At 38.7% G+C, this 72,089-nt stretch overlaps 3 protein-coding genes across 4 annotated transcripts; all 3 read left to right on the forward strand.

Annotated features, from left to right (window-relative positions):
* Positions 1–21,288: 21,288 nt before the first annotated feature.
* Positions 21,289–26,317, forward strand: LOC122045965 (ras-related protein RABH1b-like). Its single transcript, XM_042606418.1, has 6 exons — positions 21,289–21,532; positions 22,491–22,561; positions 24,425–24,513; positions 24,707–24,818; positions 25,382–25,472; positions 25,937–26,317. The coding sequence occupies exons 1-6, from the start codon at positions 21,416–21,418 to the stop codon at positions 26,081–26,083; spliced, it is 627 nt and encodes a 208-aa protein (XP_042462352.1). The 5' UTR covers positions 21,289–21,415; the 3' UTR covers positions 26,084–26,317.
* A 791-nt stretch (positions 26,318–27,108) lies between these two features.
* Positions 27,109–30,032, forward strand: LOC122045967 (probable purine permease 11). 2 transcript variants are annotated; one of them, XM_042606420.1, is made up of 2 exons: positions 27,109–27,344; positions 28,581–30,032. In XM_042606420.1, exons 1-2 carry the CDS (start codon positions 27,338–27,340, stop codon positions 29,681–29,683), a joined length of 1,110 nt encoding a protein of 369 aa, XP_042462354.1. In that variant the 5' UTR covers positions 27,109–27,337; the 3' UTR covers positions 29,684–30,032. The 2 variants fall into 2 exon arrangements, with proteins under 2 accessions (XP_042462354.1, XP_042462355.1); XM_042606421.1 differs by having other exon boundaries at positions 28,584–30,032.
* A 38,205-nt stretch (positions 30,033–68,237) lies between these two features.
* LOC122045966 (probable purine permease 11) lies at positions 68,238–70,475 on the forward strand. Its single transcript, XM_042606419.1, has 2 exons — positions 68,238–68,336; positions 69,331–70,475. The coding sequence occupies exons 1-2, from the start codon at positions 68,330–68,332 to the stop codon at positions 70,461–70,463; spliced, it is 1,140 nt and encodes a 379-aa protein (XP_042462353.1). The 5' UTR covers positions 68,238–68,329; the 3' UTR covers positions 70,464–70,475.
* Positions 70,476–72,089: the final 1,614 nt, after the last annotated feature.

Consider the following 72,089-nt stretch of genomic DNA (forward strand, 5'->3'; position numbering starts at 1 on the left):
TAAGGATTATTTTTTAAAAAATGGTTAAACAAGAAAATTGAATTTCCAAAAAGAAAATTTTAACTTTAAAATTTTGAAAAAGAATACTTTAACTTTTCAAAATAAAAAAAATAACTTAACTTGACTCCCTTCACTCACCTTAATGAATACCTTAAAATATTTTGAGGATCCTGGAGTCCAAGCATGTATAAGATAAAAGAAATTTTCTAATTTTCTAATTTTCTAATTTTCCAAGGTAGTTTTCTATTTTCCTGATTTTCCATCTCACCCTTTTCTAAGTTATCAAACATGTAAAACTTATAAATTTGTATGAGACGGAGTTAAGTTTATTTTAATTTTATCAATATTTAAAAATATTGAGATTTTAAAATATAAGTTTGAATTTTTAATAAGTTTACTTAGATTTAAATAACTAACATTTTGAAGATTTGAAAATATATTAAAAATTAATTGTAATTATAAACTTACATATTAATTATGATTTAAAAATTAATAATAAAATAATAAATATTTTTGAAATTCATTATGATTAATTTTGAGATTAATTACAATTTTGAAATTAAGTAAGATTTTGAAATAATTATGATTTTGAAATTAATTTTGAAATTAAGTAAGATTTTGAAATTAATTATGATTTTATAAATAATTATAATTATGATTTTGTAAATAATTATGATTTTGAAATTATTTTTTTGAAATTAATTAAGTTAACTTAATTGAATTAATTTTAATTAATTTTGGATTTGGTTAACTATTTTAAACCTAGGTCCATTTCATCCTTTTCTAGATTTTCAATCAGGGAACCTTAATAGTTTTGTGAGATGGTTAATTTAATCTTCAATTTAAATTCCAATCTATGGATTGATTTACAATTCAGTTAGACTAAGATTTTATAGTTAGTCAATTAAATAGTTATTTCAATGATTGGCTTCCAAGCTGTGGCGAGGCACTAGGCCTTCTTGGGTATGAGATCATCCACCACTTCTAGACAAAGCCTTTCAAAGAAATTGGATATTTAATTTCCTTTCTGAAACTCCTCGGTCTAACTAGTCAAGTGTGAATCAAGTCTAGGTCCTTATCTATCCAAGTCTCAGCATAAATAATAAAAAGTAGTAAATCAAACATCAGACAATTCTATTTTATGATAAAAATGGTCATTTTATTGGTTTCCCCAGGATCATAGCCTTGATAAGGTCTATCAAGGTAATGAATTTGATCCTTGGGGATCCAATATTGATCAAGTCCAACTTAATTAATCAAGTTTGACTTGGGGACCCATGCTTGGACTAAGTTTCTATTTGAGCGTTTTACTAGAGACAAATAAGATCTAAATTTATATTTAGCCTTAAATCCAAGTCTGGATCAGTTGTAAATGGCTTTTTGTTTTCCAAGAATCAGATCAAGATTCTTGGAACCCAAGGTGAACCGTTCCAACGTGTCCTTAAGTTCTTTAACTTGAGTTTTTGAATTGAAATTTTCTTTCTCAAGTTGTTGGACTTGAGTTGAACTTCTATTTTGAACTGGCTCAGTCAAAGGACTTAGTTTAGTCTCCTCCTTAAGGATTGTTACCTCCTTTTGGAGTGACTTGACCCGGACGTTGGATTTGGCCAATTTCTTTAATGAATATGAAATTAAATTTTGTAAATCATCTACATTAGTACTAGAAATTAGAGAGCTTACAATGTGATTAGGTCCTTCGGAAACGGATATGAATCCGTGGCTTCTCTTGGACTCAGTTTCTAATTTGCTCTCGATATCAGACTCAGCTTTGGCAACGTACGCTTGTACCGGTAGAGCAAGGTAGCTTGCTTGCTTATGTTCTTCTTCATCGGAATCATCAGAGGACTCGTACCACGTTGCTTTCAAGGGCTTCCTTCTTCATTGCTTCTGGTTCGGACAATCTGGCTTGTAGTGTCCCTTCTAGTTGCAGTCATAGCATATAACTCCATACTTGACCTTCGTATTCGATTGAGTCACCTTCTTCTTTTTGCACATTTTCTGTACCAATTTTACGAGCTCGGTAGAAATTTCATCATCTTCTGAGTTCGATTCATCTTCAGACTCAGGTTCGGTTTTGCACTTTGCTTTTGGTTCCCGCGTTCAGCTTGTTCCTACAATTAAAGCAATACCTTTCTCGACCGGAGTAGTATTAGATTGTTCATGAAGCTTGAATTCAGAAAATAATTCATCTAATTAGATTAATGACAAATCCTTAGACACTTTGTAAGCATCTACCATGGATGCCCACAAGGTGTTCTTCGGAAATGCATTTAATGCATACTTGATGATGTCGTGATTTTCAACCTCCTGTCCGATCGCATAGAGTCTGTTCAGTAGATCTTGTATGCGAGCATGAAGTTGGCTCGCTGACTCATCTTCCTACATTTATTATATAGTTTATTCAAAATTAAGTCTCGTTTGCTTACCTTTGTGTCGAAATTGCCCTCGTGCAGCTCGATCAATTTTTTCCACAACTCCTTTGCATTATTGAAGGGACCAACCCGGTTCAGCTCTTCTTTGCTTAGGCCACATTGGAGAGTGCAGGTTGCTTTTGCATTGGCTTCAATCTTCTTGCAGGTTGGTGCATCCTGTCACGCCCCGAGGAAGTCCTTGTCCGAAGAAATTTCGGCAGCACCTCCCCTGTATGGGTGACAATCTGAAACATTTCTACAGACACATAATATATCAGCCACAGGCGGCTGGAATATATACACAATCACGTAGTTATATATGCAGCCTACTTGGCTGATACCACAAAAATACAACCACGCAGTTATATATAAATCTAACAGCCCACTCGGCTGTACCAAAACCAAACACAGCGGAAATCCAATAGACAACACATACAACTATAAACAAAGACTGCTAGCCGGCTAGACTTACACCACACAACCACACAACACTCCGGAAACAAAACTGGAACACAAAGCCAAATACACACATATCATATACCAAGATAAAAATAAACAAAAATACGGAGACTGGTCTTCTAACGTGACGTGGGGACTAGCAGGTAGGATACTCCAAGCGACTCCATAAACAACCTGGTACCTGAAAAAGATAGTGTCCACGAGGGTGAGTTCAACAATTCAGCAGATACCAGTTGACATGTATAGTATGATATAACAGACAATAATAACTATGGAGTACAGACTCCTGGACAAAAGCTGGAAATGCACAATAGAATAGGCTGAAGAGAACTGTACTCACCAGGGCCTCCTATCAGAATAGTCAGGTCGTCAGATCGAGAGTATCATAAATCCTGTATGCATGTCAAACATATGCATCCATCCAAATGCAACATATAAGTGCAACAAACACAATCAGTATATGCATCAATACATATGATGCTAATGACATTGTCACCTTTGACGTCAGTCAGTCATCTCACACACAATGGTGAGACCGAGTGGGTAGGGATGTGATAACCGTGCACTCTGACATCACTACTCCTGATGAATGACCGAGTGGACGGGATGTTGTCGGAGTACACCTATCCTCCTACCCCAAATCATAAGTGGGGTAGCACAATACTCTCATCTCCCGGTACACGATGGCGGGGAGGGATCCCGGCGTGCTACCACGCTGCAGTACACTACCCATGAGTGTCCCAGCGGAGCACCACCGAGCAAACTGACGTGCTACCACGCTGCGTCACGCTACCCATGAGCGAACCAACGGAGCACCGACAGTGATGAACTGGCGATGTGCTCAACAATAATGGAGCAGACTATTGCGCAACATGCAATCATGCGAATGATGCATGACACTAAGCATGACAATATCCTGAACCAATCCACATATATATAAAATGTGTACCCTAGTATCAATAAGTCATATCTGAAGATCTAAGGTACACAAGACAAGTATGGTATAAATAAAAACCTGGGTCCTGAACATAATAAGGCATGGTATGTCACTACCTCTATGAGCATATATATAATCATGTGGGTACTAACATAAAATGTATAACAGGTGAGCAAACAAGCATGTAACAGGTATCCGGTAGTGACATATCGAAACAAGAACGAACATAATTATTACTAAAGGATATAACCTACTAAACATATCAACGTGACATTATCAAAGATAAGTCAAGGTACCCGCCTCAAAAGAAGATCGTGTTGGAGTGTATACTAAAAGCCTAAGCTTTGTAAACATTCATTATGAATAAAGAATCACATTTGGTCAAATTGTCTACATTTAGTTGTAGTTGTTCAATTAATTTATACTGTAGATAACATAGTATCTGGTGCCACATGCAAAAGATGATGTTATCAGTACCTTATAAATTATAAACAGTAGCTCACGACTAAAATGGAAAGGAACAAACCATTAGAAGGTCGTAGTGTAATTAGGTATCAGTTTATCTTGACTGTATAATTACACTAGTACACTCAGAGTGTATTGAGTAGGACCATTTGAGGTCGTTTCTTTTATATTGACTTTATAAAGGAGCAAAGACCTCAATTGTTATGGAAATGTGTGCTCTTAATCCTAATATAATAACAAGCACATATATTTGATATTTATTTTTTTAATTTATCAATGGGTGAGATTTAGTTCGATGAATCAATAAGCCCGATAAGTTGGGAAATGGTATCACTTATAGTATGTGTTGTTGATTATAGAAGGAAACTGTGTCCTAGAGATACTAGGTTGATAATGTCCTTAAGAGGAGCTCATAAGGATTGTCATGTTAAACCCTGCAGGTGGACTTAGTCTGACATGATGATAAGGTTGAGTGGTACTACTCTTGGACTAAGATATTAATTAAATGAGTTGTCAGTAACTCACTTAATTAGTGGACATTCGATATCTTAAACACAGGGAGACTAACACACTCATAATAAGAAGGAGCCCATAAATGTAATTTGAGATTGGTGCGGTAGTTCAATAATAGTTCTCTAGTAGAATGAATTATTATTGATAAAATTAAGTTGTGTGTTCGGGGCGAACACGGGATGCTTAATTTTATCGGGAGACCAAAACCAATTCCTCCTCTCGGTCCCTATCGTAGCCTCTTATTTATAGAGTACTATACCCACCTATACCCACCTTCTATACCCACATAAAGGGGGTCGGCCAAGCTAGCTTGGGAACCAAGCTAGGGCCGGCCTAAGTATAAATTGGGGTGGCCGGCCCTAGCTTGAACCCAAACTAGTGGGGGCCGGCCAAATTAAATTAAAAAAGAATTTTAATTTTATTTTTTATTATGTGGAAGAAATAATTTATTAAAGAGAATTAAAATTAAAATATCTCTCTTGTAAAAGATTTACAAAAGATTAAAGAAAGAGATTAGATCTCTTTCCTTATTTGTAGATTGGTGAGATATTTTATTTTCTCTTTAAAATTATCCACATGTTGATAAAATTAAAATTATAGAAATTTCTTTTTATCAACCATGAAGAGATTTTTAAAGAGAAATTTCAATTTTTAAAATTTCCGGAAATAAATTAGGAAGTTTTAATTGTTGATTAAAACTTGTCTAATTTATCTCTTTTGATGTGGCCGGCTATTAGAGATTAATTGGGGAAATTTTATTTTATTTTTCTCAATTAAATCATGTCAAGGGAATTAAGGAAATTTTATTGTAATTAAATTTCCTAATTTGCTTAGGCCAAGGAATATAAAAGAAGGGGTGAGGGTGCCTTCATGAGACATAACCTCTATTATTTTCTCTCCCTCTTTTATTCCTTGGAGCGGACGGCCATCCTCTTCCTCTCTTCCTCTTTGTGGTGGCCGAAACTCTCAAAGGCTTGGAACTCTTGTGGCGGCCGGATACTACTTGGAGAAGAAGAAGAAGAAGAAAGAGAGAAAGTTAGCATCTCTTCGAGCTTGGTTGGTGTTTTGTTCTTCATCCTTGGTAAAGCTTTTTGTGGCCGAACCTAGTTAGGAGGAGAAGAAGGTGGTTGGTGGTTTCTCATCTCGGAAGATCGTTGACCACACAACGTCCGAGGTTAGAAGAGGAATACGGTAGAAGATCAAGAGGTCTTTCTAAAAGGTATAACTAGTAGTTTTTCCTTTTCCGCATCATACTAGTTATTTATGGAAATAATACCAAATACAAGAGGATTACATTCTAGTATTTCGAATATGTTTTTCGAACTTGTGTTCTTTTGTTTTATTTTTCCTTGTGATTTGATTGTTCTTTTCGGTTAACCTAAAGTTATTTTAGGAAATTAAATATTAGATTTCTATAAAAGGTTTTGTCAAGTCGGTGGTGGTTGCTCCCATATCCAAGAAGGCCATGTGCCTCGCCACGTCAGTACTGGGAACCAATTATGGAAATTAATATTTAATGGAATTAATAACTTAAGGTGATTTGGATCGAACGTGTTAAGTTCCGCAGGAGATCCAAGTCAAAACCTAAAAGAACAAATAGATTAAGTTTTGGATCAAACGTGTTAAGTTCCGCAGGCGATCCAAAATTTAATTTAAAAGAACACATGGTAGCTAGGAAAAGGTTCAGACCTTTGTACAAAATTTTTGTACAGTGGAACCTTTAGGCTTTCTGAGTAGCAAACAACAATTGGTATTAGAGCTAGGGTTTTGCCTATGTGTATTTGGTATTAGTTTAATTATGCACATGTCATACATAATTTAGGCAGGTTAATAGTAGGATGTGCTAACTTTGTGGATGCAGGATCCAACTATTATGGCTTATAGTTATTATGTGTGTGATTGAACCCTTGGACATGTCAAGGGCATTTTATTGTGTGTGCATGATTGTATTATAAAATACAGCAGGAACTGTATTTAGTTTTATTAGGATTTTATTTTTGATCTAGTTACATGTACATTCCTTTTATGGAATATAGGATCGATGGATGTAAATTTTATTTTATGTTCGATCTAGTTTACATGTACATTCCTTCGAGGAATATAGGATCAAAATGTAAAATTCTATTTATGTCGCGGATCGAATCTTGCAAAGCGTGGAACCTTCTAAGGACCAGAGGCGCAGCGGAACTAGGAGCAAGATGCTAGACCCGGTGGAAGTGGCTAAATATGGCAGCAACTTGGGATGACAACACACGGAGGACAACAAGAGATAAAAGCCATAATAGTTGAAAATTAGATTTTCTATTTATTGCTTTTATATTGTCTGTGTGCATGTTAGTTTACATATTTAGTAGGCTAGCATAGTTAAAATTCCTCATTTATAAATAACTAAGTGGGAGAGGATTTTTAAGTAAATCCCATGGTCTCCATTCTTGGTTTGTAAGTGATGCAAACAAGCTTGCGTTGGCTCGAGTGCCTTCCTCCATGATGGATGAGCTTGTTTGTGGATCACTAGAACAGACTTCCATTTTTGGATGACTATAGGAAGTTAATTAAGAGCGTGTGATCTTCCCCAACGGAAGGGGCATAATCTTATTAATGGACTTAGTGTCACGTAATGGTATACACTTAGACACATCTAATAGTATCCTCCCCATAGGAGTCACTGCTATTATTTGTGTGACCAAATGATACCAACTATTAATTTTATTTGTCAAAAAGTTAGGTTGACAAGATAATAAAATTAATGGGTTAAAACCCTCCTTTTACAAATGTTGAATTTGTATACGTCCACACTAACGTGGCATGCAAAATTCATGGTGTTTGAGGTGTTGGTGAATTTAAATAATATTGTTTGAGGAATCAATATTTTTTTTAAAATTCAAAAGTTTTTGACCAAATATTTGATCAAAGACAGATCAACTATTAATTTTATTCATCATAAAGTAAAGTTGACGAGATAATAAAATTAATGAATAAAATCTCCTCTTCGATTTTGTATACGTCCACACTATCGTGGCATACAAAATTCATGGGGATTTTTAAGGAGTTGATCTTGACCAAGTATTTTTTGTGATTCTTAGGATTTAAAATGTTTGTCAATCCCCTAGTAGTCATACTATAAGAAAGACTTAGTAATCTCAATTGTAATGATTGGAAATAGGACTTGGACATTAAGGTAGACTGTCTTCTTAGAACTAAGAACAATATAGGTGTATTTAATTCATTAGTTGAAACATGTTTAGTGGTGTTATCTACCAGAACCTGGAGTGTAGATACAGATGCCATTAATCATGTCCGCAATTCATTGCAGGGTTCCAGGAAACCCGGCAACTAAATGAAAATTAAAATACCGTCTACATGGGCACTACTGTAAAAATGGTAGCTGTTGCAGTGGGAGATGTTTATCTTTTGATAAGAATAAAATATGGATTTTTGAGTAATTGTCTTTACGCACCAAGTTTAGAAAGAACTAGTTTTCAGTTTCTAAACTATTCAAATAACTTGATATTCTGCCTCTTTTAAATAACAAAGTTGTTATTAAGAAAAAAGAGGGAAGTTATCTGTTCTGGTACGTTGGTTGGCAATTTATAAATCCAATAACTCTCACGATGCAACAAATGAAAATTAGTAACACATCTTCTAACTTTAAGAGAAAGTAACCTTTGAAAATGAACCAATTATATCTTTGGCTTCTAAGGCTAGGTTATATTAACTTGAGTAGGATTCATTGGTAGTTGATGAACTTTTGGGTTCATTAGTAGTGGAAATCTTTCCAACCTGCGAGTCTTACTTGGAAGGAAAAATAACCAAGAAGCTTTTAAGTCTAAGGGGTAAGGAGTCAAAGATATATTGGAATTGGTTCATTCTGATTTGTGTGATCCTATGAGCATCCAGGAAAGAGGTTGTTTCAAATATTTCATCTATTTTATAGACAACTATTTGAGATACGGATATATTTACTTGATGTGCCGCAAGTCTAAGTGCTTTGATTAGTTCAAAGAATACGAGGCTGATGTGGAGAAACGACAAAGTAAAAGTATCAAGACATTACGGTAAGATCGTAGTGGCAAGTACCTCTTGGGAGAATTTAGGAGTCATTTATCAGAAGTAGGGATTCAATCCCAACTAACTGCACCTGGTACACCCCAACAGAATGGTGTAGGAAAAGGAAGGTATAGGACTCTTATGGAAATAAGTAGATTGATGAGTTATTAAGAATATTATCAAAATCATTTTAAGGATATACTCTGGAAACAGGAGTGAATATAGTACCTTCTAAAGTCAGAACTCTCTACTCATATAGAATTGCTGAATAGGCGTAAGCCTATTTCGAAACATATTCGGATTCGGGTAGTCCAGCACATATGCAGAAGAGAGACAATGATAAGTTGGACAGGAGTTCACTTGTTTGTGAGTTATCCTAGTGAAATGAAAGTAGGTTTATAGTCTTAAAAATCAGAAGGTCATTGTTAGCATCAATGACCGATTTTTAGAAAAGGACTATGTAATAAACCATGTGCCCATAAGAAAATTTGTTCTTAAAGAAGTAATAAAAGGCATGTCTAATCTAGTACCAACTATACAAGATGAGATACCACAAGGAAACTACAACACGTATCACAAATGATACACAATTGCAGAAAATGCCTTGTCATAGTGGGAGGGTTGTTAGGCAACCTAAAAAGATTCATGTTTTGGGAGAGTTTTTGGACTCGATCCCTGGAGGACATGAACCTGATCTCCGGACATATGACGAAACACTCCAAGATAAAGATGCAACATCTTGGCAAAGAGTAATGAATAACAGAATTAGAATATATGTATTCTAATAAAATATGGAAGCTTGTAGAACCACCAAATGGTGTAAAAGCCTTTGGGTGTAAAAAGGTCAATAATAGGAAAAGAGGGATAGAAAGGAAGGTAGTAACTTTCAAAGCAAGGCTTGATGAAAAAGGAAACTTTTTCACTGCTAGTCATGCTTAAGTCTATCCGGATTCTTTTATCTATTTGGCAAGTGGATGTCAAGACAGCATTCTTTAATGGAAGTCTTGATGAAAGCATCCATATAAAGCAACTAGAAGGGTTCATTGCAAAGGGCTAAGAGCATCTTGTGTGCAAACTCAATCAGTCTATGGACTGAGGTAAAGCTTCAAGGTCTTGGAACATCCGGTTTATCAAAGTAATCCAGACCTATGGATTTATTGAGTAAACGGATAAGTCTTGTGTATACAAAAGGTGTGATGGAAACGTGGTGGTATTTCTTGTACTATACGTAGATAACATTTTTGGTAGTTGGAAACAATATCAAAATGTTGTCAGAAGTAAGGGTATGGTTGTCCAAATAATTCGATATAAAGGACTTGGGAGAATGTATATATTTTTGAGATCAAAGTAATAAGGGATCGGAAGAAAAATATATTTTACTTATCCCAAGCTTGATACATCGGAAAATCCTTGCTCGTTTTAAGCATGCAAAACTCCTCGACAGGTTTCTTACCTTTTAAGCATGGAGTGTCTTTATCTAAAGAGATGTCTCCGATGACATCAAAGGAGATTGAGGACATGTAGGCAGTTCTTTATGCTTCGGCAGTTAGACAACCTAATGTATGCTATGCACGAGATCAGAAATCTGTTTTGCCAAGGACATAGTTAGCAGATATCAAAGTAACCCTAGACAAAGACATTGGACTGCAGTAAAGCATATATTAAAGTACCTTAGAGGCGCTAGAGATTAGATGCTAGCTTACAAGGCAATTAATTTGGTCCCTGTGGGTTACACGGATTTTGACTTCCAATCGGATAGGGACAATAATAAGTCAACCTCGGGGTTTTGTGTTTACTTTAGGAGGTAAAGTCATAACTATGGAAAAGTGATAAGCATAGGTGTTTTTCTGGACTCCACCATAGAAGCTTAGTATATGGCAAGCCTCTGAGGTAGCCATAAAAGCTGAATGACTCAATGACCTCAAGATAGACTTAGATATGATTTCTGGTTTGTCCAAAGATTATTACAATTTATTGTAATAATGTTGGTGCAGTAGCAAACTCAAAGAAACCATAAGTCTATAAGGCAAGTAAACACAATAGAGCGCAAGTACCACCCAATACGAGAAATCGTATAAACGAGGAGAAGTTGTTGCCGCCTACATTGCATCAAGTGATGACCTATAGATCCTTTCACTAAGGTCCTTAAGGCAAGAGCTTTTGATGGGCATGTTGAAGGGTTGGGAATCAGATGTATGGCAGCAGATATGGCAGCTTAGTCTTTTAGTATAAGTGGGAGATTGTTGGAGTGTATACTGAAAGCCTAAGCTTTGTAAACATTCATTATGAATAAAGAATCACATTTGGTCAAATTGTCTACATTTAGTTGTAGTTGTTCAATTAATTTATACTGTAGATAACATAGTATGTGGTGCCACATGCAGAAGATGATGTTATCAGTACCTTATAAATTATAAACAGTAGCTCACGACTAAAATGGAAAGGAACAAACCATTAGAAGGTCGTAGTGTAATTAGGTATCAGTTTATCTTGACTGTATAATTACACTAGTACACTCAGAGTGTATTGAGTAGGACCATTTGAGGTCGTTTCTTTTATACTGACTTTATAAAGGAACAAAGACCTCAGTTGTTATGGAAGTGTGTGCTCTTAATCCTAATATAATAACAAGCACATATATTTGATATTTATTTTTTTAATTTATCAATGGGTGAGATTTAGTTCGATGAATCAATAAGCCCGATAAGTTGGGAAATGGTATCACTTATAGTGTGTGTTGTTGATTATAGAAGGAAACTGTGTCCTAGAGATACTAGGTTGATAATGTCCTCAAGAGGAGCTCATAAGGATTGTCATGTTAAACCCTGCAGGTGGACTTAGTCCGACATGATGATAAGGTTGAGTGGTACTACTCTTGGACTAAGATATTAATTAAATGAGTTGTCAGTAACTCACTTAATTAGTGGACATTCGATATCTTAAACACAGGGAGACTAACACACTCATAATAAGAAGGAGCCCAAAAATGTAATTTGGGATTGGTGCGGTAGTTTAATAATAGTTCTCTAGTGGAATGAATTATTATTGATAAAATTAAGTTGTGTGTTCGGGGCGAACACGGGATGCTTAATTTTATCGGGAGACCAAAACCAATTCCTCCTCTCGGTCCCTATCGTAGCCTCTTATTTATAGAGTACTATACCCACCTATACCCACCTTCTATACCCACATAAAGGGGGTCGGCCAAGCTAGCTTGGGAACCAAGCTAGGGCCGGCCTAAGTATAAATTGGGGTGGCCGACCCTAGCTTGAACCCAAGCTAGTGGGGGCCGGCCAAATTAAATTAAAAAAGAATTTTAATTTTTATTATGTGGAAGAAATAATTTATTAAAAAGAATTAAAATTAAAATATCTATCTTGTAAAAGATTTACAAAAGATTAAAGAAAGAGATTAGATCTCTTTCCTTATTTGTAGATTGGTGAGATATTTTATTTTCTCTTTAAAATTATCCACATGTTGATAAAATTAAAATTATAGAAATATCTTTTTATCAACCATGAAGAGATTTTTAAAGAGAAATTTTAATTTTTAAAATTTCCGGAAACAAATTCGGAAGTTTTAATTGTTGATTAAAACTTGTCTAATTTATCTCTTTTGATGTGGCCGGCTATTAGAGATTAATTGGGGAAATTTTATTTTATTTTTCTCAATTAAATCATGTCAAGGGAATTAAGGAAATTTTATTGTAATTAAATTTCCTAATTTGCCTAGGCCAAGGAATATAAAAGAAGGGGTGAGGGTGCCTTCATGAGACATAACCTCTATTATTTTCTCTCCCTCTTTTATTCCTTGGAGTGGCCGGCCATCCTCTTCCTCTCTTCCTCTTTGTGGTGGCCGAAACTCTCAAAGGCTTGGAGCTCTTGTGGCAGCCGGATACTACTTGGAGAAGAAGAAGAAGAAGAAAGAGAGAAAGCTAGCATCTCTTGGAGCTTGGTTGGTGTTTTGTTCTTCATCCTTGGAAAAACTTTTTGTGGCCGAACCTAGCTAGGAGGAGAAGAAGGTGGTTGGTGGTTTCTCATCTCGGAAGATCGTTGCCCACACAACGTCCGAGGTTAGAAAAGGAATACGGTAGAAGATCAAGAGGTCTTTCTAAAAGGTATAACTAGTAGTTTTTCCTTTTCCGCATCATACTAGTTATTTATGGAAATAATACCAAATACAAGAGGCTTACGTTCTAGTATTTCAAATATGTTTTTCGAAGTTGTGTTCTTTTATTTTATTTTTCCTTGTGATTTGATTGTTCTTTTCGGTTAACCTAAACTTATTTTAGGAAATTAAATATTAGATTTCTATAAAAGGTTTTGTCAAGTCGGTGGTGGTTGCTCCCATATCCAAGAAGGCCATGTGTCTCGCCACGTCAGTACTGGGAACCAATTATGGAAATTAATATTTAATGGAATTAATAACTTAAGGTGATTTGGATCGAACGTGTTAAGTTCCGCAGGAGATCCAAGTCAAAACCTAAAAGAATAAATAGATTAAGTTTTGGATCAAACGTGTTAAGTTCCGCAGGCGATCCAAAATTTAATTTAAAAGAACACATGGTAGCTAGGAAAAGGTTCAGACCTTTGTACAAAATTTTTGTACAGTGGAACCTCTAGGCTTTCCGAGTAGCAACCAACAGATCGTATCCAGAAATCCTACGTCGAGGCGCCCGTCTCGAATCAAAATCCTGTATATCTAACGTATAATTAGCTATACCAACACGTATCTAATAGCTAACCCAAATTCCTAATTCAATTAGGAAACTTCATTTATCTTCACTCAATCCATCCATTATCTCTTAACACCTAAATTTATTAAGCATCATGAATCATTTACCAAATCCAAAGCAGAGATAAAATCAACTCTAAAACTCACCCAATTCCAGTGCACCCTGATGTTGCCTCACTAACGGAGCATCCTCACATCAGTAACAGTGGTCGAGACCAAGCGAAGCTCCAATGTGATCGTCGGTAGCAGGATACTCCACTGATGACTCATAACCAGAAAAACCTACTGCTGGGAACTTTGTCTGAAGGTTCTTACTGTTGATAATGATAGCCGGAGAGGGCGAAATCATTGTCCCTTCAAATCAACACCTTAATCCACAATTAATACACCCATAAATCTCCAAATTCACATTCAACTTGCTTAAATCATCTGCATGAAATAACTTAGATAGGGCAAAGTCGTTACCCCTAATCTCCTGTTGGTGGTAGTTCTTCGGCGATGGAAGAAGGCTGGTGTTGACCCCAACAACGATGTAATCAGCATACACATTCGTGTGCATTGTGCGCCGAGAACAAAAGGTACAACTAGGACCCAACCACAGCAGTAGTCGACGGCTTGATAGCTTTCGTTGGACAATCACTAAGCAATCGTAAAATCTTTACAAATTACAACATATATATAATTTAAATGCAGAAAAAGTATACCAACAACTAAGAATAAGAAAATCTGAGCTTCAAATTGTCGAAGCAGTGGTACGACTTTTTTAGATCATTTTTGGAGCAACACACAAAAGAAGGATTGCAATTTTGTGTTATCATGCATCAATTTGTGATCTGCTTATATAGGGTCGTTGAAGGCACCTTCAAGCTCCTTGGAAGGCGCCTTCAGCAAACTCTTATCCCCCAAATCTCGGTCGTCGATAAGCTTCGCTGTGGTCGCTAATTATCCACCCAAAGGCACCTTCAGCGTCCTTGGAAGGTACATTCCATCAGCTGTCCAAGGCGCCTTCAGCATCCTTGGAAGGTGTCTTCTGCCTTACTTCCTACGCAGCTGCAGCCAAGGCGCCCGAGGTGCCTCCAACAGCCCCGGAGATGCCTCGGACACTGTTCATCTGAGCATATCCTTGTGCAACTTCATTCTTGCAAGGAATATTAGTCCACCAACAAAGTATACTCTACAAAACCAAGTTAGAACAATAAAGACATGAATAATATAGCATTTGACAATCTTCGGACTGTCCGGTTCTGACTTTGAGTTTCTCGGAAACTCTAGGTCAAACCGACGTCTACTGTTCCTTCACTAAGGAACACATCCTCATCTACTCCTCTCAGGAGAGTTTACCTGTTGACGGATTGATCCTCTAGATCAACTAGACTTTTGCTCAGCGTCTGAAGCTTCCGACCTTTATGCTGGGCGTTCGTTCCATGACTCATCTAGACTTTCACCCGGTTCGCGACACCAGGATTTCAACTTAGAGTCCCTGACTCTAGGATTTTGCCCGAAGCTCTCGACCCGCCAATACTTTCCGCCTAGGGTTACCACCCTCTAGGACCTAGGGTTACCACCCCCTAGGACCTAGGGTTACCACCCCTAGGACCTAGGGTTACCACCCCCAAGGTTTTCCATTTGCCTAATCGTAGCTAGGACTTTTCCTCACCTAGGGTTACCACCCCCTAGGGTTTTCCACTTGCCTAACTGCAGCTAGGACTTTTACCTAAGAATATTTAAGACTTTCCTGCAATCTCATTCAAACTTGTCAGACAACAAATAATCTTAACTTTGAATCCTTTGACATAATCAAAACACAAGTTTGATCATCTGGTGCTTTCCGCACCAACAATTCTAACTGGAGATTAGGCAAGTGTAAGTCCAAGTAGGTCTGGAGGACTGGAGATTTGGCAAAGTGAAATATTACGGAGTAGATCTTAAGTGATAAAGTCTTTGAGGAGTTGACCCCAAGCTAAAGGTAAACCTAGTAGGTCAGGTAGACTTACAAGTAAGCTTAGGTTACTTTTTTGTTATTGTATGCTTATTTTGCAAGAACCTAGAGTTGGAAGCAAGATTGGGAGAGCAGACATATTCAAACTAGACACAATCATCAACCCGGACAGGTCCAAACATCCTGGATAATTTCGAGCAACCCGGAATAGATCTAGATACCTCGGTGGTCCTAGCATGCCCCAGTGGGCCTAGTGTCTTGGACAACTTCGGGGGCCTCGGTGGTCCGGGTGCCCTAGATAAGTTCAGGTGCCCTAGAGGTCCAAGCACCCGGAACAACTCCGAGAGCCTGGAATGGGATAAAGTTGACAACAGATAAGCATGACTAATTCGGATTGAAAGATGTCTTTATAAACAGCAACAAGCAAAGTCTTTGAACATCACTTCCTTCATCTTCTACTCTCTGTCTTTACGATCAGACAAACATGCTATGAAACTCTGTGACAAGGGAATCTCCAAGAAGGATGCGCTGAGATTAGGACTTCTGAATCGGCCATTACATTTTGTTTGTATTTAATGTACAAGTTGTGCTTATTTCCATATCTTATTTTTTCTTGTAATATTGAATTGTAATACAAGTTTCTCCGCCTTAAGAAAGGATGTCACTAGTGGACTCATGTTGAGTGAATAGCCCTTAGATATACTGACCCTAGGGGTTAGGAACCAAACAAAATTCTCACGTGTCTTTCTGTTATGTTTTAATTTATATTTCCATTGCATACTAACATTAATAGAAAGACGAACAAATATGACAAGAAGATGAAAAACAAACTGATCAAGATTCACTCTCCCTCTCTCTCGATCGTATCGGTCATATACGTAGTATGCAATTAGATTTCTTAAGATTTAAATTTCATTTTTAGATGGTAAGCGAAGTCCAAACGTAATTCTATTGGACTTTCAAAAGACAGATTAGTATCCAACCAATCAAAATATTTATATTTTTTTAGTTTGAAAGTAAAATATCCCTTTGAAAGTAAAATATCCCTTTTATATTAGTTAACAAAGTCCAACTTATGAATCTCATTTTCTCAACATTTAGATATTTCATGATGAGATCAAGAAATACAAATATTATAAGCTTGTCACTTTCAATTGTTATTACAAACTTTGGTAGGATCCAAAATTGAAAAGGATGCCTAGCGGCCAAATGCCAAATGAAACTCTTGTCATTTCATTTGGTCATTGTTCCATTCAATCCACTCCTTGGAATAATTGTAGTTGAACACACACACTTCCTTTTCCAAACAACATGACAACAATGGTGCGATATTTCTAAGATTTATCTTCTCAAAAAATCTTTTTTTTTTGTTGTTGTTTTATCAAAAAAATCACAATTTTACTTCAAAAAAAGAAAAGAAAAAATAATTATTAATTTTTGTTCTTTCCCCACCAGAGCGGATACACGTCACAACGGGCTGGTTGTTGGGACCCACTCTTTTTCCCAATAACAGTGCGGGTGCTATTGCGGGTCCTCATCAACTTCCCGCGTTAAAATTCTCTCCTGGCAAATCCAGTGCCCGTTCGATAGATTCTGTATATAAGGAGGAGCCTTATCCCTGGGTTTCTGCCTGAACAAATTGAGGTCGATTTTCGTAGCTTTCGCCGCCGACCGCGAGCAGCAGCAGAAAAGGAAGAGAGAGGGAGAGGCGGAAATGATACTCGTTGCGATGATGGCGGCGGTGCTGGAGGAGTACACGGCGGCGGCCGCCGGCGTGATGGAGGAGGCTATGCTCCGAGTCCCCATCCCCCGGCGGGTGTGCATCCTCATCCTTCGCTGCCTGCCTTTCGCCGGTCCCCCGCCGCTTCCTCCTCCGCCGCCCTACTCCATCGGACGAGCCGCCCCCCTCGCCGCCGGCGCCCGATAACCCAGATTCTGTTTGCCGCCTCGAAGGATGCTCAAAGTTGGGTCTTTTAGCGTTTACTTGTGATGATTCTGGCTCCGTGTTCTGCTTATCTTTTGAAATCGCAACTTTGTTTCTCTAATTTTGTTAAAAAAAAGCTTCGATTGTCGTCAGATGATGTGTGATGTTTACTTTTTTTACTCTGTTTTTGTCGATCTTTTCCTCGAATGATGTTGAAAAGAGGAAGAGTGAAAAATATCTAAACCAGGGAGACTTTGGTTCTGTTTACTGCGGCGAAAGAAAGAGAAAGGGAACAGACAGAATTAGGAGGGAGTGGAAAGAGAGGGGAGGACTAGAATTTGGATTACCCATGCACTACGTTTGCTAGATGGACCTAGTGCACATGAATAGAGCCGGGTGCATTTAGAATCGGCTCGAAAGAAATATTTAATTTATATTTAGAATTCTTAAATTCGAGTCCAACTTGATATTTTTTTCTAATTGAATTTAAATTTATAATATTTTATTTAATTATTCACTATTAGTTATTCGTAAGTTAAACTTGAATTGAATTCTGATTAATTTTATGTAATTTTAATTTAAATATATTTAAATTTAAATATGCTTAAATTAATGTTTGGATAATTCAAATTCCATTCAAATAAACAAATTAAATCGAACTCAACTTCAAATTTTATTTCGAATAGCTTGAGCCAAATTTAGTTATATTTTTAGTTTCAAATTGAATTTGAATATATAATATATTTTTTGAGTTCAAATTTGAATATTAATATTTTTAATATTATTTAATTTAATTCGATTGTACTCTCATGAACCTATAATTATTAGATATATGTGAATAAAAAAAGATGAAGAGAAAAGAGACTTGATTGTGAATAAAATTTTAGTCTCATATTAAAAATTCTAAGGTAATTTTTTATTTATACTACAAGTATGTATATTGTGAATAAATACATGAGGAGAGACTATCTTTCTCTCATGCGTGGATGCATAGGGGGGCAAATCTAGGGACCAGAATTCCCTCAACTATATTGACTTGTGTGCGAGCAACCAAACAACGTGAGGAGGACAAATAAAAAATGTAGATCCGCCACATCAGCAGCCCCTTAGAACTGGTCTCACGGATATGGAGGGAGGTAAGTACAGGTACACAATTGAAAGCATATGACAAAGACGTTAACCTCAGGCTGTGACATCCCGAGGATCAAACTCTAAGGATGAGTCTGTTTTAATGAAATTACATCAAGTAGGCCTTGACAATTCTTTCTTCTAGCTCGGTCTCAACACTTGGCGGGCCTTGACAATTCTTTCTTCTAGCTCGGTCTCAATACTTGGCAGTTCATCCTTAGCCACTCGAACTCAGCTGACTCAAGGGTACTTCGACTCAGCTCGGTAACTTGACCAACTCTGCTATTCGACCAACTCAGTAGCTTGTCAAACTCTATGACTCATCATCGCTCTCCTACTCGAGCTTGAGAGCACTCGGCGGACTCTGTAATGATAGAGAGCGATAGAGGGGGGGGGGGGGGGGGGGGAATATCGCTTGTTTTAAAACTCTTTTTATCTTTTAAGATCAGAATTAAGCAACGGAAAATAACAAGAGAGACAAAAGCGTTTACTTCGTTCGGAGCCTAGCTCGACTCCTACTCGAAGGCCCGCGGTCCTTGACCGCACCGATGGGCAAACCACTATAACACTTCTTTCCGAAACCTTCGGAAAGAAGTGGATCGTACAGGTACAAAGATGTAAGATAGTAACACTCTACTATCTTATAAAATTAAGTGCAGTAAAAATGAAATATACCGACAATAGAAATTTAAAGTCGAAGCCCGGTCGAATGGAGTAGCTTTGCAAGACTGATGAAAATTCGTAGCACGAGCAGCTTGCAGAGGGAAACTTGAATGGATCAGAAAGTCATATCTGCCTCATACTTCGAGCTTTGTTTTATAGGTGTACTGAAGGTTCGGTCGACCGATCCCACTGTTCGGTCGACCGAACCCGTTCCCTTCCTTCCTGGCTGGAGTCTGAGGCGGGCTCGATCTTCTGCATTAATTGCCTTTTAATGGTTTGGTCAACCAAACCATCTTTTCGGTCGACTGAACAAGTCTTTTCCTTGTTCGTTGAAATCTGCCGAGATCTTCTTTTAAATGCAGTATTAATGCTGATAGGATCGGTCGACCGATCCTCCGGTTCGGTCGACCGATCATCCTTTTTCCTTTTCCTGCTGATCGGTGCTTAATGAGCTGACCAGTGCTGAGTTATCATGAATCAGTCGACCGATCTTACTATTCGGTCGACCGATCAAACTTTGATCGGACTCTGATCTGTTCTGGTCTAATCCGAATGTTGTTCTGATTTTGCCTGGTTCAGTCGACCGATCAAGTGGTTCGGTCGACCGATCTGGTAGAACCTGCAAAATAGTGTTAAGCAAAATACCCTGCAAAATCGAGATTAGTACAGTAATATAACATGCATGAGTAATATGAAAGACAGTAGAACTGTCTTGATCTCAATTTGGAAACCTTCCCGATTTTTTTCAGTTGGATCAGCGACCTAAGGTTGTTTCCTTCGGGAACCCGACCTCACTGTCGCTCCTCCAGTTTGTTTACCTCAACCTACCTGCCAAACTTTGATCCTCCAGATCTAGTTTGGACTTTTCACTCAGCCTTGATCGGCTCCCCAGGACTTTTCTCTTGATGTTCGGTCCTCCATACCTCTCGATCACACTGCCAAGTTTCGGGTCCCCTCGACCCACTTGGACTTTCACCTGCGTTCCACGATCTGTTAAGATTTCTTCTGCCTAGCCTTCAACTAGGTCTTTCCCGATTGAGTTAACATCCTGCACACTCAGTCAACTTGTTAGATCATAACAAGACTTAACTTGAACCTTTGACAACATCAAAACTCAGGTTTGATTCTGGTACAACTTGCACCAACATGTGACTCGACTTCACTTGAGAGCTCTATGTTGACTTAGCCTTGGGTAGCTCAGCTTGGCCTCGGCTCAGCACAAACTTGGATAGCTCAACTAAGCCTCAAACCAGCTCAGCTAGGTCAAGTCTTCCAAGCAACCTAGCTTTCCAAATATTTTTTTTCTTCTTATTTGATAGTATGAAATTATCAGCTCAGATTATTTCAACAGATATAAAGTTGAATTTTAAGTATATTTCAATTTAGCAACGTAACTCTTCCTGTAATCTTTAACAAACAATTTTCATTGTGAAAGATTGTTCAATAACAACATTTAGCTACTAAAATTTATCTTTTTAGAGATATTCAACACTCTCATTTTTTATTATTTGAAAGGCTAAATAGATCTAAATTCATCCATTTTTTTTTAAAATAACATATCTATTATGCTCTAGTAATCAATTGAAGTCATTTTATACTCATGTTTTGTTATTTGAGTTATATAAGATTATATAGAGGTTTTGAGCAAAATTGTTAGATGAATAAACTCTTTGTTGTGCCATTAGAGCCTTTGGAGTTATTTTATACTCCCATTTATATCTTTTGAAGTCCAAAATGACATTTATAATTTTAAAAATAAGTCCTCTTTTATTTTGTATAGAAATTTTAGAGTGATTATATGCTCTCTTTTTATTGTTTGCGTTCTACGAGGATGGATATCTTATAATTTGTACTACATTCGTTAAATAGATCTAAATTAGTTAAATTTAAAAAATATTATTTCTAAAAATAAAATGACAAAAAAATTATATGATGTATTTGAAGATTTGAAAACTCAAGATGCTTATATAAAAATGATAAACTGCGGGGGTTGAAATGAAATTTTACCAACTCGACCGGGCAAGGCCTGCGATTTGATTTCGCGTGTAGCGGCGTATAAAACGGGAATAGCGATCGCCCAAATAGACGATTAATCCCGATCTCATTCGAGATCTCTGTTTCCTCTCGCCGCTCTCAGATCCCCAACTCTCTCGATCTCCTCCAGATCCTTCGTTCGATCTCTCTGAAGCATCTCCATGGCCCCGGTCTCGGCGCTTGCCAAGTACAAACTGGTGTTCCTGGGCGATCAGTCAGTGGGGAAGACTAGCATCATCACCCGATTCATGTACGACAAGTTCGACAACACCTACCAGGTCGATTTCTGTTCCATTCCATTCTACTTTTGATTATGGGAGCCAGATCACGCTTTCGTATGCTTGATTTATGCAATTTTGTCGGCGATCGTTTGGTTAAGGTTTTTGATTGTACTGCACCTAGATAGATCCATTGCATAGTTGTCTTCTTCTTAGAGATCTGTCGCAATATAGACGGTTATGGAAGGAGGATGTCACTCTTGAATTTTATGTTCTTGAGAATCTAAGAATGGTATGCAGATTAAAGGATTGCGACGATAGAGGTGATAGGATGGTTTTAGCAGAAACGTGATGAGAGAGAACTCTGATTCAAGCTGGTTACTTGACCATGCCACTTCTTGTAATCAGTTCAATCAATCTCTATTTAATTCTCTATATTTTAATAATATGTTAGTGAACTGAATTTAATTTTGAATTGTTGATAACAGAACATGCCACTACTGAATGTGCACTTGAATGAGATACTGACCAAGCGCTTTTGAAAACAACAAACATAGTTGGGAAAAATACTAAGTATATGCATTTGCTACTGAATTTTATGCTCACATATCAGTGACATATGTTCAGAGAGAATTATCGCAAGGTATGCATCAGAAAAGAGGGTTTATTCAATAGGAGTCCACTTTTCCTAGTCATCTGTTTTTCACAGGCACAAACACACGCACACAAAATACTCCCTCACATTACCTTGGCACAAGAGCATATCTGCAACCATAAAGGCTAGGAGTACATTGCATTATGTAATGGTGATACTTGTTTTTGCAATTTGAAGAAGTCAATTACCCAACAAAGGCATTTCTAATTCCTGATATTCTCTTAATTGATTATAAACTGATTAGTTTGTTTTCTCTAGAAGAAATTATTTACCATCTAGACTTTGCTAAATCCAATTCAAGGTAGTATCTGTATCCCCCTTTTTATTATTGATCTAACATCTTGAAGTTAACATGATGAACAGGCTACAATTGGTATAGATTTTCTCTCAAAAACTATGTACCTTGAAGATCGAACAGTCAGACTACAACTTTGGTAGGTTTATTGCCTTCCCTACTTACAGTTGAATTTTATGAAAGTTATCTCCATGTATGGGAATAGTTGACACTTAATGTTAGATAATTTTTTTGCTTTGAATCCTAATTCTCTTTCTTGATATGGTGAATCGATTCAATTCTAATTTGGGCACAATTGGAACAAAATTGTACCTGGTTCAATTGAGAGTTAATAATAAAATTGACTCTGGCATTTAAGATTGATTGGCCATTGGCATTAAAAGGCAATTTTAATTTAGTCTCTGGAATTCTTAGCAGAGATGAATCATATCTGGGCATGTCTGAACTCACTAGAAAGATCGGTCAATATAATGTTGAAGTCCTTGAGGGCTTGCTACATGTATAATATGGAAAATCCCAGATGTCATGATACTTAACGTGTAGGACCGAATATAATATGCCTAAGTATTTTATGTTGGTGGGTGTTGATTTTGATACAAATCCATGAGCTGTCTATCAACCATATCAGCATATTTATTATGATATTGAAGAGCATTGATGGCTGCTACGACCATTTATTTATTAAAAAGTTGCAAACTCTGTCAGTGTCAAACTTTTTTAGAGTATTCTATTATGGGTGGCACCATTCAAATATCCAGTTGCTGTGATTCATGACGGTATCACTGCTCTGTGAGTCCTACAGGTCAAGATCGTACATGTAGGTATATATTCTTTTTATGGCCGAATGTTCTGAGAGTTCATGTAATGTTTGTCTAATAATTAGAAGCATGGATATTCGTTATCTTACCTGATATGTTTTCATGTTGTTTAGGTAAATTATATGAACACCAGTGAGCATTAACATAAACCTATTTGTCATATAAACTTGAGGTTGGAATTTGGAATTGTTGATGCCAAATCAGCTTGCTTCCTCTTGCTGGCATTGAAGCTGCTCTAACACCACCTGTTAGTGATGACATTACTGATAAATCATGATGGTAGATATCTTCATGTATCAACTCGAATCATCCTCTGCAGAATGGCACTCACCTAGAATTTGAATATCACCACACCATGAAACTACATGCAAAATCTTCATTTCCCATGGTATATCCTATAAATCGACCTTGTTTGTGAAAATAACCTCATCCAACACAAGAAGACGACAATAATATATGACATAATAAAGGAATAACATGAGTCATACCTAAGTCTACAATTTCTTAGAGACTCTAAATGTATATAATATTAGATCAAAATTACAGAGATACTTGGATACTTTGACAAGCTGTGCTCATACCATCTACAATAAAGCTCACACCTCTACTTTCCACTTTCAACTCCAATGGAAAAAAATACAGACAAAATATCACTTAACACTCCTAGATTCCAAGAACTTTCCTTGAGAATATAACTCTATATACAAGTTCCCTGGTCTCCAACATTTGTGGCACGTGTTAATGCGCTGTTCCAACTTTAAAGGCAAAATAAAATAAAATATAGTACCTAAAATCTAGGTCAAAGAATGTTTATACATGCTCATGGCAATTCGGGCGCTACATTGCACTTGGTCACACATAGAATAGGGCTCTAGGTCATGACTCGCCTCGCACTCTGTAGGTTGTCCGTGCTCTGTACAGGTGTCGTGCTCATTTCAACTGCATGGTTGTCCACTCAAGCCAGCAGCCAGAGAGAAATGTCAAGCAATTCTCAATAGGAAAGATTCTAAGTGGAAAGTTCCTTGAATGTGCTTGCATGGATCTATTATAATTGCATAATTTGTTCAGAATTAATAGTTCATGATTTTTTATATCTCAAAGTATTCTTTTATTTGAAGAGTAGCACTAGCTTTTATATCCAAAATGTTCTGTTTCAATGCTTTTCTGAATTCAATCACTTTTAGGGACACTGCTGGACAAGAGAGATTTAGGAGTCTCATTCCAAGTTATATTCGTGACTCATCAGTTGCAGTTATTGCTTTTGATGTTGCAAGTATGCTTCTTTGGTAAACCTTGTGTAGTATTTGACAGAAATAATAGTCCTTTGTTTTTTTGCTTGACTTTCTTCTGCTTGGTTAGGCACTTAATCAATGTTTTTTTTCCCGAAAAAAAAATTAAGTAAACTTTCAGTTTTATTTCCTGTATTGGATATAGTAAACTTATTAGCTACTTTGTATTTGATGTAGATCGTCAATCTTTCTTAAATACTTCAAAGTGGATTGAAGAGGTTCGAACAGAGAGGGGAAGTGATGTTATAATTGTTCTTGTTGGGAACAAAACTGACTTGGTCGACAAGAGGTGATTGATGTCCCTAAACTCTTATTTAATATAGTTTAGTTCGAAACTCTGCAATGCTTAGGAAACTCAATTACCAAAGAATAAGCAGTATGGATTTTGATGTTTTATTTATATCTTCACTTATCACCATATTCAATACTTTGAGTTTGTTTATATATTAGACTCGATCCCGTGAAATTGACCACGGACGAGAGCGTCCATTATGTTTATACATTAGAAGGGTGTTGTTCTTCAAGTGGCTAGTGATTTCAACATTGAGCTCTGCGAGAACTCAACACTCAGTATTACAAAATTGGTCATAGTGAGTCATCAAGAACATATCATCAATCAGTATAAATTCAGTTGCAGTTTACAATTTTGATCCAATGATACAAGTATTGATTGAGTTTTTAGGGATAAAAAAGAAATCCATCATGAGTACTCAAACCCTTTGTAGAGATCACTACTCTTTACAGGAAAAGATCTTTCACTTAGCTGCTTTGTGATCATCGCATGCCAACTTCTTTTCCCAAGTTTTTGCTTGAGGCTGAGCTAGCATTATTCTTTTTCTTTTTATTTAACAGGCAAGTCTCAATAGAAGAAGGAGAAGGTAAAGCACAAGAGCTCGGTGTCATGTTCATTGAAACAAGTGCAAAAGCTGGCTTCAATATTAAGGTAGCTATCATGCTTCAAACTCACTCCATGTTTATCCACTACAAATTACCAATGCATTTATATGCTCGACCACATCTGAAACAGACAAATACATGGACTGTAAACATCTCGAGCCGCACCAATTACGTTGTCATGAAGAACCTTAAACATATGATGTGTACTTGATAAATGGTTTCCTCTTTACATGTCTAGTATACTGAGGCCCCGACAAAGTGCGTATATAGTCACATCCTAATTTAATCACACAAGGGCTCCTAAGGGGAATTAGCTAATGCATACAATTTATACCAATGTAATTTACCTGGGCATGCATATTGCAGTGGCCTAATAAGTTAATAGATCATTCTTCCATCAAAACCATCTATTTACTATTTATTGATCTAAAAGAGAAAAATATAACACCGGATTTCAGATTTTACACAGATTTTGTGGTTAAGAACTAACTGCTTCCTCAATCTCTTCAGGCTCTCTTTCGTAAGATTGCTGCTGCCTTGCCAGGGATGGAAAACCTCTCATCGGAAAAGCAGGACGACATGGTCGACGTTAACCTGAAGGGAACAAATGCACACTCGTATCAGTCGCAGTCACAATCTGGAGGTTGTGCCTGTTAATCTCATCCTTCTCAGTTTTGTGTTGTACCTACTGCATATTAGCCAACTGAAGAAGCCAGCCATGGTTCTTGAGATGAGGGCCCTTTTCCTCTCAACAAGGTCAGATTATTTTTGGTTGTAGAGATCGATTATGCATTTTATTTAATTTTAAAATTGGATTGTTCAGTGGAACAAAACTAAGGTTAGTACTTCGTTTTCGTTTAAAATTATCAAAAGATGTGGCTGCTTTTATTACCTTAACGTGTGCTTATTTTTCCTCATCGTACAATAAATATGAATGCCGCATACAAAATATATATTTTTTTAATTTAACTAAAAACTTTATATTTATCTAATATTTCTTCAAAAATGTATAAATTCTAATTTTATAGATTTTGTAAAATTTTAGAACATCAAAAGTTAGATTTTGTACTGATCGGTTATGGTTTTGTAAAAAAATTTGTATTGAAAATTTTGAATTTCATATTATGTCTTTTACTATTTTGAGTTCAAATTTTGATTTAATTTTTTTTTATTATAAATAGATAGCATACAATAAGAATAGGAGTCTCTTTTTAAAGATTTTTTTTTAAAAAAATAATATGTTCCATAAAAGAATTTCAATAAAATGCTCAATAATAAACACATAAAATGATGAGACCCATAAAAAATAAATAGTGGACCATAAATTTATATGCTTATCTTTGAACATTTCATTAAAATTTTTTCTTGAACGTATCATAACTCTTTTTAAAAATACTTCTTTGATATAATATCAAATTTAAAGTATCTTTTTAGTAGTTGATATAATATCTTTTTTAGTAGTTTATTATTTCACAACTAAGACTAAGTAAGGCAAATGGGAATCTTAATTAAAGTTGATAGATTCTAAATTTATTAAAAAATAAAAAAACGTGGAATGATAAAATATTTTGTCTGATTTTCAAAATGGATAAAATATCAAAATTAAATACTTAATTTTTTTTAATCATTTTAATATTGTTTTATCATCACTCACTCCCAATGCACTGTCGAAGTCAACAAAATGTTAAATTATGGGAGTCAAATTAGCAAAATAAAATTACTATTTTTCATCCGGCGAAGGCGGCTGCAATACAACGCTCCGCTCTTCTCTATATAACGCAAGTCCCCGTTCAAACCAATCCAGATCACTCTTAGCCACAGAAAAAGAACACCAAGAAGAAGAAGACGACGACGACAAACAGGGAGAAGGAATCCCAAATTACCGATCGACGGCGAGCTTAGCAGCTTTACATGGCTGGTATTCCTTCCCCACTTTTCTCTTTCTTTTCCCCTTTCGTCGTTTTGATTCCTTCCTGACCTTTTTGAATGTTTCGCAACATGCTCTGCGATGTGCTTTGTATTTTTCTTCCGAACGACACTATTTTTGTTTGCTGAGATTGTGGAGTTGTTGTTTCTTTTTCCCTTTCCTTTAATCGCCAATAAAATTTGTTCTTCTTTTGCTCCAGGGAAAAGCTACCTCTTTCGATTTTTTCAATGTGACAAGATTTTTCTAGTTTTTTTTTCCTTTTTTTTTGGGGTGGGTAGGTGGGACAAATTTCCGATCTGACTTTTAAAGATGTACTTTGTAGAGTTCGATTAGGAGCCGGAGGATGTTGTTTGGTAGATTCACTGTGCTAAACTAGAAGATAAAAAAAAAGAGATGATTGATTAGTGTCATACCCTGTCTCATAGTCATCGAGTCATAGAGGAGGGCTAACTATGAGTGAAAGCTTCATTCTTTGAACAAACTACTGTGCAATAATGATCAAATTTAGCAAAAGATAGGGCACAGAAAGGTTGTGAATTCCTTGTTATTATCATCAATAAAGCTGTGTAAATCCCAATTATTTATTGTTGGCTACATGGATCTTATCCTTCCATGTTCTTAGGGTTAGCCAATTTTGATGCTAATTGTCAAAAGCCCTCATTTCTTTCCAACCTGAATCGAGTTTTTTTTTTTCAGAATCGTTCCACTTTTCTTTTTAACCAAAAGAACATCCTACTTTATCTTTTTAATAGAAAAGGGCGTCCTTATCACCATCAGTGTGTATATTTACCTTCTTACTTTTCTCGCTTAAATTTCCCGTCTCAATTTGAATAGGTTAGACCCACTGTAGCAGTTAAAGTTTTGTAACGGCTTCCTATATTACAGCAGCTACAATTTCTATGAAACATACTTAACATGTTAAAATATTTATATTGTAGGAGCTATATATTATAGCAGTTATAATTATTGAGAAAATTTAGATGAGAGACAATAATGAGAAGGGCATAAGTGTTAATGTACAAGGTTGAATAATGGGGACATCTTTTTGATTAAAAAGGATGATGCCTATTTGATGATTTAGAGGAAAAAAAAAGGATGATGCCTTTTTTTTTGCAAATTATTAGCCACAACTGAGAAAAGTAGAACAATCATCATCATGAAGCATTAAAGTGTCCATATTCCTAATTTGAATCGAAGCTATCTTGATGAATTATTTGATTCTTCCAGTAGATCAAGCACTGTCAGTGTCACGAACTACTACAACAACATCAACGATCAAAAAAAGATGGCAACGGTGGCTCTTGGTGTTCCTCAATATCTTCTTCCTCCTCACCGGCCAAACGGTCGCGACCCTTCTCGGAAGATTCTACTACAACCAAGGAGGCAACAGCAAATGGATGGCCACACTCGTCCAAAGCGCAGGCTTCCCTATTCTCTTCATCCCTCTTCTCCTTTTCCCCTCAAACCGACAACCTCCTTCGCCAGCTGCAGCAGCCACACCTCCTGCTCTTCGCCTGAAGATTGCCTTAATATACCTCGGTCTGGGCATCATCATCGGCGTCGATAACTTGATGTATTCCTACGGTCTTTTATATGTTCCGGTCTCGACTTACTCTCTGATTTGTGCCACTCAACTGGCATTCAATGCCGTCTTTTCCTACTATCTGAATTCCCAGAAGTTCACTTCTTGCATACTGAACTCTGTCGTCCTCTTGACACTCTCCGCTGCCATACTCGGCTTCAATGAAGCCGCCGAAACCTCCGGAGGCGTTCCGAAGGGGAAGTACGTGCTCGGGTTCATGCTGACATTAGGAGCGTCAGCTACGTACTCGCTCATCCTCTCCCTGATGCAGCTCTCGTTTCAGAAGGTGATCCGAAAGGAGACTTTCACAGTCGTGTTGGAGATGCAGATCTACACCTCTCTCGTGGCGAACTGCGTCGCGGTCGTGGGCTTGTTCGCGAGCGGGGAGTGGAAGGGCTTGAAGGGCGAGATGGAGGGGTTCGAGAAGGGGAAGGTGTCCTACGTGATGACTCTGGTTTGGACTGCCCTCTCGTGGCAGTTGGCGTCGGTCGGCATCGTGGGGCTAATCTTCGTGGTGTCTTCTCTCTTCTCCAACGTGATCAGCACCCTCGCGCTGCCAGTTGTGCCGGTGTTTGCTGTGATCTTCTTTCGTGAGAAGATGGACGGGATCAAGGTTGTGGCGATGCTGCTTGCCATTTGGGGTTTTGCTTCTTACATGTATCAGGATTACCTAGATTACCGCAGAGCTAAGAAAGCTTCGGAGCATGTTGAGCGTCTCTCTGATCACGGCGGCGGCGGCGGCGCCTGAAGTTCATGACCATTTTCGGATCACTGTATTGTATGAATAAGTGAAGATTTTCCTTCTAGAATATAATTAAGAAGCAGTGTATTACAAAGCGAGGTGATGATGCATGGGCCGGAGCAGCAACAAGTGGCATAGTAAGCGATATGAGCGAGGCGAGGGATTTAAAGCTAAATCTGAAATCCCTGCAGTGTTATTTGAACATGTTTTTTATTTTACAGGCTTGAATTCAAAGACACGGTAACAAAATTCAAATAGTTTAAATTTCACTGGTTTATGTCCCAATGGTTTATGTAAGGTCATGTCGTTACAATGAACATATTTAGAGAAGGTTGAATATTTCATAGCTGACAAATTAAATATGTTTTAAGTTGAGGACATCGTCAGCTGCCAACAGAACAAAGGAAGCAGTGAGAGGTTAAAATTTTTGACCTTGGGTTTTCTTAGATAAAAGGTACCAAACTAGTTTTTACCTGACAATAAATCATACGTCCGAGAAAGGAGGAACAAGAATTGCAAGATCCACCCATTTCTAAAGAACTCTTTTATAAAATTAGTTAGATTAGCTAGTGTGATCTTGTTGGATCGAATTGCACGTGAGGAGGAGGAGGTGAATCACATGATTTTGAAAACTTATTTCTTTTTAAAATTTAAAAGACAAGTGCCCAACGGAAAATTAAGAAGAAAAAGAACACAAGAAAATATGGTCGGTTTTATTTAGTTCGGAATCTTCGGCGACTCTTACTCCAAGATCCAGGTCCCACGGACTTATCGATGAGTAATCCACTAAAATACCTTTTCCAATACCTCCGGAAGAAGGAATCGAGTACAAAGAATGTAGACGAAGTGTAACACGCTACACTTCCCTTTTTCAGTAATTAAGTATAAAAAAAAATTATTACCAACACATAGGGATCAATGTGAGAGCATTCTTATGTCGGTGTCAGTCTGCCAGTCGTGATCGAAAGTCCTCGGAGCAGTCATCGGGCGTAGCAGTTTTGCAGCAGAGTCATAGCAGGAAGTCGGAGCAGTTAGAACATCAAATGGACGCATAGTAGCTTGTATATCAGTTGTTGTTAGAAGCTTGGTCGAGTCTGCCTTATATAGGGCATGGAGGGCACCTTCCATAGGCGTTGAAGGCACCTCTAATGGGTTAAATTTGATCCCGAAGTTTGCTGAAGCTTATCGCTGAATCTGTCAATTTTTATCCTCTTCAAGCCATTGAAGGCGTCTTCCATGAACAGTGCAAATGCGTCTTCTAATAGTTAAAGGCGCCTTCAGGTACTGTTCATCTGAAGGCTTTTTGCTCATTTTACCCTACAAGTTATGTTAGTTCAAACCTAAAACATCTAACCCACAAAACAAAGTTAGTACAGTGAAAATAAGAAGTAGTAATTAGCTCATGTCCTTCTAGGACCAGGAACTAGTCAAACTCTTAGATTAGGGATCCAAAATGGACCTAATCTGGGCCGACACCTACTGTCCCTCAACCGGGATGCATCCTCACAAAGTCACTCTCCTCCATTGACTTACCTTTACTTGCCAACTTGTAGTCAGTTGACTAGTCTTCTGACCCACCAGGTTTTCATGCCAATTGTTTGGTCTGTAGACCCAACTAGACTTCTGTCGGTTGTCCGGTCCCGCGGATCAACCAGACTTCTTGCTAGATATCTGGTCGGCTCATTGACCTATCTGGACTTCACACTAGCTATTCAGTCCCGCGGACTAGCTGGATTTTAGCCTAGTGTCTGGTCCTTTGGACTCGTCAATTCCTGTATAGTCGGTAAAGCAATTAGATCACAAAACACCTAACTTAACATACTTGTCATTAATCAAAACCTGAGTTAGACTGTTAGTGCAAACTGCATTAACAATCTCCTCCTTTTTGGTGTAATGACAACTTGGGTTAAATTAGGAAAAATATATGATAAATACACAAAATTATTCTAAGAGAAGCAATACACAAAAAATGAGATAGTTAGTTTCGTTCTCTTTATTATTTTTGGAGTTAAGTTATTCTGATTTTCGTTTGTTTTTTAACTTACCTCTAACTCTCCCCCTTTGACATTCATAAAAAAAACATGAGTAGATAACAGAAAAATATGTGATAAGTAATCAGTGAGAATAATAAAATTTTTCAACAAAAGAAATTTTCAAGATTATTGGGGAAAGGAGTTGAAAGAGTTTTATAAACCTTAAAAAACTTTCATCAAAATACTTGTATTTTATAAAAAATATCAGAATTTTGTGGAAGGAAAGTTTAGAATTTGTATACTGCATTTTGAAAGATAACTTTTATAAAACTAACTATAAAGTTTAAAGTTTAAATTATTTTGCAGAAACTTTTAAGGTAATTGTCAAAAATAGCATAATAGCGGTTTTGAAAAGTACTTTAGTATTCAAAAAAATTGAAATGAGTTTTGAAGATTTTTTTAATAAGGAATTTTAAAGTATCTTAAACAAGAATTTGAAAACATTTACATAATCTCTTCAAGATATTTTAATATAAATTGTATTATATTTCTCAACCTACTTGCAAAATGTAGTCAACATGATCTGAAACGTAATTTTTTAAAAATATTTTTGAAAAGTTTGAGTGTGTTTTCAAAAATATGTTTCAAAGTATATATAAAGTAGTTTTCAATGACACTTTGTATTTAAAATTATTTTAAAAATCATTTTAAATATCCTCCTCCTGAATCTTATATTAAAACTAATCTAAACACCTAGAAAGTGTCATTCCATATGGAACTAGTAGTTACTAACTAATCAGAATATAACGGTGTTCATTTGGTTAGTCAAGTTAAGTATATGCATCCAGTTAGTATTTAACTAAGATGAATTACTTAACTTGATCATTGTAATTTGGTATTTCTCGCCCAGACTTCTGTTGATGCACAAATATAAGTATCTTAAGTCTAGGTAAAGGGCCTACACATCTCATGCCGTTCTAAGTTTTGGAATACACAATCAAGGGAGTCCTAGTGTGTTTATGAGATGCTCAAGTCCTAGATCTATAGGAACATGCTTTCTATGGATATGATCTAGACTAAGGCTAAAATCAATTTTGAAAGTCTAAGGAAATGGGAATTTTAAGAAAATAAAATATTTTTCCTAGAATTTACAAATTGGTTGGAAAATGTTTGGAAAGCAGAACACCTAATCTATGAAGTACATTCCTAGTTGTCATCGTAAGTTGCTAAATTCACTTTAAGAGATTGGCTTGGTGAAGATGTTAGCTAAGTTGGACTTAGATTCAATATAATTGAGTTCAATATCTCTTTTAGCGACATGATCTCTTATAAAGTGGTGTTTTATTTCAATGTGTTTAGTTCTTGAATAATGCACTAAATTTTTTGTAAAGTTGATTGAACAAATATTATCAATTAACACTTTTATGTGTTTAAAATTTAGATTGTAGTCTTTTAAGGTGTGCATCATCCATAATAGTTGTGCAACGCATTCTCCTATTGCAATATACTCTGCCTCAGTAGTAGATAAAGCAACATAATGCTGCTTTCTACTAACCAGCTGACAATTGATGATCAAAGTAGTTGACAACCACTACTTGTAATTTTTCGATCGAGTTTATAGCCAACATAATCAGAGTCAGAGTATCTAAGAGTTTAAAATTGCCTATTCAAGGGTACCACATTCCTACGTTAGACGTACCTTTTAAGTATCTAAAAATTCTTTTAACACTAGCCAAGTGTGATTCCTTGGCACAAGTCTGGTACCTGGTACACATATTAACTGCAAATAAGATATCTGGTCGATTTGCAGTTAGGTACAGTAGACTTCCTATGACACTTCTATAATATTTGAGGTTTATAGGTTTTCCACTTGGGTCACTATCTAGGGTTGTATTGGTAGCCATTGGAGTTTTAATATTTTTTGAGTTTTCCATTCCAAATTTCTTAAGTAATTCAAGTGTATACTTTTGTTGATAAACATAGTTACTTTCATTTGTTTGTTTGATTTGTAGACCTAGGAAGAATATTAGTTGTCCTACTAGACTCATTTCAAACTCCTGTTCCATTAGTGTTATGAATTCTTATAATAGTTTTAAGTTAGTTGATCTAAATATTATATCGTCCACATAGACTTGAGCTATAAATTGATTTTGATTAATTGATTTTACAAAAAGGGTTGAGTTTATTTGACCTTGTTTGAAGGTTTTTGAGATTAAGTACGTGGTTAGCCTTTCATACCAAGCTCTAGGGGTCTGTTTTAAGCCATACAAGGCATTTTTTTAATTTAAACACATGATTGGGGTATTCTAAGTTTTCAAACCTAGGGAGTTGACCTACAAACACCTCTTCCTTAATCAATCCATTTAGAAAGGCTGACTTAGCATCCATTTGATAAAATTTGAATCCCATATGAGTTGCATAACTCAGTAACATTCTAATTGATTTGAGTCTAGCAACTGATACATAGGTTTCATCGTAGTCAAGTCCCTCAACTTGGCTGAATCCTTTTGCTATTAATCTGGCCTTGTTTCTAACAACTTTCCCTTTTTCGTTTAGTTTGTTTCTAAAGACCCATTTTGTTTCGAATATCCTTTTATTTTCTAGTAATGGAACTAAATCTCATACTTCATTTCTTTCAAATTGGGCTAGTTTCTCTTGCATGGCTAAAATCCAATCTGGATTACTTAATGATTCTTCTATTATTTTGGGTTTAATGTTAAAGATTAAAGCTATTTGACTTAAGTTTCTAAGAGCTGATCTAGTTTTGACTCTTAGGTCTGGGCCACCAATTACTTGATCAAGTGGATGGTTTAGGTTAACCCTTATGGTTCTAGTTTGTTGTTCTTGAGGTTGATGTTCTTCTTCGTCACTTGCTCCCCCTAGATTAGTGTTACCTAAAACAAAGTCAATTGGTTGAATATGAGTTTGTTCTAGATTTAGATTGGATTCATCAAATTTTACATTTATGGTTTCTTCGATTCTTAGTGTATTCTTGTTATATACTCTGTACCCCCTACTGCTTAATGAGTAACCCACAAAAATTCTATTTTCTACTTTTGAGGTAAATTATCATGAGTGTTCTCTTGTATTTAATATATAAATTGGACATCTGAATACTTTAAAATATTTAATATTAGGTTGTCTATTATAATAGAGTTCAAATGAGGCCTTATTATAAGTTTTATTTATTGTGTTTCTATTTTGTACATAGCAAGCAATGCTAACAACTTCTGCCCAAAACTATTTTGGAAGTTTATACTCATTTAGCATTGTCCTGGAGGCTTCAAGTAGGGTTCGATTCTTTCTTTCTACTACTCCATTTTGTTGGGGTGTTTTAGGACATGAAAATTCATGATGATAACCATTTTCAAGGCAAAATAGATTAAAGTTGTGATTCTGAAACTCACCTCCATTATCACTTCTGATTCTTTTGATTTTTTTCATTTTTAGTTTGTTTGTAGAATTTACTGAATACATTAAACATTTTATCTTTATTTTTTAAAGAATTTTACCTAGGTAAATCTTGAGTAATCATCTATTATTACTAGGCAATAGAGACTCCCATTTATGGATTTAATTTCACGGGAGTCAAATAGGTCCAAGTGCAATAATTCTAGTATTGAATTGGTTTGATTTTGATTAGTTGATTTGTGGGTTGATTTGGTTTACTTTCCTTGTTAACAAGCATTACAAATTGTTGAATCTAAGTTGAGTAATTTTGGTAAGTCTCTAACTAAACCATTTAATTTTGTTAAGTTTCTAAAGTTTGTGTGGGGCATTCTTCTATGCTATAACCATGTTTCTTCTTTTTGTGTCAAGTAATACTTAAATGAAGAGATAGTTAGGTTGATTACATAGATGTTGTCCTTCCTGAATCCTTTTAGGTTTATATTAGAGTTATCTAAGTGCTTGATTAAGAATTCAGAAGATAAGAACCTAACCTTATATCTAGAATCACACAGTTGACTGATGCTAAGTAGATTATATTTGAAGTTATCAACCAATAACACTTTTTTTAACAAAAAGTCAGTTTTGAGTTCGATATCACCTATCCCAATTACCTTGAGTTTGTCGTTGTTTTTGTTCCTAAGCTTTTGTATGTTAGTTGAGTGAACTTGGTGTAATCTCCAGTCATGTGTTTAGAACAACTCCAATATCCACTTGGTTTCCTAAAAAAGGTAGGAGTCACTTATTAACTAAATCGAGGATTAAGTTTGTTTTAATTTTAACTTGAATTTGAGTTTAATTTAATTTAATTTAATTTTAAGTTAATTTGATTTAATTTTAAGTTAATTTGATTTAATTTTAATTCAATTTTATTTAATTTTAATTCAATTTTATTTAATTTTAATTTAATTTAATTTAATTTAATTTTAAGTTAATTTTATTTAATTTTAACTCAATTTTATTTAATTTTAATTTGATTTAATTTAATTTTAAGTTAATTTGATTTAATTTTAATTCAGTTTAATTTTAATTTAATTTAATTTATGATCCTTAGTCATCTCACCTGATATATGTTTTCAGTCAGGGTATCATATAATTTTGTGAGATGAGTTTAGATGGAATTTTTAGGGTTGAGTTAAACTTTATGTTAGATTCAAGTTTAGCTTTGAGTTCAATAAATAGACATTCTTCTGATAAACTTCTGGGTTATGGTGAGTCACTTGGACATCATTAGAATAACCATGCCTTCAAGGTTTTCAAAATAGTCTTATCCACTGAACTTAGTACAAAATTTTGATCTAACTAGTTAGGATTCGTAAGGGGTAGCTTCAGTTATTTCTACTAAGACAAATGCACCAGGTCAAAGCCATATCTTCCTAGACATGCATAGACAGAGTTTCCTTAACCTACTATCATCCAAAACTTTACCAGTACTGTTGATCAAGTTAAACTTTTTGTCCCTTTTGACTAATGCTAATTACCCAGCCGAGTAAACTATTATTTTGGAGGTGTCAGCTAATTTGGAGCCTCCCCATGAATTATTTGGCTAGGTTTAAGTTTTGGATTTGTGTGGATTACTTTTATAATTATAATAGACTTAATGGTAATTTGAGTTAGTTTTGTAGTTTATTTGATTTAAGTTTATTTGAATTTGCATTGTTTGATTCTATCTTATTTTTTAGTTTGGAATTTAGTTTTGAAAGTTTATTTTGATTTGGTTTAGAATTATTAGATTTAAGTGGATTAGATTTTAAATAATGAATTTTATTTTTAGGTATATAAAAATGATTGAGTCCTTGCGTGGTTAAGCACGCTTTCGGAACCCAGGTTTTAGTTAGTTTCTTATTTTGACTTATTAGTGATACAAACATTTTGTTAGTCGAGCTGAACTTGTATTCGAGTCCGAATTTATTGTATACAGTTCTTTGTAATCCAAGTATCATGTCAAGGTACTTGGATCTAGTTGTTCAACTACTTTACCTTTCAATCTGGAATTATTTTTTTCAAGATTTGCAACTTGAATTGAGATTTCAGCTTGACTTGGCTCAGTTGTTGAATCTGAATTTAGTTGATTATTAAGTATTTTATTTTCTTTGATTAGTTTATGTTGGATCAAAAAGCACTAGAGGGGGGGTGAATAGTGCTCGTGGCTTTCACTCGTTTCGGATTCGTAAAAACAACGAGTAACACAGCGGAAATAAGAAACAAACACAGAAGACCCAAGTGGTTTTACTTGGTTCAGAGCCTTGGGCGACTCCTACTCCAAGGCCCACGCTCGTTGAGCGTTTACTTTGGGCAATCACTAAAATATCATGAATGAGTACAAGTAGGAATAAGTACAACTGAAATTGAAACAATACCAACAACAGAGTAATAGTAAATGAAGCTTCGGGTCGTAGGGACTGTAACAACACTTTAGCGTCGACTCTTGAGCAGCAGATTAGTGAGAGATAGCTTCTGAATTGATGATTGAAAGGTGCTGCTCGAACCCCCTTTTATAACCTACTGGAGGCGCCTCCAACACCATCCAAGGCGCCTCCAAGCCTCCCGAGTCAGCCGCGTGGATCAACATCGAACTGGTCGCACCTCATCCACTTGAAGGCGCCTCCAAGTCACTCCAAGGCGCCTCCATATTCTGGTCCGAGGTGCCTCCAGCTACGTCCAAGGCGCCACCAGCCCTCCTTCGCAGCCAGCTCCTGCTTTGCACCCGAGGCGCCTCTAAGCTCCATGGAGGCGCTTCGGACACTGTTCATCCGAGGCTTACCTTGCTCATTTGTCCTTGCAAAGCATGTTAGTTCACCCAACATACACATACTCTGCAAGACAAAGTTAGCACGCATAAAATATGACAAATTAAGTGATTTGACAGTCATCGGACTGTCCAGGTCTGACTTCGGATTTCCGACCGAAAACCCTAGGTCGACCCGACGCCTACTGTTCCCTCTGCGGGGAACGCGCCCTCACCTACTCCTTTCAGGAGATTTACCTGATGTCAGTCCGGTCCTCCAGACCGACTGGACTTTGCGCCTAGGGTTACCACCCCCTAGGACCTAGGGTTACCGCTCCCTAGGGTTTTTCTCCACCTAGGGTTACCGCCTCCTAGGACCTAAGGTTGCCGCCCTTTAGGGTTTTTTTCCACCTAGGGTTACCACCCCCTAAGACCTAAGGTTACCCCCCCTTAGGATTTCTCCTCCACCTAGGGTTACCACCCCCTAGGACCTAGGGTTACCACCCCCTAGGATTTTTCCTCAACCTAGGATTACCACCCCCTATGACCTAAGGTTACCGCCCCTTAGGATTTTCTACTTGCCTAACCGCAGTTAGGACTTTCCTGCACACTTGTTTAAGCTCATTAGATAACAAAACAACTTAACTTGAACCCTTTGACATAATCAAAACACCGGTTCGATCGTCGGATGCTTCCCGCACCAACAATCTCCCCCTTTTTGATTATGGCAACACGATTCAAAGTTAAGTAAAAATATGGCAAAATTTAAATATGAAATTATTAAGAAATTTAAACATGAGAAAATTTTTGTAAAACTTATGCTCCTCTTTATGTTTAAATTCTTAATTCTTAATTTTCTTTAACTTTGACTTTTCTCTCCCCCTTTGACATAAATCAAAAAGAATATCAGGAAGAGAAAAGAATAATTAGTTTAAACTCTCCCTGAAGAGTAGCACTTTATCTAATGTCTTAGTGTTTCAAAAAGAATTGTTTTACTTAAATTAGGAAATGCCTTGGAAAATATTTAGTGTTTTCACCAAAAACTTAGCAAAATTTAGCATTTGAAAATAATTGCTTTGGTAAGCAATTAGCTATATTTGAAAAGCCTTTTAAAAGATTTTGACAAACCCTTAAAAGTATTGATAAATACTTAACTTCTTAAAAGGATTTTCTTTTAGTTTGAGTACTTAAAAAACATTTATACTTTCATCAGAGACTTAGCTAAATTTTGAAAATAAATGTCTTGTCAAGTACTTAGCTTTCAAAACTTAACTTAAAAATACTTTGATAAATTTAGTACTTAGCTTTAAAATATGATGAAAACAAATTTTAATAAACTTAAGGTTTGAATCTTTATTTTTCACAACTTAGCTAAAATTTTGCTTTGAAAATACTTTTATCAAAAGACTTAGCTAAATTTTTTTTTTTAACTTTGAAAAAGTTCTGCTTAAATACTTAACTTCAAAAGGATTTTCATAAAAGCTTATCTTAAGTACTTAGCTTTGAGAGACAGTTTCTTGCAAGAAAAACTTAGTTTTGAAAAATGATTAACTAAAAATCCAAGCGTTTAAAAATAATGTTAATTCAATATTAAGCTTAATATCATATCTATTTTAAAGCTGAGTTAAAACATAATTTTTAATTTTAAGTCAAGTCAAAAATAATTTTTATTTTAAAGAAAAACTAACTTGATAGAAAAAAAAATCCACTCCCCCTTAATTAATGCCTTAATAAAATCTTAGGGTCCTATAGTCCAAGCATGTATTTCAAAAGAATAAAGTTTATTGTATTCCTAATTTTCCATCTCACTCATTCTAGATTATCAAGTATGTTCAGCTTATGAGTGAGTGTGAGATGGAGTTGCCTTTATTTTAAAAAATATTGATATTTAAAATAAGTTTTAGTTTGATTTTCAAATGAGTAAACATTTATAATTTTGATGGATATATTAAAAATTAATACCTTGATTGAAATTAATTAGCCTTTAAAAATTAATTATGATTTGAACTTAATAATTAAAGAATTAAATAATATTTTTGAAATGATATAGAATTAAATAAGATTTATGATTTTAAAATTAATTATAGAATTAAAAAGATTTAAAATAATTTAAAATTATTTTCAAATAATTTTTAAATGGTTTTCAAATAATTTTCAAAAAGATTTTTAAATAATTTTTGAAATAAATTTTGAAATGATTTTCAAATGGATCACCATAGCCCAGATATTTTTAAAATATTTTTTAAAGGATTTTTTAAAATAATTTTTAAAAGATTTTAAAAGATTTTTTAAAGGATTTTTAAAATAATTTTTAAACGATTTTTAAAAGAATTTTAAAAGATTTTTCAAAAGATTTTTAAAAGATTTTTTAAAAATCAATTTCTGAAAAGATTTTTAAAAGAATTTTAAAATATTTTTAAAAGATTTTTTAAAGGATTTTAAAAATATTTTTAAAATAATTTTTTAAAAGATTTTTAAAAGAATTTTAAAATGATTTTTAAAAATATTTTTAAAAGAATTTTAAAATGATTTTTTAAATAATTTTAAAAGAATTTTAAAAGATTATTAATTAATTATTTAATTTAATTTGATTTAATTTTAATCCTTACTCATCTCACCTGATCTAAATTTCAAATCAGGGAATCCTATAATTTTGTGAGATGAGTTAAGTTCAATTATAGGATTTGGGTTAACTTTGTGTTAGATTCAGGTTTAGCTTTAGGCTTAACAAATAGACATTTTTCGGATAAACTTCTGAGCTATGGTGAGTCACATGGACATCATTAAAGTAACCATGTCTTCGAGGTTTTCCAAATAGTCCTATCCACTGAACTTAATACAAAACCTTGGTCTAACTAGTTAGATTCCATAAAGGGTAGCTTCGGTTAGTTTCACTTAGCCAAATGCATCAGGTCGAAACCATATCTTCCTAGACATGCATAGGCTAAGCTTCCCTAACGTACTATCATTCAAAATTTTACCAGTACCATAGATCAAGTTAAACTTGTTCCCTTTTCTAATTAGTTCTAATTACCCTGCCGGGTAGCTTGGTTTGGGTTACCCTGTCGGGTAAATTATTTTTTGAGGTGTCAGCTATTCTGAAGCCTCCTCCTATATTATTGATTTACCTTTTAGGATTTGTGTATACTTTAACTTAATTTATAAATTCGATTTAAGTTTTATTTAAATTAAGTTTAGTAAATAAAAGGTACTTGATTATAGCTTGGTTTGTAGTGTTTAAGTTTTACTTTATACTTATAACCCAAGTCTAGATTTCGTGATTTGACTAAATTATTAACAATCTTCTCTAATTTATCAATTTTATCTTTTAAAATATTATTTTATATTTCTAATTTTCTAAGAGTTAATTTCTTATTTTTATTTGAATTAATTTTATTCATTACATTATTAGCATGCATATCTAATTTTGAAGTAAAATCTATACTAGAGCAAGCAGGATTAGTTAAGCTAGTGCAATCATGTGTTCAAAAACTGGATTTTCATATAACGTAAATGTACTAACCTTGATTTCTCCCTCTGGATTTTTGGATCTTCTTTCTGGGCATTGTCTTTTGCAGTGACCCATTTGGAGCATTTAATGTGTTTCTTCCCTCTCCTGATCATTTTCTCCTTCTCCTCCAATTGTGCTGGTCGAGTTTTACGAGTGGGGCATTCGTTTCTATAGTGCCCTCTCTCCCTACACTTAAAACAGGTTATAAGAGATTTACAATTTGAATTTACAATTTTACCTTTTAGATCCGTGATAGGATCCTCCCCCTTGACTGTTGTCATTTCAAATTCTGACTCAGATTCAGATATCTCGTCTTTGGCCATTAGTACTATGAAATCGGTTTGCTCTAATTCTTCTGAGTTTGGTTCGGAGGTTGACTCTGGGGATTCAAATTCAGATTCGGACTCAGGTTCTATTCGATCTTTTGACTCTGAAGAGATCTCATAAAGCTTGAGCACTTTCTTCCAAAGCTCCTTAGCATTGTTGAACTTTCCAACTCGATCAAGATCTGAATTTGTTAGTCCGCATAGGAGAATCCATGTTGCTTTTGCATTTGCCTCGAATGTTCTTATTGTTTGTGCATCCCACTTGTCACAGGTGATGGGTACACCTTCTTCGGTGGGGAGAATAAATCCAATATGGACTATGGTCAATATTTCTGCTTCAGTCTTCAATTGGTGCTCCATCTGGTCTTTCCAGTATCTAAAATTTTCGCCGGACAAAAGTGGTAGGCATGTGGAGCTGTACCCATCTTCGTAGGCCATTAAGAAGGAATCTCGCAAAATAAACACAATAAAAATTGTTCCAAGACTTGGTCTTGGATCAGTAGTGCGGGAAAGGATAGAAATAGAAATTCATGAATTTCGAGAAAATAATAAAATATTATTAAAAAAATATTATTTTAAATTTTGCCAAATTCGATATTTTATCAATATTAATAAACTGTGAAGGGATGAAAATGAATTTTTTGAAAATAATTTTGGAGGGAAAAAATGAAAGGCGTAAGGTTTTATTTTTACCCTATATGAACGAGAAAGCGACGAAAAAAAAAATGCTCGAACGGTAGTTGTACCAATTCAGAGCAACCCCACTCTGATACCAATTGTTGGATCGAAAAGCGCTAGAGGGGGGGTGAATAGCGCTCGTGGCTTTCACTCATTTCAGATTCGTAAAAACAACGAGTAACGCAGCGGAAATAAGAAACAAACACAGAAGACCCAAGTGGTTTTACTTGGTTCGGAGCCTTGGGCAACTCCTACTCCAAGGCCCACGCTCATTGAGCGTTTACTTTGGGCAATCACTAAAATATCGTGAATGAGTACAAGTAGGAATAAGTACAACTAAAATTGAAACAATACCGATAACAGAGTAATAGTAAATGAAGTTTCGGGTCGTCGGGGACTGCAACAACACTTTAGCGTCGACTCTTGAGCAGCAGATTAGTGAGAGATGGCTTCTGAATTGATGATTGAAAGGTGCTGCTTGAACCCCCTTTTATAACCTGCTGGAGGCGCCTCCAACACCATCCAAGGCGCCTCCAAGCCTCCCGAGTCAGCCGCGTGGATCAACATCGAACTGGTCGCACCTCATCCACTTGAAGGCGCCTCCAAGCCACTCCAAGGCGCCTCCATGGTCTGGTCCGAGGCGCCTCCAACTACGTCCAAGGCGCCTCCAGCCCTCCTTCGCAGCCAGCTTCTGCTTTGCACCCGAGGCACCTCCAAGCTCCATGGAGGCGCCTCGGACACTGTTCATCCGAGGCTTACCTTGCTCATTTGTCCCTGCAAAGCATGTTAGTTCACCCAACATACACATACCTTGCAAGACAAAGTTAGCACACATAAAATATGACAAATTAAGTGATTTGACAGTCATCGGACTGTCCAGGTCTGACTTCAGATTTCTGACCGAAAACCCTAGGTCGACCCGACGCCTACTGTTCCCTCTGCGGGGAACGCGTCCTCACCTACTCCTCTCAGGAGATTTACCTGATGTCAGTCTGGTCCTCCAGACCGACTGGACTTTTCACCTAGGGTTACCACCCCCTAGGACATAGGGTTACTGCCCCCTAGGGATTTTCTCCACCTAGGGTTATCGCCCCATAGGACCTAAGGTTGTTGCCCCTTAGCGTTTTTCTCCAGTTAGGGTTACTACCCCCTAGGACCTAAGGTTACCCCCCCTTAGGATTTCTCCTCCACCTAGGGTTACCACCTCCTACGACCTAGGGTTACCACCCCCTAGGGTTTTTCTTCAACGTAGGGTTACCACCCCCTAGGACCTAAGGTTACCGCCCTTAGGATTTTTCACCTGCCTAACCGCAGTTAGGACTTTCCTGCACACTTGTTTAAGCTCATTAGATAACAAAACAACTTAACTTGAACCCTTTGACATAATCAAAACACCGGTTCGATCGTCGGATGCTTCCCACACCAACAGTTTATTTATTTTATTTTCAGAATTAATTAATTATTTATTTAAACATGCTGTATTTTAAAGAACTTTTTGCTTAAAGTAAATTGTACCTCATCGGAACATTTGGAAATGAGTGCGGACTCGTGGCTCGATTTGGGTTTGGACCCGTTTTCCGGGTCGCTTTTTGATTTTAGTTCATAAGCCATTAGCGTGATGTAGTTGTTGTGCTTTGGTTTGCCGCCATCTAATTCCTCTGTAGATGATTCATCCCAAGTCTCCTTGAGGGCTTTCTTCTTCTTGAGATTTGGGCAGTCGAGCTTGTAGTGCCCCTTCTCGTTGCATCCAAAGCATGTAATGTTTGACTTGTTGTTGGGGTTAGAGGTGGAGTTGATCTTCTACAGGTCCTTTTTGGTGAAGTTCTTCTTTCTCTTAGTGAGCATCTTCCTTACCAGGTTCACCATGTATTCTTCATCGTCTAAGTTTTGGTCAGACTCAACTTCATGTTATGGACTTTTCTTTTGATGTTCCTACAATAAAAGCAACACTTTTCTTGGGTTTGACATTAGTCTGTTCGTGTAGCTCCAATTCACAAAAAAGTTCATTTAACTTTAACTTGGATAAGTTCCTTGAAATCTTTTAGGCATCCGCGATGGATGCCCACAGTGCATTTCGAGGAAATGCATTTAGAGCGTATCTTATAAGATCACGATTCTCCATCTGGTGGTCGATCGTGTGAAGTCCGTTGAGGATGTCCTTTATTCTCACATGTAGCTGATTTGTAGTCTCAACTTCTTGTATTTTTATATTAAATAATTTATTTAAATATAGATATCTTTTCGTTACCTTTACGTTGTTGGTTCCCTCGTGTAGTTCTATGAGTTTGTCCCATAGCTTTTTGCCATTTTCGTGTGGGCCGATGCAATTTAACTCCACCTTTGTTAACCCACACTGGATTGTGTTGAGAGCCTTGAAGTCAATCTGGACCTTCTTCTTCATTTCCGGATTCTAATTTTTCGAGTCCATTAGAATTTTGGTGTTGTCAATTGGTGCCTTGTACCCTTTGGTGACACTAAACCATTGGTCGAAGTCAGTTTTCAGGTACACCTTCATTCACTTCTTCTAGTATGGGAAATCGTCTCCGTTGAAGAGTGGGGGACGAACGGTGTTGTACCCTTCATTTTGGGTCATTTAGAAATGTAGATAGAAAACTGAAGAAAAGTACTAAGACTTGATCTTGGATTAGCAGAGTTTGAAAAGAAGAATAAAAAACTTCGAGGAACTCAAGTGGTGTTACACCAAATTGGAGTTAAAAATCAAACAAAAAATCCTTATTTGAAAGGGTAAGTTCTACCAATTCAAATTGAGTATGAAAAATTAAAATTCGAAAAGAAAAGAAAATAATTCCCCCTAGCTTGATTGGTGGTTGCACCAATTCAGAGTAGAACCTGCTCTGATACCACTTGTTGGATCGGGTCGCACGTGAAGGGGGGGCGTGAATCACATGGTTTTGAAAACTTGTTTCTTTTTGAAATTTAAAAGATAAGTACACAGCGGAAAATTAAGAAAAAAAAAACACAAGAAAACATGGTCGGTTTTACTTGGTTAGGAGTCTTTGACGACTCCTACTCCAAGACTCAGGTCCCATGGACCTATTGATGGGTAATCTACTAAAATACCTCTTTCAGTGGAAGAGGGAATCAAGTACAAAGAATATAGGCAAAGTGTAACACACTACACTTCCCTTGTTTAGTAATTAAGTAGAAAAAATTTTTTGTGACCAACACATAGGGATTGATGTGAGAGTGTTCTTGTGTTGGTTTCGGTTTATCGACTACGATTGGAAGTCCTCGGAGCAGTCATTGGGCGCATCAGCTTCTTAGTAGAGTCGTAGCAAGAAGTTGGAACAGTCGAAACCTCAAATAGGCGCGCAGTAGCTCGTATATAAGTTGTTGTTAGAAGCTTGGTCGAGACTGTCTTATATAGGGCATGGAGGGCACCTTCCATAGGTGTTGAAGGTGCCTCCAATGTGTCAAATCTAATCCCGAAGTTTGCTGAAGCTAATCGTTGAATCTATCAACTTTTATCCTCTGGAAGGCGCCTTCAAGCCGTTAAAGACGCCTTCCATGAACAGTGCAAAGGCGCCTTCTAATACTTGAAAGTGTCTTCGGGTACTGTTCATTCGAAAGCTTTTTGCTCATTTTTCCCTGCAAGTTGTGTTAGTCCTAACCTAAAACATCTAACCTGTAAAAGAAAATTAGCATAGTGAAAATAAGAAGTAGTAATTAGCTCATGTCCTCCTAGAACTAGAAACTAGTCAAGGTCTCAGATTAGGGATCTAAAATGAACCTAATCTGGACTAACACCTACTGTCCTTCAATCGAGACACGTCCTCACAAAGTCACTCTCCTCCAGTGACTTACCTTTACTTATCATCTTACAGTCGGTTGACTAGTCTTCTGACACGCAGGACCGCTTAGATTCATTTTTCCCATCTAGGAGTCTTCACTCAGTCAACATCAGAGTCATCTATCCATTGCACCATCTTCTTCTTTTTCATCTATCCAGTGTGGAAATCTTTGTCTGTATCTGGAACGCGAAGATAGATGATAGTAGATAACTCACCATAGTAACTTTATCGTAAGAAGATTTGGAACTGCTAATAGCCACCTGAGTGGCAAGATTAGTGCAGCAAGTAGCGACTGAGTATCCTCTTCCCAATGACCCAATTATATCTATGATCAGCCCTCAGGCCGAGTGTGGGACTTGAGGGGTGATAACCATGATTTTGGCTATATTATCTTGATTCATAATGCATGCTTTTGATGGTTTATTCATAGCTTAATCTCACATATACATTATATTTCATAATTGCATGTGATCTTGGACTTAATTATAATTTAGTCAATTATCATGGTATTTGATGCTAATATTTGCTTATTATTTTGTAGGCATCAAAAGGGTCATGGACCCGATCAAATCATATCACATTTGGGCTCAAATCAAGGGCTAAACGAAGCGATCAAGCTCCAGAATAGTCGTAGCCATTCATTGAAGATCTGAGAGATCTGGGTCATCCATCAAGGATCTGATCCATACTACCTAATGAGGAGTAGATCGTCGCCATTGATGAAGATCCAGTGACTTTGATCCAGATCTGAGTTCATCCAGCCGTTGATTGAGCCCAGAAACATATGGACCGTCAGATCAAGTTTGAGGAGGATTTAAAAGGGACGAGAAGCTACAGTACACGGTGGACTCGGCTTGCGACATTTCCACTGTAGTTGCTTCTTCTCTGCTGCGACGCCGAGCTTCCCATTCCCATTCCAGATCCAGTTCATTTTCTTCTTCAACGACGACGATCTCCAAGCTTTGGCGTTCACTTTCCGACTATCAGAGGAGTGCTAGAGGGAGGTTTCTCGACACGCCTTGGTTCTGCTTCACCGCGCGTTCTTGATTCGGGGAGGTTTCCGATCAGCAAACTCCGTATCCAACTGAGCTCAGAGGGAGGTTTCTTTGAGTCTCAAATCTCATTCCGACTTCCATTCCATATCACAACTTGGATGAATTGGCCATTTGATCCAGTTTGCAATTTCACAGAGTCAAACTCTATTTTCTTCGGCTAGTGAGTTTATCAGTTTGTGGGAGCTTGAAGGGAGGTTTCTTTAAGTCGTGAGCACCTTCGGGTAATAGTTAGAAGTTTGGTGATCGTTGTTGAATGATTGAAGGGAGGTTTCTTCAAGCATTTTTGTTCACGGCAGGTTGTTGAGGTTTTAGTTCCGGATTTGGGTTTGAGGGATGTTAGGGTTTAGTTTTCTTTACCTTTGTCTTTGAATTGTGTAAAATCTAGCTCAGATCATCAGATCTGATTCATTTTCTTTATCATTTCTACTTGTTCCAGTTTACTGCAATTTCGTTTCTGAATTTCCTTGCTTACAAACCCGGACCCTGTTAAACCCTTGCAATTGACCTATGTTCTATTTTACAATCATTGTTAGTTGTAGATTTTTGCTATTCAGTTATCAATTCCAAGCTCTTTGCAATTAACCTTCGCTACTGATAATTTGTTTAAATGTTAAACACTTACATGAGTTTTTGATTGTTATCTCCATTCATACATTACTTGGTTTGAGCTTGATTATTGAAATTGATTGAGAAATGGATGTTGCTAGGTTTCAACAAGAGTGTTGGGCAAAAGAATTTAGATTTTACTGGTGTGGTATTGAAGATAGGGTAATGAATTCATTTAATTAGATGATGAATAAGAATCCAAATTTAATTGATACGAAGTTATTGAAATGAGTGAATCATGTGAAGATGAGAATCGATTTGTGATGTGAATCAAATGGAAAAGCCTAATAGACCTTGTTAATATAATAACTTTATTTGAATCAATTCTAGAGTACTCACACATTTATTAGTTACCCTTGGAAAAATATGACTTGGGACTCCTTACTACAACATTTGTCTTAATCTTAATGAGTTTCAATCTTTATTAATTTGGAGCGCCTCGTGACATGCAAAAAGGCTAACACCAAGGGGAAAGCTCGATCGAGTTTTAACCAATTCATCCTCCCCCGACAGCCTTCCCACAAGCACCTACGCACCAAACTAGCCTCCCGCCCATGCCCCCATCGCTAATTGCATATCACTAGGCGGTGTTCCGCACACCCCTTGATGATATGGGCTGAACAGAAAGGATCCAAGGATCATCTTTTGAGAGCGCGCTTGCCCAGGACCTTCGGAAAGGTAAAACTCTAATGGCTAGTGGCTACCTCGAGCAGGCAAGCATGTTGTTCTCTCTAGAAATCTTGGAAAATAAACTATCGAGTAATTTCCAACCCCTATTAATCAAAGAATATGGAGGAGTGATCGACCCCGAGGGCCACTTTCTCAAATTTGAAAATACAGCTATCCTTCATCAGTACACAGACGTAGTTAAGTGTCGAGTGTTCCTCATCACCCTCTTCAGCTCATCACAAAGATGGTTCAACTGGCTCTCGACTGAGTCCATTTGTTGTTTCAAGGATTTTCGCAAGGGATTCTTGTTGGAACCCCAAGATTGTTTTGGTGTGATCAACAAGTTAAGTTAGGTCCTGTGTTGTTTTAACCTTGTGTCTAAGTGTGCAGGAGCTTAGGAGCATAGGTACTCGAGCGGAAGGCGTAGCTAGCAAGAAGGACGGCACGCGGTGCGTCCAAGGGACGAGGTGCTGCGGAAGAGTACCCCGATGGACAAGAAGGAAGCGTGTGGTGATTCCGAGGGACGAAAGCTAGAGCGGAAGATTGCTCGGAGAGCAAGAGACGCAGCTAGCGAGAAGGTCGGCACAGGGTGCGACCGAGGGACGAAGACTGTGGAGGAGTACGCTGGTGGACGAGAAGGAAACACGCGGCGATTCTGAGGGACGAGAAGCCGGAGCGGAAGGCTGCTCGAGAAGACCGGAAGTTGGGTTCGGGTGAGCCCTATTCCAGATGACAGAGATCACCCAAGCGAGCGGATCCGGAGCAGAAGACCCGGACCGAGGCAGGACTGAACTAGAGAAGAGGTCCCGGACAAAAAGTCAACAACTATTGACTTTTTGCTCCGGGGCGCCCGGAATGGCTACGGGCGCCTGGACCTGTATCTTGACCAGAACGCGTCCAATGCGTTCTGAACATTGGGGGATAAAGTTGTATTCCCCCAGGGCGCCTGGAACCCTTCCAGGAGCCCCGACCAAGGCTATAAATATAGCCTTGGTCCAGAAGCTTTCAAACGAACTCAGAATTGTAAATCCAACGCTTGTGTACTTTAGAGTTTTAGTTGAGCTTCTTTCTTTTTGTGCGTCAACGTTGTAAGAGGCTTCTCCGCCTGAAGGAGATTGATATTGGGCTTAATCTTCCTTGGATTAACATCGGTTGTAACCAAGTAAACACTGATGCCTCTTATTTTATGCTTTTAATTTATTGCTTAATCTATTTATGCAAGTGTTAGCTTAAAGAGTTCGAGAAGGGTTGTTCATTATTTTTTTTTACAGGACTATCCAACAACCCCCTCCTAGCCGGCCCAACGGTCCTACAAGTGGTATCAGAGTGGAGACGCTTCAGGAGGACTAACCGCCGATCGAAGCAATGATATGGTCGGAGCTAACATCTATCCACCAACATTCAAGGGGGAGTTCGCATTTTGGAAGCGACGAATGGAGGTTTACTTTAAAACTAATTTCAATATGTTATTAATAATGAAGTATGGTTTTGTAATGCTCAAAAGCGAAGAAGGAGAAGAACTTAAGGAGCATCAATGGACTGACAAGCAGCGCGACAAATTCATGGCAAACGGTAAGACTGAATCCAGTCTTTTGAGCATGTTACCCGCTAAGGATCTCGACAGAGTCGGAACATACAAAAGCGCAAAAGGACTTTGGGAAAGGTTCTTGAAGCTTTACGAAGAACCACCTGCAATCGAAGCCAACACCTCAATAGACATCGAGTTACCGACAGAAGAGTCAGAGATTAAGGAAATTGTCGAAACATCTCTCACCACCGAGCATCTACCAGAAGACGCAATCAGCTCTTCCTCAATAAACATCGAGAGTATCAATAAAGGGGGAGTAACGTTGGAAGAAAATAACTCAACAGGGGGAGAACCAATGGCCGAAAAAGTAAGTCAGGTATGGACTCCAACTTCTGAACAATTAGTTAAATCAATCAAAATGTCGCTGAAAGAATTTTGCGAATTAAAAATTAAATCGTCGAAAGAATTTTTCGAATTAGAAAATCTTCTGTCGAATAAATTTTGCAAAATATGAAATATTTTTTCGAACAAATTTTATAAATTAAAGATATTATCGAAAGAATTTTTCAGATTATCAACAGATTTGTTCAAATTAAAATTTATGTTGTCAAAATATTTTTGTAAATTATAAAATATTTTGTCGAACAAATTTTGCAAATTGGATATGTTGTCAAAAAACTTTATCAAATTAGAATTTAGATTATCAAAATATTATTGTGAAATAGATATTAACATGATACAAATCTTTGTATGTTTAATCATGGTTGCTTTAAATCTGAAAAAGTGTGATTTAAGAAATTATGATAAATTAAAATGGAAATTTAAAAATTTCTGATAAAAGTATAAAATAAAAAAAAAATAAAAAATAAATGCATAGAATTTTTTTTTATTTTTACATGTTCCAAAAAATTTTTTTTATGCATAAAGTTTTCTACTGAGAAAACTCTTAATTTTCATGACGAAAACTTAGAAATTTTTCAAAAGTTATTTTTAACTTAGAAATTTTCTCTGATATTTTGATATTGCTTTTGTGAAAATTATTGTAAAATTTTCAAAAGTCTCAAAATTTTCTAAAAGTTCTTAATGACTTATAAATTTTTTAGAAATTTTCCTTAACTTAGAAATATTGTCCATAAAATTAGTGAAATAGATCTTTATAAAGTTTCTAAGTGTCAACCCTTAGATTTTTCTTGCAACCCCAATTTTTTTATGTGATCAAAGGGGGAGAAGAAAAAGTATAAGTCTAAGGGGAGGTAGAAATTGAAAATTTAAAATTGGAATTTAATTTTTTCTATCTTGTTGCACATGATTGCAATATTAAAATGTTTAGGGTTGATCACATCAAAAAGGGGGAGATTGTTGGAACCCCAAGATTGTTTTGGTGTGATCAACAAGTTAAGTTAGGTCCTGTGTTGTTTTAACCTTGTGTCTAAGTGTGCAGGAGCTTAGGAGCACAGGTACTCGAGCGGAAGATGCAATTAGCGAGAAGGACGGCACGCGGTGCGTCCGAGGGACGAGGTGCTGCGGAAGAGTACCCCGGTGGACGAGAAGGAAGCGTGCGGTGATTCCGAGGGACGAAAGCCGGATCGGAAGATTGCTCGGGGAGCAAGAGACGTAGCTAGAGAGAAGGTCGGCACGGGGTGCGACCGAGGGACGAAGACTACGGATGAGTACGCTGGTGGACGAGAAGGAAACACGCGGCGATTCCGAGGGACGAGAAGCCGGAGCGGAAGGCTGCTCGAGAAGACCGGAAGTTGGATTCGGGTGAGCCCTATTCCGGATGACAGAGATCACCCAAGCGAGCGGATCCGGAGCAGAAGACCCGGACCGAGGCGGGACTGAACCAGAGAAGAGGTCCCGGACAAAAAGTCAACAACTGTTGACTTTTTGCTCCGAGGCGCCCAGAATGGCTCTGGGCACCTGGACCAGTATTCTTGACCAGAACGTGTCCAATGTGTTCTGAACGTTGGGAGATAAAGTTTTATCCCTCCCAGGGCACCCGGAACCCTTCCAGGCGCCCCGACGCTATAAATATAGCCTTGGTCCAGAAGCTTTCAAACGAACTCAGAATTGTAAATCCAACGCTTGTGTGCTTTAGAGTTTTAGTTAAGCTTCTTTCTTTTTGTGCGTCAACGTTGTAAGAGGCTTCTCCGCCTGAAGGAGATTGATATTGTGCTTAATCTTCCTTAGATTAACAACCACATCGGTTGTAACCAAGTAAACACTGGTGCCTCTTATTTTATGCTTTTAATTTACTGCTTAATCTATTTATGCAAGTGTTAGCTTAAAGAGTTCGAGAAGGGTTGTTCGTTATTTTTTTTACAGGACTATCCAACAACCCCCTCCTAGCCGGCCCAACGGTCCTACAATTCTTTCATCACTTTGCCAGTAGTCGCCACTACCATAAGATGACACTGAACCTATTTTCCCTCAAGCAAGGGCCCATAGAGACGCTAAGGGCTTACATCAAAAGATTCAATCTAGTGGTCATGCACGTTCTCTCGGCCACCTCGGAGATTGTGGTGAGCATTTTCTCCTAAGGGCTCAAAGATGGTGATTTCTTTTGATCCCTCATTAAGAAGCCTCCGCAGGACTTCGACCATTTGCTCGCACAGGCACCAAGTACATCAACGTAGAAGAAGCTCAGTCCACCCGGAAAACAGAAGTGGCCACACCTGCTCCTGTTGCTGCTCCCGAGCATTGAGCTCATCCTCATACTTTGCTGCCTAAAGGGCCCCGATCGAGTCATCCATCATAGTACCATGAGTAGAGGCCACACGCGATCCAACATATAGATTACTATTAGTACAATCAAGAAACGCACTGGGTGGCTAATCAAGGATTCCACCAGCATTCACCTTCTTCTAACTGGCAACGTCATCACTGACCGAACAAACCCCCAAAGAGAGAGCCAAAATGGGACGATCAGAATCAGCAGCGGACTCAATAAAGAAATAATCGAGCATTGGCTTAAGCCCCCATCAAGGAACAACGTCGACCTACCCGGGAGGAAGAAAACCATAACAACGTCACCCAAGGTGATATAGGTATTATAGTGGGCGGTCCAACCGATGGCGATTCCAATCGGACCAAAAAATCACACGCCCACCGACTAGAGATTCATGCAGTCAGTGTAGTTAGGAGAAAACATATGACTAGAGATCACTTTTAGTCCCAAAGACTTGGAAGGGGTGGAGATATCCCACGACGATGCATTAATCATCAAGGCTATTATAGCCAACTTTAACATATATCGCACCTTCGTTGACATGGGAGGTCTGTCAATTTTATTTTCAAAAAGGCATTCGAACAACTATAGATAAAGAAAAGCGAGCTCCAACCAATGACCATGCCATTGTACGAATTCATAGGTAACGAGGTGTAGTCGATTAGACAAATCTCATTGGCTATTTCTGTGGGGGAAGAACCCCTTGATGAGGACCTGTCTGGTCGAACTTTATTGTGGTAGACACGCCTTCAACTTACAATGCAATTTTGGGTTGACTGGCACTGAACGAGTTCTAAGCCATTATTTCCATATTCTGCTAGAAGAATAAATTCTTGGTTGATAACTCAGTCGACGAAGAAAAAGGAGACCAAGGTTGCAAATAAAGTCCTACATTAAAAATACATGGGAAAATCATAGATTTATAAAGAAAAGATATCTCCATTGGTATGAGGCCTTTTGGGTAGAACCCAAAAATAAAACTATGAGGGCTTAGGCCTAAAGTGGACAATATCATGCTATTGTGGAGATATCTGAATTCCTTTTGATCTTAACAATTGGTATCAGAGCTCAGACTGTTAGAATGTCTAATCGTCGACTATGCACAAGAGATATGGTCTAATTGAGGCATGTGAGTAGAATATTGACCTCAAACAAAGGATGTGAGGGCTCCCGTGTCTGAATCAAGAGGACCAGACACTAGGCAGGAAGTCCTAGTTGTGGCTAAGCAAGAAAGTCCTAGTAAGTCGGGTAGACCGAGGGGCCGAAAAACCTGGTGGGTCGAGGATCGGAAGTGGGAAACCTGTGGTCCTTCGTTTGAGAGGGGGGGGGGAGATTGTTGGGTTACAAGGTTGCAAACAAAGTCCCACAATGAAAATACATAAGAAAGATCATAAATTTATAAGGAAAAGATATCTCTATTGATATAAGACCTTTTGGGTAGAGTCTAAAAATAAAAGCATGAGAGCTTAGACCCAAAGTGGATAATATCATATAATTGTGGAGATATCTAAATTCCTTTTAGTCCTAACACTAGTAGCACAGAAGTGCTACATGGAGGTGGTGAAGACTGAAGCTCGCGCTGCTCGGAAGACTCAACGACTGGAGGTTAAGGCTATTTAAGAAGTGCCCCTACTCTAGTTTATGAAGAAAAGGAGGAAGTATAAATTCATCCCGGTCAATCAGAGGCCACCACTTAAGTAGTAGTCGATCTGAGGCGGGAACATAAAGTAGAGTTGATTGCGTGTCTAACACGTAATAATGATGTCTTCGCTTGGACTCCCCAACAACTCACAGGTATTTCGTCTATAATAATGGAGCATATGTTGCACGCCCGTCTAGATACTCAACCAGTCAAGTAGAGGAAGCGAGACTTTCGAGCTGAGTAGAATCAAATCATCCTTAACTAAAAATTAGCCTATTAACCCCTTGGTTTGGTTCACAACTAAACCAAGTTGGTTTATGACTAATTCATGATTAAATCAAATATAATTCAACTCTTCCATAAAAGATGTGGCCCATCCACGCTTCCATTGTGACAAATATTTCCATATTTATCATATGTATAGTCCAACAAAACATTTATCTCTTGATCTAAGAATCCTATTCTTTAACTTGTTTTACGTCGTTTAGAGACTCGTTAGTGCATATGACCCAATAGATTCTTGATTTATCTTGGTCGTCCATAATTAATTGCTTAATTATGAAACGATCATAAGTGACACCTAGTAGTACATCATGATCCCCAATTAGCCAGAAAATCATAGTTGATCTTAGAATTAATTCTAAATCCTTCAACAGCTACAGTGAGTTGTGCCTCGTTCCTTTCACTCGTCTTATACCCACTTGGTTCAGGACATGGTCTATGTGTCTCGTCCCCATTAGACTGATTACGTCACACCTAGCCCAAGTAATACTTCTTCATGCAAATTCAAATTACTCATACATGTGTACAAGAGTCTCGCACTCTTAACATATGATACTTTGGCCAAAGACTTTGAATAATAATCCTAACGAGTAGTCATAGGGTATACATCTCCTTGCAAGGAGCAGTGAATCCTCTGTGGACTATCCAAACACCTTTGGATACTTCAACTTATACCCAATCATCCCGAATCCACACCTTAATGAGATGTTTGCTTAAGATGTCAAAGTATAAGTCTTCATGGCCAAGATGACTTGTATACCTCAAGTCGAAGGAAAATTGCACTGTGCTACAATAAGAACTTCATAAACATATCTATATATATGCAGAGAACCATATAAAGTTTTACATCGAGTCACTTCAATGAATTATTTACCATAATCAGTATCTACGTTTAACTCTCGATATCCCAATATCTCCAGTCAGTGAGAAAACAACTGCTTAGCCAAACCAAAAAATATAACCCGTGCTAGTCTTATAGAATTGATGATGTCCGAATACATCAATTCGACGACTAGAGAAATTTCAATATATTTATAATTGCACATGTAGAGATAATCACTAGTTGCGATCCAATCATAAATTCTCTCATACTATGAATTATATTACGAAAATTCAGTAAATGAGTTTAAGGCAATCAAACATATAATATGCACTCAAATATTGAATCTATACTTTACAAATAAATAGAAAAAATCATAAAGCGATTGACTTAGGACATCCCTCAAATTCTAACACCAAGTTCCAGGACTCTGTTCCTTTCCCTTTTTACCTTCTCTTGATGGGCTCTGGGCCTTGAGAGCCCAATAAGTGAACAGGGCTTGCCTCGTATGCCCCCATAATGTACGGATTGTGTCCCCATACATATTGCACGTATAATTGTCAGAGCATGTGCAATAATAATCATTCTACGGATACAGCTTATGGGCGATGTGGTTGTACAATATGTTCATGATACAACAATGGGATATTTCTCACTCTGAAAAGGGTCTCGCCCTAGAGGTATAGATATGCTTTCTCTTCGTGAAAACTTTGCATTCCATTATGGTTCATCCGTTATTTCTCTCCTCTACCACACCAACTTGAGTGTCAGTGTGGTTATGCCAAAAATCCCTTGGCCCGCTTACTAATGCTCTTTTCCCATCCTCCTCCGTGTATTCACGGGCGCTTCTTGTTAGATGTCTTCTTCTCATCGGCATTTCAATTAGCTCGCCGATGCTCCAGCCTTCACCGATTTCAAAGGGGATCAAACATTATTTTTATTCGGCATGGATATACCAGTCAAATGCCGAATGCGCTTAGCACTGCAGAAAAGCAAGGCAGTGGGGTTCTACATCTAGATAATCCAGGAGTCGAAGGGTTTTGATAGGGTCTCAAACTCAGGCATCAGTCCACTATAGCACATAACTAAAGCACAAAGGTGCTGGACACGTTTATAAGTTCTATATATGTTAAACAAATACAACAAGTCTGACCCATCCTACTCTTCTAGATAATGGGAAATAGAAAATATATGACATGAGAGTGTTTCCTCAATACAAGTAAACAAGAGCCTGAAGAATATCAAGTGAAGAACTCTTCAAATTGTATTCTACTTTAACTAGGTTCAGATGCTAGACATAGTACCAATATCAGCCTGGGAAAACACAAAAAAGGAATAAGGGAGAAATTTTTTTCGTTATTGTTGGTTCCTTTCTCACGCTAACATCAAAAACAGTGATCATGATTATTCTGTTTCTTTAGTAGCTCCGTGGCCTACCACCAAATATGTTTTTTTGTTTTACCTGGATTTATTTTGGGATGGCAGGTCAATTAAATATTTATTAAGGAAAGTTTCCTAGTTGTCTCCCATGGCCTAAAGACTAAAGTTCAAGCTATTATCCTAAATGAATCTTCTCTTAGAAAGGAAACTTTCCTAGTCGTCTCGTGTGACCTAAAGGCAAAAGTTCAACATACAAAATATGCTGGTTAAAGATTACCTTTTATTTTTTCCTCATTGTACAGTAAATATGTATACAAAAATAATCAAAATTTTATTTAACTAAAAGCTTTAATTTTTTCTAATATTTCTTCAAAAATTTAAATTCTAACACTGTTAAATTATAGAAATTATATATATATTTTTTGAATTTATAAACAATTATATGCTGGATAATATAGATTATGTAAAATATTAGAACATCAAAAGTTAGGTTTTGTACTGATTAGTTATGGATTTTAAAAAAATTATTGTGAAAATTTTGAATTTCATATTATGGCTTTACTATTTTGAGTTCAAAATTTGATTTTATAAATTTTTATTATAAATGATGCGGTGATAAGGAGGGGCTCATCCTGCAGAGGACCGTTGTCACGGTGGAGGTCAAAGTCAAGTCAATGCGGTCAACATTTGGCCGATCGGGCGAGGGGATCGCCCAACCGGGAAGATGGGTGCCCAATCCGACATCACCTCTGGCTCGGCAACGCGCCAAGAAGCCAACGCTCAATAAAGAAAGAAGTCACCAAGGTTATGTGGAAAGCAGGCCAAGCGACTACCCAGTTTGGACTTACAACAGTACTTGGAACAGAACAGCGGAACAGAGTTACAGCCGAGTGGACTACATACAGAAATAGCAATGTTACGGCTGAACGGCTATCCCGCTCGGTCAGGCAGTAGACTCAGCAATTAGGATAGTAGAAGTAACGGCCGAGCGGCTATCCCACTCGGCTATGTAACAGACTTATCAGTCAAGCAGATAGTGGAGACCCGAGCTGAGCGGCTATCCCACTCGACCCAACAACAGACAATAGCACGCCATCTTTCGACATCCATTTGGGAGCTAGTGTCGTTGACAGGTGGCATGGTCAGACAGAAGATCGTACGACGGAAGCTTCCACTGTCACGTCAGAGATATGCTAAAGCCGTTAAGGTACTGTGGCAGAGACACTTTATTGACACGTCTTTTCAGGAAAAACTTAGGGGTGCGTGCTAGCCTTGGGAAGCATGCATGCGCGCTACAGGAGCTCTATATAAAGGGGGTCCAAGCTTCAGTAGAGGTATGTGCACTACTATTGCTGCTACTGTTCACTCGTTTCTTTGCTTCACTTGCATCTTCATCGCCGGTGACTGACTTGAGCGTCGGAGAGCCAATGCCGGGGACCCCTTCCCTGGCTCGGTACTGACATAGTTGTGGTTGCAAGTCCGAACGGAGTCTACACGAGGTTAGAAGGAGTACCACGTACCCAGCATCCGTCTCCTTTGACTTTCGGACAGGATCATATTTGGCGTCGTTTGTGGGAATGTAGCCTGCATCCGAGCTGAGGAGGTGGAGGACGCTGGACAACTCTACACTATGACGCTCACCCAAGAAGAGCTCGACATGCTCATGCAAGCCTGAGCGAAGAAGATAGTCGAGCAACAACAACAACAGGCTTTAGCCGAACGGCAAGCCCAGCAGACGACATTGGCAGCAGGAGGTCGACCAGGAAACGAGGACCGATCGGAACAAATCTCTATCTGGGGCAGAACAGAGGGTCGATCGACACGTAGGGGGAAGCCCTGCCCACGCCTATACCCTTTCATCAGGCTTTGTTCCAAACACCCTCGGATATAGCCCAGGCCAACCAAGAGAGGGGATCATCTTCGGACGACGCGCCCGTGCGAGATGCACGAAAAGGCAAGACGACCCGAGACAACACATCGTGCGAACGGATCAACTGACAGTTCTCCGAGAAGATCTTACAGGATCCTCTACCCAGACACTACACCCCCTCTGGTAATTGGATCATACAATGGATCAACCGATCCAGATGACCATCTGGATAGGTTCGATAACGAAGCCACGCTCCACCAGTACACAGATGGAGTAAAGTGTCGTGTCTTTCTCACTACGCTCTCGAGCTCGACGGAACGCTAGTTCTGAAGGCTGCAGAACGGATCCATATGTAGCTTCAAGGACTTCCGAGCGGCCTTCCTGCATAATTTCGCCAGCAGCCGACGCTACTAGAAGATGAGCGTCAGCCTCTTTTCCCTGAAGCAGGGACCGAAAGAAGTGCTCCAAGCTTACATACAATGTTTTAATCAGGTAGACATGGACATCCCCTCGGCAACACACAACACGCGTGATTGTCGTGGTCTGACGCCGATTGCCACTCAACCGACTCCAAGAGGATACTGCCGCCAAACTCTTTCTCCCGATCGGCGGCACAAACATCAATCCACCGGGCAACGAGAGGATGCGAGAAGATCGCCCGAGGGGCACCATCATCACCAACAGAGAGAGAACGTTGATCCCTCCAGAGTCTCAGATGATCGAAATAGACCCTCTATGCTGGAAGAAGAGAACAGAAGCAACGTCGCCAAAGGAGAAATAAGTATAATCTCCGGTGGGCCGACCGGCAGCGACTCTAATAGAGCTAGGAAATTATGCGCTCGGCGGTTGGAAATCCACGCGGTGGGATGTAGTCTGGAGAAGGCAAAAGGGCTCGAGATCAGCTTTGGACCCAGAGACTTAGAGAGAGTGGAGATCCCTCATGATGATGCTTCGATCATCTGAGCGGTGATCGCCAATTACACCATTCACTGTATCTTTGTTGACACATGGAGTTCGGTGAACATAATTTTTAAGAAGGCGTTTGATCAACTACAGATCGACCGAGGAGAGCTACTGCTAATGACAACCCCGCGCTAGGAGAGGAGTCGTTCAGGAGAACAAGGACCACAAACTTCATCCTGGTAGATGCACCGTCATCCTACAATATCATCCTAGGCTGACCGGCCCTCAACGAGTTCCGATCAGTAGTCTCTACCTACTATCAGAAGATTAAGTTCCCGGTCGACGATCGGGTTAGAAAAGTCAAGGGCGACCAGCTGGCCACTCGGCGTTGTTACGTCGAGATGATCAAGACCGAAGCTAAAGCCGCTCGGAAGAATCCGCGGCTAGAGGTAAAAGCTATTACCGAAAAACCTCCCACTCTAGTTTATGAAGAAAAAGAGGGGGTTCAGATCCACCCAAACCGAACCGAAGAAACCACATTCATTATCTCTGACCTAGAGGTGGAGAAGAAGGCAAAGTTGGTCGCCTGCCTCAAGCAAAATCACGATGTGTTCGCATGGTCGGCACATGAGCTTCCTGGGATCTCCCCGAGCGTCGCGCAACACGAGCTACATGTCCGACCCGATGCTCGGCCAGTGAAGCAATGAAAGAAGGATTTCAGCACCAAGCAGAACCTGATCATCCGAGCGGAGATAGAGAAGCTTCTGGATGTCGGCCACATATAAGAAGTTCAATTCCTGAGCTGGCTCGCCAATGTCGTGCTGGTCTCCAAGTCAGGCAACAAGTGGCGGGTCTGGATTGACTTCCATGATCTGAACAAGGTATGCCCAAAGGATTTCTATCCGCTGCCTCAGATCGACGAAATGGTGGACTATACTACAGGATATGAGCTGATCTGCATGCTCGATGCGTACCAAGGGTACCACCAAGTGTCGCTCACCTGCGAAGACCAGGAGAAGGTCATCTTCATCACGATCGACAGGACGTATTGCTACAACATCATGCCGTTCGGACTCAAGAACATAGGAGCCATTTATCAGAGCCTGATGAATAAGGTGTTCCAACAGCAGATTGACCCTAACATGGAGGTATACGTCAATGATATATTGCTAAAATCCTTCCAAGCTGCTGACCTGTGTGCAGAAATTGAGGAGACCTGTCAGACGCTGAGGACCTATAGGATAAAGCTGAATCCAAACAAGTGTCTGTTTGACACAAAGAGTGGATGCTTCCTGGGCTACATCATCACCGAGCGGGGCATCGAAGCGAATCTGACCAAAGTGAAGGCACTACAGGATATGCCCCCACCTCGTAATTTGAAGGAAGCACAATGGCTGACCGGTTGGATCATGGCGTTATCCAGATTCATCTCCAAGTCGTCCGACCAGACCCTGTCATTCTTCAAGATACTGTGTCAAACCACCAAATTCTAATGGGATGAGGAGTGCAATCGGGCATTCGAGGAGCTCAAAGAATACCTCAACTCTCTACCTATGTTATTTAAGTCGTGTGTCGGTGAGCCGCTTTGAATCTATCTGCTACCGAACATGTGGTTGGCTCAGCTCTAGTTAAGTAGAACGACGAAGAACAACCTGTGTACTTTTTGAGCCATATATTAAAAGATGTTGAATCCTGCTACACTGGTCTCAAAAAGTTGGTCGTTAGTACTCGCAACACGGAGGCTTCGCCCGTACTTCCTCACGCACTCAATAATTGTGATGACCAACAATGCCTTAGGAAGAGTCCTCCTCAACCTCGAGGTGTCTGGACGACTGATTCAGTGGACGACGGAGCTTAGTGATGTGCGCAAATAGTATGATCATTTATGCACATTTTAGCGCACATTCACATACTTTATGCATACATATTCGATGTATGATTGCCTCTTTCATCTTGTATTCATTATATATTATCTTTTGTTCGGATATCTGCTCTCAGTGTGGTTTTGTGTTAATAGGGACAACTTTCAGAGTGAAAACGGCGATTATTAATACACCGGAACAAGCCAAAGAACACAGCCGTGCAATCCTTGCACGCTCGTGTGACCAGACAGTAGGGGAGTAGTGCACGGTCGTCCGGCCAAGACAGAAACATATCAACACACGGCCATGCATCCTTGCATGGTCGTGCCACCTCATGCCAAGACCAAGAAGAACCCGGCCGTGCATTCTTGCACGCCCGTGCCCCAGAGACTGTGGCCAGACACCACACGGTCATGCCAATTGGCACGGCCGTGCACCGCGACCAGAGGAAGGGAAGAGCACGACCATGCCATCCTGGCATGGCCGTGTCGCCGTCGCTGAACCCTAATCTATATAAGGGTTTTAACCCTTTTTCTTGAGGGAGGCCGGCAGGGAAGCGAGCAGTGAGTTAGAGAAACACCTGGGAGCCATCCTATGCCATCTTGGACTTCCGTCCAGCGATCTCCCACCACCACATCGACTCTAGAAGCAGAGATTTTGATCCGGAGGCCACTCGTCATCATTGGATAAGCATATTCTTTCTTTCTTTCTCCGTGTCTGAAGATTGTATGTTTATCTACATTATGTCTTTGGGTATTTCTCTGATACTTATGGAGTAGATCTTTTATTCTAGGATTAGGGAGTAGTTGTGGTCAGTTTGATGTAAGACTCGCATTATGCTTATACTCGTTGGATGATCTTTTATGCTTTGTCTCAATTGTTGTTTGATTGTGTAGAACTTGTCGAACTTCTAGAGGGATTATCCCTAAATCATACATCTGAGGGGCCCTAGTGACAGGGGTAACCCGTTCACGGACATCTAGGATACTCCCTTGAAAGTAGAGACAGATTCTCCTCAAGGGAACGAAAGACTAAACTTAACTCTTAACCACTATTCTTAACTCACCAATTAGAGTCATGTCCTCGAGCTTTGCCGAGGCGCCCTAGTGACAAGGGTAAACCGTAACAGAACTTCTTAGGGACCTTCTTCCTTTCAGTGCTTAAGGATAGCCGCTTTAGTTTTCGACAATTGCATGTAAAAGGACAGCGAGTGTAAGATATGACTTGACACATCAATACCACCACAACGAAACCGACCTCTTAGAACTCCCCATAAGTGAACACTTCGACTCACCAATCCTCGATTCCTTTTCCAAACCTTTCTACTTAGATTACTCAAACCCATTGTTAGTCTAGCTAACCCTAAGTGAACGATTACTAGTGCTTATAACCAGTCCCTGTGGGATCGATATTTTTATTACTGACGACAAAACTGTGCACTTGCGGTTGCGTAACACTTTGCGAGTTTGACATCTAGTATCAATCGTGAATGGCTATCAAAGCACAATCCTTGGTGGATTTTGTCACTGAGATACAAAGCTCAAAGCCAGAAGTCGTTTGGAGGATATATGTCGACGTCTTGTCCACTCGGCAAGGAAACAGAATTGACATACTGTTCATCTCACCACAGGAAGACTGGATACAACTATCCGTTCGGTTGGACTATAGAGCCACCAACAATGAGGCTGAGTATGAGGCATTGATAGTTGACTTATAGGTAGCCTAGCACGTGGGAGTCATCAAGGTCCAAAGTTACTCATATTCTCAATTGGCCGCTCAACAGCTGTCCAGGACGTTCGAGATAAGCAATGCTCAACTCAAACTCTACGCAGAGGTCTTCAAGAAGCTGAAATCCAACTTTCGGGAAGTCATTATACAGAAGATCCCCCGATCGGAGAACCAGGCTGTAGATGAGTTGGCCAAACTAGCCAGTTCATTGTTGTCGATCATCATAGCCCAGCCGATTGAACAAGTATCTTTGGTAGTGTACATTGACCGAATGAAAGGGCTCACCTTCCCGAACGACTGGAGGACATCTCTGATAGAATTCCTATGACCAGGAGCTACACCGTCCGATCAGGAGGAATCTCACTTACTAAGAAAGAGAGCCGGACGATTCACTCTGATCGGAGACCAACAATATAAGAAAGCCTTCTCCAGGCCTCTACTTAAGTGCGTTAGCTTGGAAGATGCAGAATGTATAGTGCGAGAAGTGCAACAAGGATCCTACTGAGGACATCCGAGCGGCCGCTCATTGGCGTGAAATATACTCCTGGCCGACCCTCCAAGAAGATGTCACTCGGACAGTAGCCACTTGTCTGTCTCACCAGAAGTATCACAACCTCTCGCACCGGTCGATCGAGGAAATGAAGGCGTCTACAGTATCTTGTCCATTCGACCAATGGGGCATGGACATCGTAGGGTCATTCACCATGGAGACCAGTCAGCAAAAAATTCCTGCTCATTACGGTAGAGTACTTCTCGAAGTGGGTTGAAGCCGAGCCGCTGGTCAAAATAACCGAGCAGATGGTCATCAAGTTTGTGTGGCAGAGCATCATATGCCAGTTCGGCATCCCACATCGGCTTATCTCAGATAATGGGAGCCAATTCGCCAGTTAGAGGCTTAAGGAGTGGTGCGAAAAATACGACATCTAGCAAGCGTTCACCTTGGTGGCCTACCCTTAGAGCAACGGGCAAGCGAAAGTTGCCAATCAGGAGATTCTTCGAATATTATGCGCTCGGCTAGACCACGTCGGAGGCAGTTAGGTGGACGAGCTCCTGAGAGTGTTTTTGGCTCTCTGCACGATCCTGAAGGAGGGAACCGGTATGACTAGCTCCCTTCCATTTGGTGCACGGTGGTGAAGTAATCATCCTCGTAGAGGTTGGAGTAGAGTCTGATTGGGTGCAGTACTATGATGAAGACAACGCCGAGCGGAGGCTCATGGAGCTTGATCTACTTGACGAGGCGAGGGACAAAGTAGACGTTTGGCTAACGACATATCGGCAGCGGATGAAGCAAAACTACAACCGGAGAGTGATCCCGAGATCTTTCCAAGTCAACGATCTCGTCTGGAAGAAAGTGAATCCGGTCAGCGACATCACCAAACTTGAAGCTCCATGGGCATGACCCTTCAAGGTCGTGGAAAAGCTCCATTCGGAAGCCTACTACATTGAGGATGACAATGGAAAGCGGCTCGAACGGCTGTGGAGCGTGAATCGTCTCTAACCCTATCGGGCCGGATGAGAGATGCACGGGGTGAATAAACAATATATTTGTATGTCCTCTTTGGATGCAGGATGAGAATAAAAATTAAGTTTTCTAAAATTTGAGCCGAACGACACATCAAACCATCGAGCAGCGAAGTTAAACGCGTGTCCACCTCAAATCATTGAGCGACGACGTTAAACTCTTGTCTCCACCAACGATCGAGCGACGACCTTAAACCCTTGTCTCCACCGACGGTCGAGCGGCGACCTTAAACACGAGTCTCCACCAACGGTCGAATGGCGACCTTAAGCCCTTATCTCCACTGACGGTCGAGCGGTGACCTTAAACGCGAGTCTCCACCAATGGTTAAGCGACAACCTTAAACCCTTGTCTCCATCGACGGTCTAGCGGCGACCTTGAACCTTTATTTCCACCAACGGTCGAGCGATGACCTTAAACCCTTGTCTTCACCGACGGTCGAGCGGAGACCTTAAACACGGGACTTCGTCAAATTGCCGAGCGGTGACGTTAAACTCGGGTCTTCATCAACCGTCGAGCGGCAACAGTAAACCCTAGAGTTGAAACAGTCAAGCGGTGACCTTAAACTCGAGTCTTCACAAACGGTCGAGCGGGGACCTTAAATCGAGTTTTTACAAACCGTCGAGCAGCGACGTTAAACCTGAGTCTACGCTAACCATCGAACGACTGACAAGTCTTCAGATACACTGCCCGCTCGGGAGTATGTACCAAAATATCAAAGCGTCGAGAGCAAAACAGATCAAGCGAATAGACATACAAGTCTTCGCCAGTCGAGAGAATCGCAGACATAAAGGCAGTGAAAAGTTAAAGATAAAAGCTTCGCAGAATGGGCGAGCATACATTGAAACTTCAAAATTTTACAGCTCTCAGCCTCATTCAAGATAATCTAAGGCATCATCGGGTAGCAACGTGGTAATCTTGTCCCGACTGATGACATTGTCCTTCAGAGCGGCGGGAAGATGACCACCTTCCCTGAGTTGGCTGAGCGTCCCGTCAATCACGAGGTCAAAAATCCGAAGGGCCTATCAGCAACTTTATCATTAAATGCATCTGAGCGGATGTAGGCTAGCTTCCTGGCTTCAAACCTACTCGACTAGGCATCTTGGTAAGTCTTCAGGGCCGCTCGTGAGGTCTCCAGCTCGGCCTTGGCAGTTTTCAGCTCATCATTTTTTGCAGAGAGTTAGGCCCAGAGCGCGGTTTCCTCAGCCGACCATCTCTTCCGCTCGGTCACCAAAAAGTTTTCGACGTCCTTGAGCTTCTTGGCAAGGGCCCGACCCTCTTGGTTCTTCAGATCCAAATCTTCAATGGCCCGGTTCTTCCTCGCATTTGCCGACTCAATCTTCTTGTCGAAGGTGTTGACCTGCTTATTGAGCCGAGCCAGCAGCACCTCCTATTCTGCACTTTTTCCCTACTTGGCCTCAAGAAGCTTCGTGCTTTTCTCCTGACCGGCCTTCAGTTTGGCCACTTTTTGCATATCGACAGGGGATTGGCCGCTCGAGGACTTCAACTTCTTGACATTGTCCTCCAAAAATGCGAGCATGTGGCACATGGCCAAACTCTCCACCCAATACTGCGGACAAGCAAGAAAAGGTCAGCGCCGATCGGAGGTAAATTAATTACACTAAAAAGTACTTACTCCAGTTGGCATTTGGGTGTAACTATTCGCGAGCACGCCCAGAGGTATCATCGCCGCGCGAGCTCGTGTGTCCTTCCAGACTTTGGTGAGCGGCCCCTGGATGATGATTTGATACTCGGGGGTTCGAGACGCGGGGCTCGGCTTGCTGTAGTCTTCAGTTGGCAGATCTTTGCATACAAATTTGTCCAGTCAGTCAGATTTGCAGCCTCCTTCGACTAGACTTGAGGGGGAGGCATGTGATGCGGTGATAAGGCGGGGCCCACCCTGCGGAGGATTGTTGCCACGGTGGAGGCCAAAGTCAAGTCAATGCGATCAACGTTTGGCCGATTGGGCGAGGGGATCGCCCGATCGGGAAGATGGGTGCCCGATCCGACATCACCTCTGGCTCGACAACACGTCGAGCAGCCGACGCTCAATAAAGAAAGAAGTCACCAAGGTTATGTGGAAAGCAGACCGAGCAGCTACCCTGTTCGGACTTATAACAGTACTCGGAACAGAACAGCGGAACAGAGTTACAACCGAACGAACTACATATAGAAACAACAATGATACGACCGAGCGGCTATCCCGCTCGGCTAGGTAGCAGACTCATCAGTCAAGCATACAGTGGGGACCCGAGCCGAGCGGCTATCCTGCTCCGGCCAACAATAGACAATAGCACACCATCTTTCAATATCCTTTTGAAAGCTAGTGCCGCTGACAGGTGGCATGGTCAGATAGAAGATCGTACAACGAAAGATTCCACTGTCACGTCAAAGATATGCTCAGACCATTAAGGTACTGTGTTAGGGACACTTTACTGACACATCTTTTCAGGAAAAACTTGAGGACGCGTGCTCGCCTTGGGAAGCGTGCACGCACGCTATAGGAACTCTATATATAGGGGGTCCAAGTTTCAGCGGAGGTATGCACACTATTGTTGCTGCTACTGTTCACTCGTTTCTTTACTTCGCTTGCATCTTCATCACTGGTGACTGACTTGAGCGTCAGAGGGCTAACGCCGGGGACCCCTTCCCTGGCGTAGTTGTGGTTGCAGGTCCAAGCGGAGTCTACCCACGATCAGCAGGAGCACCATATACCCAACATCCGTCTCCTTTGATTTTCAGATAGGGTCATAAATAGAGAGCATACTATAAGACTAGGATCCCCTCTTTTTAATATACTTCTTTGATATAATATCAAATTAAAAGTATCTTTTTAGTAGTTGATATTATTGTTTCTAATATCAGAACTAAGATTAAGGTAAAAGAAATGGGAATGTTTTTTTTTAAAAAAAATATTTCTCCAAAGAGATGAGAAATTAAAGTTGATAGATTATAAATTTATTAAAAAAAAATAAAAGGACCAATGATAAATATTTTGTCCGATTCGGAATAGATAAAAAAAGGGCAGTTCTTAGTGTTGTTTTTCTAAATAGATAAAATATGAAAACTAAATACTTAGGGTGCGTTTGATTTGTCTCATTTTTATTTTTATTTTTTGAAAAATATGTATTTTTTATTTTTCAAAAAATGATTTTTTCATGTTTTTCGTTTTTTTAAAAAACGCTCTTTCATTTTATTAAAAATGAAGGTGGAAAACATAAACCAAACCATTTTCTATTTTCTCATAAAATAAAAACAAAAAACAACATGAAAAACACAAACCAAACGCCCCTTAATTTTTTTTATCATTTTAATATTATTTTATTATCACTGACTCTCCATTCATTCATTCATTCGTTCAGTCATTCATTCATTCCCAATGTCAACAATAGATTAGCTAAATAAAATTACTATTTTTCATTCGGTGAAAGGCGGCTGCAATACATTGCTCCGCTCTTCTCTATATAACGCAAATCCCAGAAATACAATCCCCATTCAAACCAATACACATCACTCATAGCCACAGAAAAACAACACCAAGAAGGAGGAGGAGGAGGAGGTCGACGACGAGCTTAGCAGCTCTACATGGCTGGTATTCCTTCGCTACTTTTCTCTGACTTCCTTTGCATCCTTTCGTCATTTTGTTTCCTTCCTGTCCTTTTTGGATGTTTTGCAACATGCTCTGCGATTTGCTTTGTATTTTCTACCGAACGGCACTATTTTTATTATTTTTGTTTGCTGAGATGGTGCAGTTGTTTTTTTTCCCCTTTCCTGTAATCTCCAATAAGATTTGTTCTTCTTTTGCTCCAAGGAAAAGCTACTTCTTTCGATTTTTTCAATGTGATGAGATTTTTCTAGGTTTTTTTTTTTTGAAAGGGTGTACTTTGTAGAGTTCCATAAGGAGCCGGAGGATGCTGTTTGGTAGAGACACTGTACTAAACTAGAAGAAGAAAACAAGATATGATTGATTGGTGTCATATCCTTTCTCATAGTGATCGAGTCAGAGAGGAGAGATAAACTACTACAACTTGATGGAAATTAATGCTTAATGCATCTGTTAAACATCATTTAACGAGCATTTAAAGAATGTTAACTGATGAATCAAGTATATACTCGGGCATTTTGACAAAACCATTCTGAATTTTCAGAAAAGAAAAATCTTTACACATACTCTCAAATTCTCAATTAGTTTTTTATCATGCTAAATTTCAGTTTGATGGATCAATTCATATGAGTGAAAGCTTCATTCTTTCAACAAACTACTGTGCACAGTGTCAACTACAAAGAAGAACAATGATCAAATTTAGCAAAAGATAGCACACAGAAAGGCTGTGAATTCCTTGTTATCATCATCAATCAATCTGTGTAAATCCCAATTATTTATTGTTGGCTACATGGATCTTGTCCTTCCATGTTCTTAGGGTTAGCCAATTTTGATGCTAATTGTCAAAAGCCCTAATTTCTTTCCAATCTGAATTGAGCTACGTTGGTGTTTTTTAAGTTAGAGCAATCATCGTGAAGCATTAAAGTGTTCATATTCCTAGTTTCAATCAAAGTTATCTTGATGAATTATTTGATTCTTCCAGTAGATCAAGCAGAGTCAGTGTCAGGAACTACAACAACATCAACGATCAAAAAAAGATGGCAATGGTGGCTCTTGGTGTTCCTCAATATCTTCTTCCTCCTCATCGGCGAAACGGCCGCGACCCTTCTCGGAAGATTCTACTACAACCAAGGAGGCAACAGCAAATGGATGGCCACACTCGTCCAAAGTGCAGGCTTCCCTTTCGTCTGCATCCCTCTTCTCCTTTTCCCCTCAAACCGACAACCTCCTTCCCCAGCAGCAGCAGTCACACCTCCTGCTCTTCGCCTGAAGATTGCCTTAATATACCTCGGTCTGGGCATCATCATCGGCGTCGATGACTTGATGTATTCCTACGGTCTTTTATACGTTCCGGTCTCGACTTACTCTCTGATTTGTGCCACTCAACTGGCCTTCAATGCCGTCTTTTCCTACTATCTGAATTCCCAGAAGTTCACTGCTTGCATACTGAACTCTGTCGTCCTCTTGACACTCTCCGCTGCCATACTCGGCTTCAATGAAGCCTCTGAAAGCTCCGGAAGCATTCCGAAGGTGAAGTACGTGCTCGGCTTCATGCTGACATTAGGAGCGTCAGCTACCTACTCGCTCATCCTCTCTCTGATGCAGCTCTCGTTTCAGAAGGTGATCCGAAAGGAGACTTTAACAGTCGTGTTGGAGGTGCAGATCTACACCTCCCTCGTGGCGAGCTGTGTCGCTGTCGTGGGCTTGTTTGCAAGCGGGGAGTGGAAGGGCTTGAAGGGCGAGATGGAGGGGTTTGAGAAGGGGAAGGTGTCCTACGTGATGACTCTGGTTTGGACTGGCCTCTCGTGGCAGTTGGCGTCGGTCGGCGTCGTGGGGCTAATCTTCGTGGTGTCTTCTCTCTTCTCCAACGTGATCAGCACCATCGCGCTGCCCGTCGTGCCGGTGTTCGCCGTGATTTTCTTTCATGAGAAGATGGGCGGGATCAAGGTTGTGGCGTTGCTGCTTGCCATTTGGGGTTTTGCTTCTTACCTGTATCAGGATTACCTGGATTACCGCAAAGCTAAGAAAGTTTCGGAGCATGTTGAACTTCTAGTTTCGGAGCATGTTGAACTTCTCTCTGGTCATCGCGGCGGCGGTGGCGGCCGTGACTGCTGAAGTTCATGACTATTTTCCAATCACTATATTGTATGAATAAGTGAAGAATTTTCTTCTAGAATATAATTAAGAGACAGCGCATTACATCACATTAAACCTCCCATAACGAAATTGAAATAGTTTAAATTTCACGGCATTGATTCCTAGAGGGATGCTATTAGAGTCATGATGAACAGAACAAGGCAACTACGGTAAACAAAGCTCTAGTAAAGTGCTACAAGGAGCAGAGTGTACCTTATTATTACACACTGTTTCATAGTTCTCTTAACGCTAATGCACCACTAGTAATTAAAGCAAGCTGGTGACACAAGCACACGACTGGTTTAAGGACACCTCCAGAGAGCAGCTCTGCAGCTGCAAGTTTAACAAAGGAGATTGGATTATCGTGGTGCTTTAAGTCTGCAACAAAAACACTGTCAAGTAAAAAGTTCATTTCTTGTAATAAGAAGCAAATTTTGCAACCGAACCTGCAAATGTACGAAGAGCTGGATGAAATCATGTATGGAAGAATAGTTTCGAAGACAGATGGATATACAACTGTTTTACCAGACCGCATATATAAGTATCTAAATTATTAAATCACGTAGGATAATTTTAAAATAACTAAATCACTACTCATTTTTTATTTTATCCTTAATTAATCAACTGATAAAAAAATAAGTCGAATTGATTTTTTATTTAAAAATCAGTCGACTAAATTTTTTTTACCTGTCCAATTGATTTCTATCTGTGATGAACTTTTAAAATTTTGATAATCAGTCGACTGATTTTTTTTATTTATCAAAATTAATTTGGGGCAAAATTAGTTGATGGATTAAATGACTTTAGATTAATATGAAACTAATTCCTATGTGTTCGACTAATTCTCCTGATTATATCCATACATTCAAACATCAATTTAACTAAATATATTGAGAGCGGTGTTTTTTTAACGCGAATTAAATTTTTCAAACACATTTATGTTGAAAAAAATAATTGCTCTTACTATATTATAAAATCGGTTGATGGACCAAATGAGCTCGGATTGACGTGAGACTAGCTCCTATGTGTTTAGTTAGTTCTCCTAATTATATTCATGCCCTCAAACATCAATTTGACGCAATATATTAAGAGCGGTGATTTTTTGAACACGAATTAAATTTTCAAACTCATTCATGTTTAAAAATCACTGCTCTTAATATATTATGTCAAATTAATATTTGAGGGTATGAATATAATCATGAGAATTAAACGAACACATAGAAATTAGTTTTATGTCAATTCGAGATCGTTTGATACATCAGCCGACTTTGGACAAAACTAGTTGATGGACTAACCAACCTAAGATTGATATGAAACTAGCTCCTTGTTCGTCTAATTCTCTTGATTATATCTATGCCATCAAATATCAATTTTACTCAATATATTAATAACAGTAATTTTTTAAACATAAATGTGTTTGAAAAATTTTATTCGTATTCAAAAAATTACCGATTTCAATATATTAGATTAAATTAACGTTTGAGAGTATTGATATAATCAAGATAACTAACTAAACGCAATAAAACTAGTTTCATATCAATCTGAGATTGTTTGGTTCATCAACCAATTTTCCAAAAATTAGATCAAATGACCTCATATTGATAT

This window comes from Zingiber officinale, chromosome 2B, assembly GCF_018446385.1.
Source record: "Zingiber officinale cultivar Zhangliang chromosome 2B, Zo_v1.1, whole genome shotgun sequence".
Lineage (NCBI taxonomy): Eukaryota > Viridiplantae > Streptophyta > Magnoliopsida > Zingiberales > Zingiberaceae > Zingiber > Zingiber officinale.

Coding starts and splice junctions, on each gene's coding strand:
- LOC122045965 (XM_042606418.1), top strand. CDS start 21,416: ATGGCCCCGGTCTCGGCGCTTGCCAAGTACAAACTGGTGTTCCTGGGC. Junction 22,562..24,424: donor ACAGTCAGACTACAACTTTG/GTAGGTTTATTG, acceptor AATCACTTTTAG/GGACACTGCTGGACAAGAGA. Junction 24,819..25,381: donor ACTGACTTGGTCGACAAGAG/GTGATTGATGTC, acceptor TTTATTTAACAG/GCAAGTCTCAATAGAAGAAG.